The 69,512-nt window shown below is 53.9% G+C and overlaps 1 protein-coding gene, 2 long non-coding RNA genes and 2 other non-coding genes across 6 annotated transcripts in view; 4 read left to right on the top strand and 1 right to left on the bottom strand.

Moving 5' to 3' along the window:
* LOC123459274 overlaps positions 1 to 2,016 on the top strand; it is a 2,192-nt gene extending 176 nt beyond the window's left edge. The window contains exons 2-4 of the long non-coding RNA XR_006636172.1: positions 388 to 544; positions 1,441 to 1,548; positions 1,930 to 2,016. This is a non-coding gene — a long non-coding RNA (uncharacterized LOC123459274). The remainder of the gene's footprint in view (positions 1 to 387; positions 545 to 1,440; positions 1,549 to 1,929) is intronic.
* Positions 288 to 359, top strand: Trnap-ugg. Its single transcript has one exon. It is a non-coding gene; the product is annotated as a tRNA-Pro (tRNA).
* On the bottom strand, positions 596 to 667 carry Trnap-agg. The gene has a single exon. It is a non-coding gene; the product is annotated as a tRNA-Pro (tRNA).
* A 3,133-nt stretch (positions 2,017 to 5,149) lies between the features above and the next one.
* Positions 5,150 to 7,480, top strand: LOC123459253. The gene is made up of 3 exons (XR_006636153.1): positions 5,150 to 5,298; positions 6,912 to 7,036; positions 7,375 to 7,480. It is a non-coding gene; the product is annotated as an uncharacterized LOC123459253 (long non-coding RNA).
* Positions 7,481 to 32,264: 24,784 nt separating this feature from the next.
* Positions 32,265 to 50,398, top strand: Wnt11 (Wnt family member 11). Of its 2 annotated transcripts, XM_045145557.1 has the most exons (5): positions 32,265 to 32,395; positions 40,325 to 40,560; positions 42,523 to 42,800; positions 45,147 to 45,439; positions 49,695 to 50,398. In XM_045145557.1, exons 1-5 carry the CDS (start codon positions 32,313 to 32,315, stop codon positions 49,867 to 49,869), a joined length of 1,065 nt encoding a protein of 354 aa, XP_045001492.1. In that variant the 5' UTR covers positions 32,265 to 32,312; the 3' UTR covers positions 49,870 to 50,398. The 2 variants fall into 2 exon arrangements, with proteins under 2 accessions (XP_045001492.1, XP_045001493.1); XM_045145558.1 differs by lacking the exon at positions 32,265 to 32,395 and having other exon boundaries at positions 40,331 to 40,560; positions 42,523 to 42,636.
* Positions 50,399 to 69,512: the final 19,114 nt, after the last annotated feature.

Raw genomic sequence — 69,512 nt, forward strand, 5'->3', positions numbered from 1 at the left:
CGGAGAGCAGCAGCCCAGCTCTCGGCTCCGCAGCCCTAGGCGGGGAATCTGGGGTGGGGACGGCGCTGCCCGAGGCCGAGGACTCCAGGAGTGGAGAAGCACGGGGGATGGGGTGGGGCGTGCAAACCTGTGGCCACTCGTGGACTCAAATCAGCGCGTGGGTCCGCGGGGCGCGCACGAAATTGTGCAAGTAAATCACGATCGGCGTGCCGGTCTGCGCAGGCGCACACGCATGCTCATGGTGCTGGCTCCCTCTAGTAAACCCTAGCTGAAGTGCTTTGGCGGCTGGCTCGTTGGTCTAGGGGTATGATTCTCGGTTTGGGTCCGAGAGGTCCCGGGTTCAAATCCCGGACGAGCCCCTCTTTTTTTTCTGATCCGCAATCACAGACTACCTTCTACTCGGAACTGGCAAGTTTACAGTGCAGCCCCTATACGCGATCTAGAACTTGGCAAGACATGAATGACTCCAAACGCCGATTCAAAATGGGTTTTGGCCCATTGGCTGCTTTCTTAAGAATCCTTCCAGGCTGCGTAGTAACGACAGGTATTTTAAGACCTGAGGTCTATTATAACAGCAGGCAAAAACTAAAGCCTTGGGCTCGTCCGGGATTTGAACCCGGGACCTCTCGCACCCTAAGCGAGAATCATACCCCTAGACCAACGAGCCACGCTGCGCAAAGCCTGTCTGTTTACTTTCTAAGTGGTACAAATCACCCCCCCCCACTTTTTTTTTCTAGCGTCTGGACACCCACGTCCAACTGGATGCGGGGTTCTCGGCTCGCCCAGGGGCCCCCAAAACTAGTGTCGTGTCGCCCCGGAGCTCAGGGGCTTTTGGCCCGGAAAAGCCCGCGATCCGTCGGGGCATCGCGGAGCGGGCGGCGTGGCTCGGCCGGGTGCGGGGCTCCGGGACGCCCCCGCGGAGGTGGGGAGCTGCACGGCCCGGGGTCCCGGTCTCTGACCGTGGGACGACGACCGGGCGTCGCGAGGCCCCGTGCTGAGCCCGCGGTCGGGGCCGTTCAGACGCGCACACACGCCCGGGGTTGTCCACGGAACCCGGGTGGGTCTGCGGGGTCCCAGGCCAGGCTCACCGAGAAACCCGGCTTTCGAGAGTTCCTCCATCCTCCGACTCCCCCGGGGCCCGGGAAGCGCAGCCAATGTGGAGACCGCTGCCCCCAGGGACGTGGGGGTGACAGAAGCTACGGCTCTCCGACCTGCGGGGGAGGGTGCTGGAGCTGCCCCCCCCATTCCAAGATCACCGGAGGACCAGACAGCGCCAACCAAATTTCTATTACCTATTACCTGTGGTTCCTTCTCTACTTGGGGATCCCCTGACATTCGCCATCACGCACGCCCTGACCTCAAGATGGGAAACTGAGGCTGTAAAGCCAGAAGAAGGATTTTTTTTTTTTTTTGCCCATAGTGACCCCAAATTTCTTGCAGTTGTGTGGGGCGCCTTTGAAGCCTGGCTGCAGCCTCCCACTTCCGCAACCCCAGATCGAGGATGTGCGGCAGGAAGAAATACCTCAAGTCAGTCTGCTGGACGAGTTTGTAAGGCTTCTTTGAGTCCACAGCTTGCTGTCACTGGCGCCTGCTTGGCTCAGTCCCTGGGCTGGGCCCTGGGGACACAGATGAGTCAGGTCTGCATCCTAAACCCCCTGCCCAGGAGCAGCCACACTGGCTGTGCCCTCCGCCTTGCCCTGGGCTTGTGGGCTGTTCTTCAAGGAGCCCAGTCTGGGCCCTTGGTGGGCTGTGGTTGCTTTTAAACGAGGCTGTGGCCTGGAGGCACACACAGGACCAAACAATCCTGCGTCTTCCTGCCCCCAGATGGGCCTTACATACCCACCCCCCACACATACAACCCACCCAGGGAGTAGGTCCCACTCCGGCCTCCCTGATGCCTGACCTTCCTCTCCACTCCCCTCTCAACAGGCCTCATGAGTACTCAAAGCTGGCCCAGACCTCCAGGCTCTCCCAGCTTCCCATGAATCCCCCAGCCTTGCCATTTCTGTTCCTCCATCAGGTAACGGTCCAGGTGCCCCCCCCAAAAACCCCTGCATTCACTGTCACACGGTGTCACCACGTGCAAGGTTGTATGTGTGTGGAGTGAGGAGTCTCCCGGAGGAAGGGCAGTGGCTATGTGAGCGCAGGGTCTAATTCGGATAACCGATGGAGAGAAGTGTTTGTTGAATGAGTGGTATTTCGTCTGTGAGAGCCGGAGCCAAAAGAACACATCACAGGCAGCTCAAAGGCTAGCGTGAGTCACAGGTTCAGGATTTGCTAGCCGTCTCCTTCGGCACAAAATGCACGTCAGCCGAGAAACTGCCCAGGAAGATGGTTGGATGATGCTCGGGGAACTGGGACCCTTGGAGTTGACCTCCCTAGGCAGTGGGGTTGGTAGGGCACAAGCAGCCCCAGGAAGGTGATTTTCCATCCTGAAGGGCTCTGGCTCAGCGGCCTTGGTTATAGAAGACTGTCTGTCTCAGGGTGGCCACAGCACAGGGTTTTGGGGGGTCGGGCAGCAAGTGCTTCCCCGGCTGTGCAGAGAGGAGAGGTTCCAGGTTTGGATGGAGCCCAGTGGATTCTGGGTGATGGTTGAGGCAGGCCTCATGCTCCCTGCAGAGCCAGGAGGAGGCTAGAAGAACCCAGAGCCTGAAGGTGCAAATCGGGGCTGCTGCTGGCTTTGAGTGATGTAAATATTTAGCCCCCCTCTCTCTCCAACCCCCCCCCCCCAGGCTTTCTCACTGCACTCTGGGGAGGCCTGGAGACTTCACAGATGCCGGGCTGTGACTGATACCATGCCTAGCCAAGCAGCGAATCTTGGAGGTTCTTGGCCTAGAAGCACAAGAGAAGGGGCAAGAGTGGGGGCCCCGGGGTGGGAGGGGAGGAGAGGGAGCTTTCCCCTACAGGCCCCTCATTTGTGAGGTTCCTTCAGCACACAGCCCCAGAGTGGCTTGCGGAGGAGCGGAGGGGGGTGGTGGTTAGGGTTAGGGAATTCCTAAGGGGCTTAGGCTCTGGTTCCAGCTAGGTGCTGGCAGTCCAGGGCGGGGGTTAACAAGGAGAGAAATGGAGGGGACGAGCAGGCTGTTCTGGGAGGTAAGGGGAGCAGGGAAGGGGGAAAGCCAAAAGCCTGTCGGTGGTTGCTTTCTTCTTTTTCTTCTTCTTCTGTTTTTTTTTTTTTTTTGGTTTTTTTTTTAAGAGCCACAAGCTGAGATCAAAGGTGATATTTTTACAGCAACTGAAATAGAAAACCACTGGACACGAGGTGGGAGGTGAGCGGGCCGGGACACAAGCCCCTTTATGCAGCCAGTGGCCTCCTCGAGCTCACTGCCCTCTGCCACAGGGAGCCGGGGGAGGAGTGTGGGGGCGGGCCTTCCCATCTCAGGTCCAGGGACACGGAGGGACAAGCTGCAGCCCCGGTTGTTGGGAGGGGAGCAACGTTAGTGAGGGAGCCCAGGCTGGCACCCTCCCGCACCTTTGTCATGGTGCCGGAGCTTCTGAGTCATGCCAGGCCTCTACCTGCATCTCTTCCAAACAGTGCCCTAGGAGAAAGGATTACTGATGCCTCCCCCCCCCCCGTTTTAGGAGGAGGAGGCCCACACAAGGAAAAGCACCTTGAGCTCAGTCCTACCTTGTCTAAGATCTTTCTGCCTGCCTTAATCTCCTACTCACCCACTCACACATTACATTGCTTATTGCCCCATGGTTACTGGTCCTAGCTGATCCTGCCTGCCACAACAGGCGTCGAGACAGGTCCCCAGACCAGTGACATCAGAGGTACCCAGAAACATGCTAGGATGGCAAATTCTCAGGTTCCAGCCCAGACTGACCCAGCCAGCACTACCGGAGCTATGGGGAATGGAGTTCAACTTTTGGGACTTTTTAAAAATATATATATTTCATTTATTTATTTGACAGAGAAAGAGGAAGTGAGAGTGAGAGAATGGGCGCACCAGGGCCTCCAGCCACTGCAAACGAACTCCAGACGCCTGCGCCCCCTTGTGTATCTGGCTAACGTGGGTCCTGGGGGAATCGAACCTGGGTCCTTTGGCCTTTCAGGCAAATGCCTTAACCACTAAGCAAGCCCTCCAGCCCTCTCGGGGCTTTTTAAGAAACTGTCCAAGGAGGTTGGATGCAAGCTAAGATTGGAGACTCTCTGCACTGCATTGCCTCAGTTTCCACATCTGTACTCTAGGGAAAAGAGCACTTGTCTCACAAGATTGCTCCCACCAGTGGCTAACAAGGCTGGGTATGTGCTCTGGGTCAGGCATCCTAAGCTTGTAGAAACTGTAACTCATTTAACTTCACCATGACCCTATACGATAGGAACTAATTAATTAATGGAGTAATTAATTGATTAATCACAGGTGGGGAATCCAAGACACACAAAGGGTAAAGGAGCCTGGCCAGGGTGCTGAGTGGACTCTGCCCCCAGGCTCCTCACAGTAAAGCGAGACAGAGCCCCTAGCGGTGGGTCTGGCTCCCAGAGTGCTTTCTGGGTACAGCCTGGAGAACTAACTATGAGGGCATTTAGCATGACCTCACCTGAATGTGAGACGATGACCCCCGTTTTGTAAATGTGAGATCTGTTACCTTGTCAAGACGAAGGTGTGAGTCAGCCTGTACCCCAGCCTTGGCGTCGGAAACCCTGGGCAACACGGGCCTCGCCCTTCCCCAAGCCATGAGCCCAAGGCTTCATCCTGGATTTTTGAAACCCCACAGCTTGCTATCGGGGCAGAGCATGGACTGTCACAGAAAAGGCTGAACCCCGCACCTCCACTTCTCTTGACCTTCCGTGTCCCCTGTAAACCAATGGATGACTGTCATCTGCGGGGTTCTGGTGAGGTGACAGGCAGCGATTGTCCCAGCAGAGGACATGCATAGAGCAGGTGCCCACCCACCCTCACCCCTACCTGCTGCTAGCTCGGGGAAAACACCCACTCAGGATCCAGAAAAGGTGTGAAGGAAAAAGCAAGTTCCCATGTCTTATCTGGCTTCCAGCCTCCCTGACCTTCCGTATCCCATCTAGGTGAGCAGCTCCGGTGAGGTGTTGAGTAGTAGATGCCTACTGGCTTCAAGTGGGGAGTTTAGTTACCTGTGGAGGGGCAAAGTGGCTTCCCTTCTTCTTCCCAGTCCCACCCCACAGCACCAGGCAGGCCAGGCCAGGCATCCCCAATCACCATTGTATTTGTGGACTGGCTGCAACCGGGCGTGAACATCTGAAGCTCGTTAGTTAGCTGCCTGGCTTGGTGAGAATTACCCCAGACAGATCTGCAGAGGACGCAGCAAAACGAAGACCAGGTGAGGGGTGGCCACGAGGGTGTGGGGGGTGAGGGAGGGAGCGGCATCTCCGGAGTGGCCTCTGGGGGACCTGTGGAGAGGAAAGGAGGCTGTGAGAGAGCTCAGAGCCTGGCCCAACTCCAGGCCAGCATGGCTCACCTAGTGCACGGCCTGGAGGTAAGGGTCGACTTTCCATCTCTGAGCCTCAGTGCTCACGAGCATGGATCACTGGAGAAGGGCCTTCCAACCCTGGCATTCTAGAGTTCTAGGCTTCTGAGATCTAGCCCAGTGCTGTTGGGAGGTGAGAAATGGGAGCTTTTGTGTGGGATGGGGGTGAGGGGTAACTCAGGGGAGGGGGACCATGATGCCCATTCGTGCCTGGAGACGAGAGGGGAGCCAGGAGAGAAAGACCAGACAATGACACCGTGAGGGCGGGGGAGATGGCTGGCTGGTTAAAGGAATTTGTTTGAATTATCACCCTGGTCCAATTCCCCAGTACCCAGGTAAAGCCAGATGAGTGTCCATTTGCAATGGCAAGAGACGTTGGTGTGTTCACACCCACACACATGGAAATGCAAATAAATACATTTAAGAAAAAATAATCTCATTACTGCCGACAGCAGACAGCTTGGGGTTCCTTCTTTCTGTGCCTGAAAGTGGCCCAGCCCATCATGCTGGCCAGAGGCAGAATGGATGGGAAGCAAATCTTCCAGCTGGGCACATGGGCCAGAACCCAGCACCTCACCCCTTACCCGGGCTCACTGCCACACTGGCCTCAGCTAATGTTCACTGGGCTCCTTTATACCAGTCTCGTCCTAAGCACTGCACTACACATGCATGAAAATCATGAGCCATTTCTCTGGGTCATTGACCAGCCTGGAATGGGGTACTTACCTCACAAGACCTGACACTGACCTTTCTCAAGACACCCAAAGGCCAGAAAGGTTGTTCCTAACAGTGTCACTCATGGGGACGCCTCATCCAATGCTAACTCCGTGTGTGTGTGTTTGTGAGGTGTATGAGCGTGCTTGTGAGTGCACGTGTAAGCCAATTGCCATGCCTGGACCCTCTTTAAAAGCTATATATATTCAAAAGGTCCTTTTATTTATTTATTTTTATTTGAGACACAGAGAGAGAATAGGCATGCCAGGGCTTCTAGCCACTGCAAACGAACTCCAGATGCATGTGCCACCTTATGCATTCGGCATCATGGAGAATTGAACCTGGATCCTTAGGTTTCACAAGCAAGCACCTTAACTGCTGAGTCATCTCTCCAGCCCTAAAAATATTTATATTTTATTTTATTTACTTGAGAGGGAGGGAGGGAGAGGGGGGGAATGAATGGGCTCACCAAGGACTCTAGCCACTGCAAAAGAACTCTAGATGCATGCACCACCTTGTGCATCTGGCTCATGTGTGTACTGGGGAATCAAACCTGGGTCTGTTGGCTTCGCAGGCAAGTGCCTTAACTGCTAAGCCATCTCTCCACCAACGGGATATTCCCCAGGCTCCCTCCCTACTGGGAGCCAGGGGAGCTGTGGCTTGGTGAACCTGGATTCTGAGACCTTGCTGTCTTTACTCTCCTCTGGGGACCGGGGCAAGCCTGTCGCTCACACAGTATTGTTGGCCTTCAGGACAGAAGGCATGCATGCAGCCAAAGCGGACTTCCCAGAACCTCGGCTTTGCTCTGGACACCTCAGTCCTTGGCTGCTGTGTTCTTTCAAGAGATGGGCCAGCGTCTCTAATGGACAGGCTGCAGGTAGGTTCCTGAGCTGGAGAATCCCCGCTTCATCTACCGCCTATGGCTGCGTTCCTTTGAAAGGCCCGGCCAGCCAAGGTCAGAGCAATGGTGATTTCTAGACCAGCCTGGTTCAACATTTTATCATTTTCAGATATTAACAACTGTTTGTAGAACTGAAGAAAATACAGACAATAGTAAATATATATATATATATTAAACATACCTTTGGTTAGTTTTCCAGAAACACTTCCACTCCCTTTCCTCATCCTTTCTTGTCCCCTCCCCCACCACAGACCTAACACCATCCTCCACTTGACCCCAGCCATAATCAATATCTCGCCTGCTTTTGCCAACAGCTGTTCCCTGAGGAATAGTCCTTGACAGCAGATCCTGGAAGACAGCCTTACACCGGATTCTGGAAAGGTCTGGCGTCTCTTCCGGAACAACAGAGCTTCCGCCCGAATGGAACTGTTTAAGTATGAGATATAGTAAGAAATGCTCCTGGCCAGGCATCCAGAGGCTGCTTCCAGCCCTGTCTGCTCTGTGGATCGGCTGTGTGATCTTAGACCAGTCCTTGCCGCTCTCTGTGCCTTGGTTTCTTCAAGTGTAAAGTGAAAACTTGGACTTGATCAAGCAGTTTTCTCCACAGACGGCTCTCACTTGAGCAGGAGCCTTGCCTTCTCAAGTAAGCATAAGACTCACATAGGACGCGGTGGTCCTCTGGTCATGTGAGTTGGACTGAGAGCAGAATACCACATCACTCTGGGTCCCCCGCTTCTAGAAAGGCACAGACCAAAGTGATAGACCTGCGTGTCCTTCAGTCTATGCAGAGTCCCCTCACAGTGGACGTTGAGGACGTTTGGGGTGCAGTTTATGGTGCTCCTCTGCGCATGAGCCTGAGGGAACCTCTGTCTGCCCTGCGCCTGGCTCCATCCTGGCTCAGGGATCTGGGCCCAGGCTTGTCGATGGAGCCGCGGTCAGCAGTGTGCTCACGCAGCTCTGGGGGGAGCGGGTGGACCCTGGCCCAGCCCACCGCACACAGTGTGTCAGTAACGCTGCCCAGAGCCTCAGGGCTATGACATCATGGACAGCAGTTTCCATGCGGAGCTCACGGAGCTTAGCCCGTGTAAAAATGAGCACGGTGTTGTTGTTTCCCCCCTCCCTTCTTTTTCCATTTTGGCTGAGGCATGGAATGTAAGAGCTACTAAATTACAACAGGAAGGAGCAAACCGGCTTCTGGGTTCAGAGGTCCGAAAATCAATGGCAAACCCTGGAAGTCAGGTCCCTACTTCCTCAAGGCCACCTCAACTCAACTAGGCACCCTTCACAGGACCAAGGCCAGAGGACAATGGACTGCCTCTAGTGTCCTGATGGGCTCTCTAACCCAGCTCACTTCTATAAAGCAGGCATAGTAGTCCTTCCCCTGAATGCTGGTAACAAGAGACAATGCAATAGTAGCCATTCATTCATTCATTCATTCAATCCCTAGTCACCAAACACTTTCTTCCTCCATGACACTGTCCCAGAAACTAAGAGCAGTGAGCAAAACCTCTGCCCTCATGGAGCTGCCATACGATGAGCAGATAAAGTGTCATTACAAAATACCTGAGGCTAGGTACCTTATAAAGAAAAAAGGTTTATTTTGTCTTGTGGTCTTGAGTGCCCAAGATCAGGCAGCCATATCAAGTCAACCTTTGTTTTGTTTTGTGTTTTTCCTGAGGTAGGGCTTCACTCTAGCCAAGGCTTACCTGGAATTCACTATGTAGCCTCAGGGTGACCTCAAACTCTTGGTGATCCTCCTATCTCTGCCTCCCGAGGAGTGCTAGGATCAAAGGCATGCGCCACCAAACCCAGCCTAGTCACCTTTGGATGAGAGCTTGTTCTAGGACTTGGTGGAGAAAGGGAAAGTGGGCATGTTCATGAGGGGGCAGTGCAAGCTAACACACTTTGTAACAGCCCACTGTGAGGTACCTAATCCATCCTGGAGAGACCTGATTTGCTCTGTGGGAACTAAGGTAGTCCCTTAAGAAATGCATTAGTGGTGCATGACAAGGAAACCGTGACAAGGCAGCTAGCTCTCTCCTTGTCACCAGCCCATGGAATGCTGCCGACCACATTCAGGGTGGCTCATCCCACCTCAGTCAATCTAATGTAGAAAAATCCTTCATAGACATAGGCATGCCCAGAAATTTGTTTCCATGGTGGTTCTAAATCCTGTCAAGTTGATAAGCCTAACCAGAGGGCTGGAAATAGGGCTTAGCGGTTAAGGTGCTTTCCAGCAGGGCCAAAGGACCCAGGTTCAAGTCCCCAATACTCATGTAAGCCAGATGCACAAGGTGGCAAGTGTGTCTGGAGTTGGTTTGCAGAGGCTGGAGGCCCTGGCGTGCCCATTCTCTCTCTCCCTCTCTCTGTAAATAAATAAATTAAAACAAGACTAAAATTAAAAATAAAAAGACTAAGTAGAGTCTGTGGTCTTGTGGAGGAAAGGTGCTGACAACACTGAAAAGTCTGTACTAATTGTGGAGCAAAAGATAAACCGGGCGTGGTGGCGCACGCCTTTAATCCCAGCCCTCGGGAGGCAGAGGTAGGAGGATCGCCATGAGTTCAAGGCCACCCTGAGACTAAATGGCAAATTCCAGGTCAGCCTGTTCTAGAGTGAGACCCTGCCTCCAGAACACACACGCGCACACACAAAGATGAGCTGGACGTGACACCCCAAATATATCTCTTACACCTGACTCCTCAGCTCTGATCTGGGTTGAGAGTTAAGGGATAAGTTACAGAGGACACCATCATATTCTCCTGATACAGAGTCCACTCAGTGACCGGTACCACAGCATGGCCAAGGGTGTCTACCAGAGGACCTGGCCTGGTTGGCAGGTGAGGTGTCAGGAGGTCTGGGTTCTACTCTGCTGTTGGCTGCTCAGTCACAAGACATATACCATATGTACACATCGCCTCTCTCTGAGCTTCAGTTTCCTTGTCCTTAAAATAAGATGATTGGTAGTTGTCAGAGGCTGTATTGGGCATGGAGTTGTTTTTCAAGGGTGCTAAAAAGTTCTGGAGTTAGACAGGAGTGATGGCTGTACACCTTTGTAAATACACTAAAGTGAACTGTACACTTACATTAAAATTTTTTTAATATTTTACTTATTTATTTGAGAGGAAGAGAGAGGACAAGAGAGAGAGAATTGGTGCACCAAGGCCTCCAGCCACTGCAAACAAACTCCAAAAGCATGCACCACCTTGTGCATCCAGCTTATATGGGCACTGGGGAATCAAACCTGGGTCTTTAGGCTTCACAGGCAAGCACCTTAATCACTAAGCCATTTCTCCAGCCCTTATTTTTTTTTTTTTTTTTTTTTTTTTTTTTGAGATAGCATCTTGCTCTTGCCCAGGCTAACCTGTAATTCACTACGTAGTCTCAGGCTGGTCAAATGCTGGGATTAAAGATATGTGCCATCACACCTAGCCACTTAATTTTCTAAAAAGTAGTTGAATCAGAAAACATACATGTGTATAAAAGTTGTCAATAATAAAAAATAGAATTTTTAAAAAGTGGTTAAACCGGCTTGGTAGTGCATGCCTTTAATCAGCACTCGGGAGGCAGAGGTAGGAGGATCACCGTGAGTTCAAGACCATCCTGAGACTATATTGTTAATTCCAGGTCAGCCTGAGCCAGAGTGAGACCCTACCTTGAGGGGAAAAAACAAAAAAGTAGCTAAGTGCCATATAGCTCAGGGCCAGGTACTATTTCCTAGTACCCCCATAAAGTCAGATGTACAAAGTAGCAGGAGTCTGAAGCTTGTTTGCCATGGCAAGTGGCCTTGGCATGTCCCCTCCCCCAAATAAATGATATTTTTTTTAAAAAGGTGGTTGTAGCGGGGTGTGATGGCACACGACTTTAATCCCAGCACTCGGGAGGCAGAGGTAGGAGGATTGCCATGAGTTTGAGGCCACCCTGAGACTACAGTGAATTCCAAGTCAGCCTGGGCTACTGTGAGACCCTGCCTCAAAAGAAAAACAACCCCCCCCCCAAAAAAAGAAGGGTGGGTGGTTGAATGGACGAGATGACCAGAAGGAGAAAGGCTGTTCTGGGTACCTGTGGTCTAGACTCTGGATTTGCATGTTAACTTCCATTCCCTGGGGGGTCTTTCCATTTCTGATTTCCCATAGTTCCCCACAGGAATGCCCATTGTCCCGGCCAACCATTCAGCCCAACCCAAGCTCCCGTGCAAGTCTGAGGGGTGGTCAGTCAGAGGAAGGAAGAGAATGGGGGGCCATGGGCTGTTCTTGAGGGGCTCAGCATCTATGAAAGACATTAGACGTCTATATTGTGCCCGAAGGGCATTTACTGAAGCCTTTAAATTTTTTTTTTTAACTTTATTTTTATTTGTTTATTTGAGAGAGAGAGAGAAAGAGGCAGAGAGAGGATGAGAGGGGATGGGCGCCCAGGGCCTCCAGCCATTGCAAATGAACTCCAGACGCGTGGGCCCCCTTGTGCATCTGGCTAATGTGGGTCCTGGGGAATCAAACGGAGGCCCTTTGGCTTTGCAGGCAAACACCTTAACTGCTAAGCCATCTCTCCAGCCCGCCCTTCTTTCACTTTTTAACGTGCCTAAAGCAATGAACACAAAGGCGAGAGACCCAGACGTGTGGTTTTGTTCGTTATGTACCAGGGCCTTTGGGCTGGGTGACCAGTACGCAACAGTGGACAAGTCACACCGGGTCCGCTATTGAACTTTGAAACAATCAAATGCACAATGGAGTAGACTTGCCTGCTGTGATCCGTGCCCGTGGTGTGAAGGAAAAGCACGCGGCATCCTGACTGGCTTAAATGAGGGCGCTGGTTTTGCCGGACCTGACTCTGCAGGTGTGTAGAGACAATGGAGGGGCGTGGTGAGGTGCCAGGTATGACACAGGAAAGGGTGCTCCAAAAAATAAAAAGGGGGCTGGAGAGATGGCTTAGCGGTTAAGCGCTTGCCTGTGAAGCCTAAGGACTGCGGTTCGAGGCTCAGTTCCCCAGGTCCCACGTTAGCCAGATGCACAAGGGGGCGCACGCGTCTGGAGTTCGTTTGCAGAGGCTGGAAGCCCTGGCGCGCCCATTCTCTCTCTCTCCCTCTATCTGTCTTTCTCTCTGTGTCTGTCGCTCTCAAATAAATAAAAAAAAATTTTTTAAATAAAATAAAAAATAAAAAGGTCCTAGTGTCTGTAGAGAAAAGCCAGCATGAACGGAGGTCAAAGCCCTAAGGAAATCTGCAGAAAAACAGTGAATCTTGGCCATCAAGGGTTTTGGGGGAGGGCACATACAGTCACTTGTATACAAGATTCTCACTTATTCTCATGTCCCAGTTTGGATGAGAAATGACAGCACCTCTGTACTTGTACCTCAGAGCAGCTGGCATTCTAGGATGGCCTGGTCCTCCTCCCTCTGAGCCAGCTCTGGGCCTGCGGCTCCATGCAGCCAGGATTTAGGGCCTGCCAGCCAGAGCAGCCGCTATTGCATAGCCAGATGGTGGCCCTGCTTGGCAGCCCCTGGCCATCCGGCTCACTGCCCTCTTCCCAGACTGCCCCTGCTCCCCAGGTGCCAGCCTCCCCACCCCTTCAGTGTCTTGAGGTGAGAGCTTTCCCACCATGAGTGGGCCAAGCCTGGCTCTTGGCTCCAGGTCTGGTGAGCTGGTTTCCGGCTGTCCCCGCCCTCGGCTGCTCCCCTGGGACCTGCTCCAGACCTCGCCAGGCCAGAGCCGCATGTTCTTTCCACTCTTATTCTTTTATATATATATTTTTTGCCTCTCCTCTGTATGACTCCATTCTTCTAATGGGCCTCTGTCTCCCTGTCTTGCCCTTTTTCTCTCTCTCTAGAGTCTCGTACCCCAGGACAGATGGGACAGGGCCCAGAGGCCGGCTCTCACTGCCTCCTCCCTCCTGCTCCCGCAGTGGATGTAAGCTGAGCTGACTCCACACAGTCCTGGCAAACAGTAGATGACCAGCAACTGGAAGCTTCCTCCCGCCTCCCTTTCACACTTTCTTCCCGACTCGATTGTTTGGATTGTTTCCCTCACATAGAAAGTAAGATAGAACCCTATAACCCCTCCCCCCGCCCCCTCCCCCATACTCACTGGCTCCCAACTACTAATGCTGTGAAGCCAATAGTGTCACATGCAAGCCTGCTCATGGCTGACCCCATGGGTGAGGCTTGCCTGGATGTCATGGCTGGCCTCTGCTATGTGGCTCCCACAGGGATGTGGGGAGGTGTCTTCTGAGCTGTAACTCGGGCTCCAGAGCTGTTTTTTCACCAACCAGAATACAAGAGAGATGACCTGCCCACACCAGCACTCGGCCTATAGATCTTTTGCTGACCTGACCACTCTCCAGAACTTTCCAGTTTTCTCTCTAGCCATTACCCAGGTCTTCACCTGAAGTGTCTAACAGCCCTCATTTCACTTTTTATTTTTTGTTTTCCTAAAAAAGACTTTTAGGGCTGGAGAGATGACTTAGGGTTAAGGCACTTGCCTGCGAAGCATAAGGACCCAGGTTCGACTCTCCAGAACCTAGGTAAGCCAGAGGCACAGGTGACATATGTGCACAAGGTCATGCATGTGGCGCATGTGCATTTGGAACCTGATTGCAGTGGCTAGAGGTCCTGGCACACCAATTCTCTCTCATTAAAAAAATAAAATAAAATAAACTTTCAGGACTGGAAATATGGCTTAGTGGTTAAGGCACTTCCCCAAAAAGCCAAAGGACCTAGGCTCAGTTTCCCAGTACTCATGTAAGCCAGATGTACATGCATCTGGAGTTCATTTGCAGTGGCTAAAGGCCTTGGTGCCCATTCTCTCTTTCTATCTAATAAATAAATATAAAATATTTGTTAAAAAGGACTTTTAGCTGGGCATGGTAGTGCACATCTTTAATCCCAGCACTCAGAAGGCCAAGGTAGAAGGATCACTGTGAGTTCGAGGCCACCCTGAACCTACCTAATGAATGTCAGGTCAGCTTGGAAGGCAGCTCTGCTCACCACTATACCACCAACGCCGCACCATCAGCTTGGGCTAGAGTGAAACCCTTCATCGAGAAACAAAACAAAACATAAAACCAACTTTGGATGCAGGGTCTCATGTAGCACAGATTGACCGTAAGTTCTTGCAATACAGCTGAGGGTGACCTTGAATTCCTGATCCTTCTGCCTCTACCAACCTGGTACTAGGATTACAGATGTTCCTTATCAGACCTGGTTTCTGCATTGCTGGAATCAAACCCAGGGCTTGTGCATGCTAGGCAAGCACTTTACTGCCTGAGCTCCGTCCTCAACTGTACCCAATTTTAAATTTTAATTTAATTAAATTTAATTAATTAATCAATTTTATTTTTTGGTTTTTTGAGGTAGGGTCTCACTCTAGCTCATGCTGACCTGGAATTCACTATGTAGTCTCAGGGTGGCCTCGAACTCACAGTAGTCCTCCTACCTCTGCCTCCTGCATGCTTGGATTAAAGGCATGCGCCACCACACCTGGCTAACATTTTTAAAAATATATTTTACTTATTTGAGAAAGAGACAGAGAGAGAGAATGAGCTTGCCACGGCCTCCAACCACTGCAAATGAAGATGCATGCGCCCCCTTGTGCATCTGGCTTATGTGGGTTCTGGAAAATCGAACCTGGATCCTTTGGCTTTGCAGGCAGATACCTTAAATGCTAAGCCATCTCTCCAGACCCTATTTTGGTTTTTTTGAGGTAGGGTCTCACTCTATCCCAGGCTGACCTGGAATTCACTATGTAGTCTCAGGCTGGCCTTAAAGTCATGGTTATCCTCTTACCTCTGCCTCCCGAGTGCTGGGATTAAAGGTGTGTGCATGGTTTGCACCCAAGTTTTTAAATGGGCAAAAAGGTTGAAGAGACATTTATCCAAAGAGGATATACAAATAGCCCAATAATCACAGAGAACACAGTTCAACTGCATTTGGTATCTGGGATACAAATATCAGAGCCAAATGAGATACTAAGATGGCTATAATTAAAAAGACAAGCTTGTCAAGGACACAGTGGAATTGGAGCTCTCGTACATTGCTGGTGGAAGTGTAAAATGGCACAGCACCGTGGAAAATTGTTTGGCAGCTCCCCAGGAGTCATGCAGAGTTACACATAATCCAGCAATTCCTAGGTATATACAAAGAATTGAAAACATACACCTCATACAAATGCTTGTGCGTGAATGTCTAGGGCAGTATTCTCCATCATAATGGCCCCAAAGTGATAGCAACTCACATACCCACCCAAGCAATGAATGGATGATCAGAACGCGGCCCACCCATGCAATGGAGTGGTGTCCACCACCTGAAGGATGGAGGAATCTGAACGTGAACTTGAAGTTTCAGGAACAGGTGAGTATAGCAAGCCTAGTGTAATCTCAGCACTTGAGGAGTAGAGGCAGGAGGGACAGAAGTTCAGGGCTAGCCATGGTTGCATTGTGAGTTCAAAGCCAGCCTGAGCTACACATCAGACCCAATCTCAAAAACACCACAAGGAAGAGCCGGGTGCGGTGGCGCACGCCTTCAATGCCAGCTCTTGGGAGGTAGGAGGATTGCTGTGAGTTTGAGGCCAGTCTGAGAGTCTAGTGAAATGATAGGTCAGCCTGGGCTAGAGCGAGATTCTACCTCAAAAAACAAAACAAAACAAAAAGCATGGAAAACAATATCCAGAACAGAAAAATACTTAGAGCCTTTTTCTTTCTTTTCTTTTTTTTTGGTTTTTGGCTTTTGGCTTTTGGTTTTTCAAGGTAAAGTCTAGCTCTGGTCCAAGCTGACCTGGAATTCACTATGTAGTCTTGGACTGGCCTTGAACTCATAGCAATCCTCATACCTCAGTCTTACCGAGTGCTGGGATTAAAGGCATGTGTCACCACATCAGGCCTTAGAGCCCCCCCCCCCCCGCTCTTTTTTAAGGCAATTTCTGGCTTCTAGGGCTGGAGTGGAGAGCAGGATGGAGGATACTAACTGATGGACTGAGCTAAGGGTATTATTATTGGTGCTGTCCTTGAGTCAGGAGCTAGGGATACTGGGAATCTGCATTTGACCATAAAGCCTGTGGCAGTCGGGTTCACATTGCTGGCAGAAATCACCCAACCAAGAACAGCTTGTGGGAAAAAAGGTTTATTTTGGCTTACAGACTCAAGGGGAAGCTCCACAGTGTCAGGGAAAAATAATGGCATGAGCAGACGGTGGACATCACCCCCTGGCCAACATAAGGTGGACAATAGCAACAGGAGGGTGTGCCAAACACTGGCATGGGGAAACTGGCTATAACACCCATAAGCCTGTCCCCAACAATACAATGCTTCCAGGAGGCCTTAACCCCCAAATCTCCATTAGCTGAAAACCTAGCATTCAGAACGCCTAAGTTTATGGGGGACACCTGAATCAAACCACAAGTCCTTTCCACAGTCCAAGTGCCCTTCCCAGGACCGAAGGGGATGACATCGAGTGGAGCTTCTCATTCTAGGGTCAGGACCATAGACGATGCCATCTCATCTACGGCCATACCACCCTGAACGTGCCTGGTTTCATCTGATCTCAAATTAAGCAGAGTCAGGCCTGGTTAGTACTTGGATGGGAGAAGATGCCATCTCTATGGGACCAAGTGCTGACCCAGCCTGTTGGTTAACTTTGTCCTGCCTGAGGCAATGAGAGCTGCTTTGGGTGAGGGCCCAGGACTTCCCTTCATGTAACGCTGCCATGAATTCAACAGCTTCACAGCCCAGTCATGGCTTCCACTCCCCCCACCTTTTTTTAACATGTGTGGATAGTATGAGTATTTATGTGGACATATATGTGTATGGTTGTGGTGGTTTGAATGTGAATGCATATCCCATAGCCTCAGGCACTTTTAAAATAATATTTTATTTATTTCAGAGAGAGGGATGGAAGGATGGCTCAGTGGTTAAGGCATTTGCCTGCAAAGCCTAAGGATCCAGGTTCAATTCCCCAGGACCCACGTAAGCCAGATGCACTAGGTAGTGCATATGTCTGGAGTTCATTCGCAGTGGCTGGAGGCCCAGGCGCACCCATTCTCTCTCTCTCTCTCTGTCAAATAAATAAATAAATAAAATTGAGAGAGAAAAAGAGGCAGCAGATGAGAGAGACAAAGGCCTTTGCAGGGCCTCCAGCCACTGCGAATGAACTCCAGATATATGCACCACCTTGTGCATCTGGCTTACATGGGTCCTGGGGAATTGAACCTGGGTCCTTAGGCTTTGCAGGCAAATGCCTTAATTGCTAAGCCACCTCCCCATGTCTACAGCCCCAAGGGATTTTTGATTAAGGTTAAGCTTCCTACTTAAGTCTCCAACCGCCTGCTGGGGAAGAGGCGTGTCTCTTTAGCCCAGCTCGCTGGTGTTGGTTTTCCTGTCTCTGCTGTGGCTGCATCTATGGAAGGGAACCAGCTGCTTCAGCCGCGATGGAACGTCCCCTGGATTCTGCAAGCCTGAAGAAAACCCATCATCTGCTTCTGGTTGGGTGTTTGTCCCAGCAACGAGAAGCAAGAGAAGTGGTGTGTGCCTGGGTGTGGGCACATGTATGTGGAGGCAGAGGACAATCTCAGGTGCCATCCTTAGGAATGCCATCCACCTCCTTTGAGACAGTGTCTTTTATTGGAATGGAGCTCACCATTTAGGCTAGACGGTCTGGCACCAGGGGCATTTTTACATGCATTCTGGGAATCAAACTTAGTCCTCATGCTTTTGCGTGAAGCTCTTCACTGGCTGGGGTGTTTCCTCAGTCCCGAATACCAGCCCTTGCAGCCGTGAAGCAGCTGTTCTTTGCAAGGCTGTGAGCTGGGCCCAGGGACTCATAAACGAATGGCCCAGCCTGGTCCTCAAGGTGCCTGCAACACATCCTCACCTGGACCAAGCTCACTTGGCTTCTGATGACCTTTGTGACTTTGGGTAAGTCACCACTTTCTCCCCCCACCCCACCCAAGCCCCATCTGTGAGGGGAGGGGTGGTGTAGCAGGAGAAGAGCCTGAGGCCAAGCCCACAGAAATGGATGGGCGGCCCAGCCCCCACACCTTAGTGGAACGTGGTGACATCACCCACCTCCTCCTGTTTCCCCAGCAACTGGGGTGCTGGTTGAGGCTCCCCAGGGAACCACCGTCTGGATTTCCTTGCATACAACTGGACCTTATCCACATTTGCACAATGAAATTGTCAGTCTGAGTTAAGTGTTGTCTGCTGACGGCTGTCAGCTTCTCTCTGGCTCTCCTAACTCTTCACCGAGCCAATGAGAAGTCTTACTCCATCCTGGGCTAGGGTAGAAGTGGAAAACAGGCCTGAGGTCCAACCCAGCCAGCTGCATACCTGCTATGAATCTTGGGCAAGTCACTGCCCCTCTGATCTATCTGTCTCTCTTATGGTTTTTAGAGGGAGGGTTTCACTCTAGTCTAGGCTGACTTGGACTTTACTATGTAGTCTCAGGATGGCCTTGAACTCACATCTACCTCTGCCTCCCAAGTGTTGGGAATAAAGACGTGTGCCACCATGCTCAGGTTGGTCTCCCCATCTTTTTTTTAAATTTATTATTTTTTTCTGTTTTACTTATTTATTTGAAAGGGACAGACAGAGAGAGAATGAGGCCGAGAGAGAGAGAGAGAGAGAGAGAGAGAGAGAGAGAGAGAGAATGGGTGCACCAGGGCTTCCAGCCACTGCAAACGAACTCCAGATGCGTGCGCCCCATTGTGCATCTGGCTAACGTGGGTACTGGGGAATCGAGCCTCGAACCGGGTTCCTTACGCTTCACAGGCAAGCACTTAACCACTACGCCATCTCTCTAGCCCCTCCCTATCTTAAAAATCATGCTAATTAATGAAGTCAATCCAGCTTCCCTCCCTCCCAAGATAGCTGTAAATCTCACCAAAGCCTATAACGGGGGCAGAGCTTAGAAAACTGTGAACTCTGCCTGAGGTCCAAGATGACCCTCACCCTTCAGACCCTGAGAGGAACCTTTTTGAATCCCCCATAGACAGACAGGTACGGTTAGTCACCTCCTTTGTCTACCCTGCACCTTTCTGGCTGTAGATCTAACTTCTCCTCTGCCTCTTCCCTGGCCCCAAATAGGCAGAGTTGAGGCATTAGGCAAAAGTGACAAAGGCTTTGCTTCCCCACTACTTCTGTGCCTGTTCGTACCAGCTGTTCTCCGCCCTCCATGGGCCTAAGGCTCCCAGACCCAAGGCCAGCTGCGCCTGCCCTTCTCCTCTCTCTAGACCTTGACCCAACACAAGCTCAGGGTGCAAGGCCTCCCATCCATACCTTTCCCTGATGCCACACACTGCCCTCTTGCCACTGCTTCCTCAGTTCCTGTGGGGAGCCCCTTCTGCCAGGGCCTTCTGACTGGTCCTCTCTCTGTTTATTAAATTGCTTTATTTAGTTATTTCTTTTTACTTGAGAGCAAGGCAGGGAGAACGGGTGTGCCAGGGCTCTGGACACTTGTGCCACTTGGTGCATCTGGCTTTACATGGGCGCTGGGGAATCAAACTCTGGCTGGCAGGCTCTGCAAGCAAGCACCTCTAATCGCTGAGCCATTTTCCCAGCTCCTGGCTGTTCATCTCTTACCTGCATGTAAGCACCAGTGACTTTCCCACCTGGACCAGTTGATGTACCTGGTGGAAAAGGAGCTAACCTCTCCCAAGGACCTGGTACAGTCCAGCATCTCACATTCCTCATCTCTAAGCCCCCACTGTAACCCAAGGTGGGTGAATTTCAACTCCTGTTGCCAGTGAAGAAGCTGTAGTTCACTGACGGTCCGTGTGTCTTCCCCACAGAGGCGGGGCGGGGCTGAAGCTCCTGGGTTTGGACCCTGGTGGACTCACTTCCTTTGTAGCTCAGCGGAGGCAGGGACATAGGTTCATGAAAACAGCTGCTCTCAGCGAGGCTGTGCTGCCTTGTAAAGGCCAGGGACCCCTACTGTGCTGGTTACTTGGTTATTGCTGTGACAAAATACCTGACAAAAGCAAGTTAAAAGGGTTCACTTTGGCTCACAATTTTTTTCTTTTTTAAAAAATATTTTTTATTTATTTATTTGAGAGAGAAACAGGCAGATAAAGAGAGAGACAATGGATGGGCCAGGGCCTCCAGCCACTGCAAGCAAAATTCCAGAGGCATGCGTCGCCTTGTGCATCTGGCTTACGTGGGTCCTGGAGAATAGAACCTGGGTCCTTTGACTTCGCAGGTTGGCTCACAGTTTGAAGGTTCAGTCCATTATGGAGAAGGCATGGCAGCAGAAATTTGAGGCAGTCAGTAAGCAGGAGGATGAACGCAGGTGCTCAGCTCCCTGTTCTTCTTTCCTTCCTTCCTTCCTTCCTTCCTTCCTTCCTTCCTTCCTTCCTTCCTTCCTTTCTTTCTTTCTTTCTTTTTCTTCTTATTTTTTTTTTAATTTTTATTAACATTTTTCATGATTATAAAATATATCCCATGGTAATTCCCTCCCTCCCCACCCCCACACTTTCCCGTTTGAAATTCCATTCTCCATCATATTACCTCCCCATTATAATCATTGTAATTACATATATACAATATCAACCTATTAAGTATCCTCCTCCCTTCCTTTTCTTCTTATTTTTATTTTCAAGAGAAAGAGGGAGAGTGTGTGTATGAGCCTGCCAGGACCTTCAGCCTGCTGCGAACAAACTCCAAACGCATGCACCCCTTTGTGGTGCGTGACACTGCATGCTTGATTTACTGTGCGTCTGGCTACGTGGGACCTGAAGAGTCAAACAGAAGTGCTTAGGCTTTGTAGGCAAGCACCTTAACCGCTAAGCCGTCTCTCCAGCCCCCCTTTTCTCCTTTGAAACAATCCAGGACCCCAGCCTCTGGAGAGGTGCCACCCACATTTTGGGTGGGTCGTCCCACTTCAATTAACCTAATCTAGCAAGTCCCTCCCAGATGTATCCAGAGGTTTTTCTCCTAGGCGATTCTAGATTCTATCAAGTTGACAGTCAATATTAACGGTCACATCTGTGATGCCTCAGGGCTGTCACATAGAAGAGAGGACCCCAGGAAGAGAAATAGGGTCCTTAGGAATCACTCTAGGTAGAGAAGGGTCCTTTCTCAGACAAAGCCATCCCTAAATGTCAAAGCAATTCCTGCAGGAGCCTCCACCCATGGGGTGTGCAAGCAAGGGCTGAGATAGAGCCATGGTGGGACCTGTGCTATTGCTGGGGCAATGGGGGAGATGTTGTCTGGCTCTGGTGGTCAGAAGCTCAGGGCCATGAGAATGTGTAGCCCACCTCTGAGATTCTGAGACTGGGCAATGGCATTAGATAAATAACTCAGCTTTTTCACTCTTACTTCTGCCTTCTTTGTGTCTCTGTTGTTGTATCATAGGACACGTAAAGACTGAGAGGTTCTGGAGCCATGGCTGGTTCCATTTCTGCGAGCCCACTGGGCTGCTTGCTGACCTGGCTGGACTCCCTTAAGCTGCCGCATTTGCTGGGTTGTTCGATCAGGCTAGGGTCAGCTGAGTGAGTAGGTCTCTCTTCACATTGGCCTCTAACCATGTTGCAGTCCAGTCCAGGACCTGACACTTTAGCCCAGCTGGGTTCTAAGGAACTAGAGAGAAGCTTGGAGGCCATCAGGCCTGAGCTCCAGCTTGCCTTTTCTTTCTTCTTTTTTAAAAATTTTTTTGGTTTATTTTTATTTATTTATTTGAAAGTGACAGAGAGAGAAAGAGGCAGATAGAGAGAAAGAGAGAATGGGCGGGCCAGGGCCTGCAGCCACTGCAAACAAACTCCAGACGCGTGCATCCCCTGGTACATGTGGCTAACGTGGGTCCTGGGGAATTGAGCCTCGATCCAGGATCCTTAGGTTTCACAGGCAAGCGCTTAACCGCTAAGCCATCTCTCCAGCTCTCCAGCTTGCCTTTTGCCACACCCACTGGGCAAGCCAAGCCATAGGACAATCCAAGTTGCAGGTGGCTGGACTTAACCTGGGATGGTGTGTGCTAGATTTTCCCTAACTGTGTCAAATGTCTGAGAGAACAGCCACGGAAGGAGAGCTTTGTCCTGGCGCCAGTTTTGACAGTTTCAGTCCATGGCCAGTTGGGTCTCTTGTTTCCAGGCCATGGTGAGGTAGAACGAGGGGGAAGGGTGTAGAACTAAGCTGTTTGTCATATCCTAGTGGTCAAGAAGCAGATAGGGGTACAACAGGGAGCCAGGTATATCATTCTAGAGTATGTCCTTAGTCACTCCCTTTTTCCCAACAAGACCGAATTCCCAGTAATGCCATCATACTATGAATGCATCCAGGGATAACTCATTGATTAGATCAGAGTCCTCAGGATCCAGTTGCTTCCCAACATCCCAACAGCTGGCAACCAAGCCCCCAACGCATTGGCCTCCAGGGAATATCCCAAGTCCAAACTATGACATGGAGTTTCACTGCAAAGGCATTTGTGCTCTGGAATGGGAGGAAATTAAGTTGGTTAAAAAAAAAAAAAAAGTACTCAGCTCTTGGAAGGCTGAGGTAGGAGGCTCCCTGTGAGTTCCAGGCCAGCCTGAGCTATGGAATGAATTCCAGATCAGCCTGATTGGCCTGAGCGAGAGTGAGACCTGGCCTCTTTTATTTTTATTTTTATTTTTTTTAGTACTTATTTTGTGAGGGAGGGAAGGGGCCCACCAGGGTCTCTTGTCACTGCAAATGAACCCCACTTTATGCATCTGGCTTTATTAGGGTACTGGGAAATTGAACCCCAGTTGTCTGGCTTTCAAGCAAGTGCTTTTAACCACTGATCCATCTTACTAGCCCCTGAAACCTTGCCTCTATAAAAAAATAAAATAAAAACCTGGCTGGAGAGATGGCTTGGCAGTTAAGGCACTTGCCTGCGAAGCCTAAGGACCCAGGTTCAATTCTCCAGAACCCATGTAAGCCAGATGCACATGGTGCTACATGTATCTGGAGTTCCTTTGCAGTGGGTAGATGCCCTGGTGCATCCATTCTCTCTCTCCCTCCCTGTCCTAATAAATAAATAAAAGTAAATATACTTTAAAAAATAAAATAAAACCAGTCTCAGTGGTTAAAGGTATCTGCTTGCAAAGTCTACTGGCCTGGGTTTATCTCCTGGGTACTCACATAAATCCAGATGCACAGCATGGCACGTGAATCTGCAGTTTGTGTGTGGTGGCAAGAGGTCTTGGTGTGCCCCATTGTCATTCTCTCTCTCAAATAAATTTAAAAAAAAAAAATTAAAAGCCACTTGTGTCACTGGCCCTCTGTGGAAAGACTGAGAACCAGCCACAAGGGATTGCATGGTTTCTGGGCTGGCTGTCAGGAGACCCAATTTTCCTGTGTCCTGTGCCGCTCACCTGGGAATATGTGACACGTCAGTCCCTTCTTCCAGCCTAAGTTGTTGTCTGTTGTTTTTCAGGGCGGTGGGAGTCAGTGAAACTGGGCCATCGTCCCTCATCCCCCAGGTGGAGACGCTGACTTACTTAACCCAAGGAAATGGAGGCCCAGCCATTGAAGAGATGGAACCCAGACACATGCCCAGTGGCCTCCTGCTTTCCTGCCCTCCCCTTCTGGTGACAGGAGCCACCCTGGCCCTTCCCAACACACCCTCCCCAGGGCAATCAGAGGGAGAAGACACAACTCAAGCAGCCAACCAGCCCCTTCCCGGGGACTGACAGAACCAGAAGGTTCTGTTCTGACTGGAATTTCTTCTACCTGCGGCTGGCACAGCCTCCTCTCAGGGAGGCCAAGCCAAGGCTGGGATCGGGTGGCCTCAGTAAGCAGAATGAGCTCTTCCTCCAGATCACCAGCCGCCCCCTTGTCTCTGGCAGTATCCCGAGCCAGAGTTCCTCCTCTGTGTGCCAGCCAAGGCCTGAGTTGCCCTCCTGGAGCTGACAGAGGCCTGAGCAACCCAAACATCATCTCCCGAGCAGCCGCCACCACCTTTAAACAATGAGGCTTGAAAGCCGCCTTTCAGACGTGACGCCTTAGCAGACATGATGGTTAGTGTTTGGTTATGTGCATCCCAGAAAAGCAACCTGTCCAGCCCAGCCCTGGCTTATCCCTGGATGCTGTAGAATAACAACGCCTTTCCTGAGGCCCTGAGGAGGAGGAGGACATGCCTTCCCAGGCGGTGGGCAGCGCTCACTCTTGCACAACTGTCCCCTAAGGCTGGGGGCTTGATGGGCTCACGTGCGCAGCAAAGCTTACCTCCTGACAGGCGCAAGGAGGTGTGTGTGTGGACACTTTCCTACCATATTATCTCTGGGTATCTTCAAGAAGGGATGGGTTGCTGGGTTTTCTGTCATGCAAATGATGATGGTCCCTGAGCAACACACAGAGGAGGCTAACAGCCAGAGCCAAGCCCAGGAGCTCCGGTGACACCTCTCCCTTTGCCTGGAAGATCTGACCTCAGCGGAGGGCACGCCAAGCCCACAGCAGGAGACCCCTGCTCCCTTGGCTCCCAAAGAGGCCTTTCTCAAAGCACCTTAGACTGGAAGCCTTACACTTCTTTCTCTCTGTGTCCCCCTGAGAAACAGCACTAAGGGGCTTCTGTCAGTTTTGTCCAGGACCAAGATTTAAAAAAAAAGAAAAGAAAAAAAGATGTTGAGACTTACTTTCCTCCCTTCACAATCATGGTTCAACTTATCCAGTCCGGAGTCAGGACTTGGATTCTAGAGCTAGAAAAGTCCTTGGAAGTTATCTAGCGCAATGCTCACCTCCAGATGGGCGACTGGGGCATGCAGAGAACATCAATTACCTGTGGCCACCGAGTGAATCACGGCATTATAGCCAGCTCTCCTGGCCCCAATCCAGGGCCCTGGAAACATAGCTGGTTGCCCCCCCCACCCCCCGTCACCACCAAGGTTCTGGCTTCCTGGGAAGGAAGCTGAGGTAGGGTGGACAGGGTCAGTGGAGGTCAGCATGGTGAATGGCACTGTGCTTGCCCTCACTCCATGTCCTTTCAGCCTGGGTGCCCTCCTGGGTAGGGCATGTGCAGGGCAGGACAGGGTAGAGCAGGGCAGGAAAGGTGTGTGCTCCTGGCCAATGACCACCAGGCAGGGGCCGAGTGCGGAGTGAGCAGGAAGCTTTTTGCACGACTGAGCAATCAAGTAACCAGCGTCACCAGGGTGACAGAAAAGGGAAACATACTTACATGCCCCCAGCAGTAAGAGTGTGACTGCCCTTCCCTGCCCTGCCCGGTGCCCTGTCCTCTCTCGGAGGACGTACTTGAGGCTCAGGTGTCCGGCAGAGGTCTGCTGCACAATGGCTTTTGGGGAGGGCTGGACGGAGGGAAGGAGGGCAAAAATGGAGGGAGGAAGGTCTAAAGATGAAAACATCCTTTTCCCAAGCATCTCATGAAATCTGCCGCTAAATGCCTGTATTATTTTATTTACTATTGCACAAACAGGAGGCTAGGGTGCAGGGAAGACAGACTGGCACCAGGTCCCTCTTGACTCTCAAGCCAAGCTTTTGGCATCTCTTTCCCAGAGCTTCTTTGCTCCAGCCCAGGGCACCTAGCTGTGCCCGGATTTTCCTTCGCTAGACAGAACTAAGCAGCTAGAAGGAACCACGACTGGGCTGCAGCAGTCCCGGAACTGGTCTGGCCTCCCTCAGTCCCTTGAGACAGTGAGAAACCACTGTCTTCCTTCCATCTGTTCACGGCAGACACTCTGTACTGATTCTGAGCTGGGCAGATCCGGGTCCAGGCGTCAGCTCAGTCCTAGCCAGTACTTCCCCTTTGAGCCCGAAATGCAATGCTAATTCTGACCACGGAGAACACAGATGATTGTATGAGATTATATTGTTTCCATTTTGTAGGTGAGAAGACAAAGTACCGGAGAGTTCAAGCAAGTTAAACTAAGTACCAGAGAATTTAAGCAACATGCTCAAGTTCAAACAGCTAAAAATAAAATGGAGGGAAAAAAAAATCGATGCTAGAATCCAAAACTTACAGTTTATTGGAGGCTTGCTTCAAAGTATCGGTGATCCTCCTGCCTCAGCCTCCTGAGTGCTGGGATTACTGGAATCCAGAATGTATGCTGTGATTCCACACTTGTCTTCCATTTCTATGCCAGCTGGGAGCAGGAAGAGAATTTCGCGCCAAAGAGATGCTTTTGCAAATGCCTGGTGGCTGCCAACTTCTACTTCTCAAATCAGACAAAGGCCACCTGGAGTGGCTCTGGTCATGCTGTCCCTGGTGGCAGGGCAACTAAGGGCAGGTGAGCTTCTGGAGGCCTTTGGCAACCCCCCCCCCCAAGCCTTCTGAGTGGAACAGGCTCCTTCTTCCCACACCTCCTGAAATCCACGCTGCCTTCGCTGTGCTTTTCGAGCGGATCTCACCTCTGTGGCCTGACCTAGGAGATGAGGATGTTCCATATTCGTGTGCAGGGGGAACTGCATGCGTGGGAGCCGCGTGCGCACCCTCCCTGTGTGCATGGAGACGTGTGTTTGTCCGGGAACTGTTTCGGGGATAGTCTGGTGGTGAGCCTTATCCAAAAGTACACAACTGTGGACTAACCGATTGGCTGTCCGGGTGCATCTGATGTGCTCACGTGTCTCCGGGGTAGGGTGTTTGTAACCATTTACAATGATGTGCCCCCCCCCCGCCCTGTGTGCAAGGGGAAAGGGTTGGCTGGCATCGTGGTACTTGTGTGACTAGCAGTTTTCTGGGGGCGTCGTGGGCCCAGCCAGGTGCGTGTGTCTGTGTTTTCTATGTGGGGGCTCCTGTAGCCACGTGCCAGTGCCACTTCATTTGCAGCTGCAAAGAATGGGGAACAGAGTAGCCCCCACTCAGGGGACCTCCAGACAAGCTTTCTCCTCGCTAAACCTCCATTTCCTTTTCTTTTAATGGTAATTCTTCAGAATGTTCTGAGATGGTGTGTTGGGGGGGGGGGCTTCGAAGGGAGACAGAAACACATGGAATTCCAGACATGTCCCTGGTGGACAGATTAAAACTCAAGGGGATGATGGGCTGGCGAAATGGCTCAGAGGGTAAGCCACTTGCCTGAAAACCCTGAGGACCCATGTTCGACTCTCCAGATCCCCCACATAAGCCAGACACGCAAGGTGATGCAAGCACAAAAGTCTGCACGTGTGCACAAGGGGGCGCTCGCGTCTGGAGTTCGATTGCAGTGGCTGGAGGCCCTGACGTGCCAATTCTCTCTCGCTCTCTCGCTCTCTCTCATAAAAAGAAAATTACAAAAATAAAAAATAAAAAACCAAGGGGAAGGAGCTGTGGTTTCTGTCAGGTCTAGTCAAGGGGGATCAAGTAAAGTGGAAGTGCTCCAGCCTCAGCTCGGTTTGGGGCTACAGGAGGCCCACCCTCTCTGGTCCCTTTAGTTTCTGAAACCTGGTTCTCTGTCCAAAGGGCACCCAGGCTGGGAGGCCCTTTCAGGCTCGGAGCAAGTTTACAGAACACTTCACACAGCACCAGCTCACCTCCTTTCTCTCCCCCCCCCCAGGGCAAGATACAGCAGAGACCTCAAAAGACAACCCAAAATCCGGACGCCAACCCCCCCCCCAAACGCCTGCAACAAGAAGCTAGGAGAGAACACCTAGGCGACCTGGGGTTCCACACTGAGACCCAAGTGAACCTTCCCTTTGGTGGGTCGAGGCTTCCTTGAGGGTTTTCTGCCAGGAGGATTGGAGATGGGCCTTACCTGCCTCAAGCGTTGGCACACAGTAGGCACGCAGCGGGCAGGCTTTGCACCGTGGCTGCGGCCAGCACATTCCGTTTAGCGTCCCCACGGGGTGCGAACTCTGGGGGAGCGCCGGGGCGGTACGGGGACCCCGCCCCCCGCGCCACCCGGTGGGGTTTCGACGCGCTGACGTGGGCGGATCAAAGCGGCCCGTCCGCGCCTTATAAAGCGGGTGCGCCGGGGCCAGCGCCGCAGATCGCGTTCGGCTAGCGGCGAGCGCTGCAGGCCCGGGGAACGGAGCGCAGGGGAGGACCGGCTCCAGTCCGCTGCACCGTCCGCACAGCCCCGGAGCCAGCCGACCGCCCGCGGCCAGGATTACCCTGCTTCTGCCGCTGGACGGAGAGGGCGCCCTCGCCTCTCGGGCCTGCTGGGGGACCGCGCTCGCCTCTCCCCGAGGTCGGCGAGCGGAGGCGCGGGGGACTCAGGGCGCGCCCGGAGAGCGCCCCAGAGGTGAGCCGTGGGCAGTGGCTCAGCCGGGACCCGCTAGGGCTTGTGGGGGGGTGGTGGTGACCGAGTCCCCAGGGGCAGCACTTGTGGCATTCGCTGTGACCCAACCTTCCCGCTTTGGCCCCCACACCCAAGGAAGCAAACCCAAACCGCTTCGGCACCTCTCCCTTCCGAGGCACTCGGCTTGCAGAGCGCAGCGGCGGGGACCTGGGACTCGGGCTGGAGGAGGATGCGGGATGGGGTGAGGGAGCTTGTGCCGCGCGGTTCTGGCGGTTCTTTCCGAGTTCTCCGGCTCTGTCCCACAACCGCAACCGCGGACTGGACCCCCCCCCCTCCGTTTCCATCGGCCGGCCGATGAGGTCATGCCCGAGCCATCCCGGGGGTGGGGGACTTGGATCCCGCGACAGAGGGCGTGTGTGGCGAGGCCAGAAAGAGTGGCAAAAAGCAGCTCCTACCAAAGCGGGAGGTGTGTGTGTGTGTGTGTGTGTGTGTGTGTGTGTGTGTGTGTGTAAAGGGAGGGGAGAGGGGCTGAGTTTGTTTACCGACCTGAGTGAGCTCCAGGCTGAGGTTACCTAGAAGAGTTCTGTCCCCGGGGTCCGGCGGCACATCTGGAGCTGCCCGGAACATCTGGCTGAGCCCCATGAACCACGCACCACCCTCCCGCGGCGCCGAGGTGCTCCGGTGGTTCCTCGCGGCCCTTGGGCACACAGGGTCGAGAGAGGGGGCGGCTAGCGGGGGTTCCCCACCCTCCCTTCCCGCTTCCCAAACACCCGGGTCTCCGCGGTGAACCAGTACAGCGTCCGATCCCCGAAAGACTCACGGCGGGGAGTCAGTGCCGGGTTACGGTCTGGGACTCCGGGCCCGTCTTGCAGGTAACCTTGGAGTGGTCGCTCGGCGTCCCTGGCCTCACCGGAGAGCTGCGCCGCTAGGCGTCTGGCTAGCTCCGACCTCGGGCGCGGGGAGGGCACGGTGCGCACCACCACCAGCTCCCGGCCCCGGAGCGTCGGAGTAGCGGAGGCTCTTTGCAAGTCCTCGCGAGCTAGACTCGGCGGCGAAGCTTCTAGAGAGCGCCACGGCCCAAGCCTTAAGACCACCTGTTGGGGCTGGTGCTCTCTTTGAGATGTCCAGTATGTGCACGTCCCCGAGGAGTCCGGCCCGCTGCAGCAGGCGGGGGTAGCTTGGACCTATTCCTCAGCGGAAGGAAAGAGGACCCTCTGTCTCTCCATGGACACTGCCCTTTGTCGCGGGCCCACGACGCGCCTGGTCACAGGGACACTATGTGGCCCGCAGGGCCTGAAGCAAGGGGTTGCGTAGTTAGGGGCTAGTGGATGGATGCCTTATGGAATGCTTAGGGCTCAGGAGACACTCTACACTTCATCTCATCCCCCAGACGGGGACCTTAGGGCCTGGGAAGAGCAGGGGGACTTTGCCCAAAGTCCCACGGCGCGGAAGGTCCCTGCAGATCCCTGTGGAAACCCGGTTTAGCGCCCTCTGGCGGGTCGGGGGCTCGGGGAAGGCCAGTGCGCTCTGACCCTCAGGGCGCGCAGGCTGAGGGTGACCTAGTGGACAGGAATAATCGGTCAGGATCCAGACGTCCAGGCCCAGAGCCGCTCCCTCGGCAGGGAACCGTGGTGGCGGAGGGAGCAGCCTAGGACCGCCAGGGCCACTCGGAAAGAGCAAAGAGTAGCTGGAAGCGTGGGTCCTGGTCCACACTTTGTGCTGCCCCTCCTCAACTCAGAAGAGTTGGGCTGGACACCCGATCCTTCTGTGCGCAGCCCTTGCCCAACACTCCCCACCCAGGAATTCTGCACGCCTTGGGGGAGCACACACTTTAGGGAGGGTCAAGGACAAATTGAGCAAATTGAGTGACGTTTCCACACCCCGACCCCCATCAAGCAGAGATTTTTTTTTTCTTTTTGAGGTAGGGTTTCACTCTAGCCCAGGCTGACCTGGAATTCGCTGTGGAGTCTCAGGGTGGCTTTGAACTCATGGCAATCCCTTTACCTCTGCCTCCCAAGTGCTGGGATTAAATGCATGCACCACCACGCCCGGCCAGAGATTTTTCTTGTTCTGAGGAGTGGGTAAGCTTCTTCCAGGACTAGAGAGAAAAGGGGTTTGGAGAGTGACAGGGCAAGAGGGGAGGGCTTGGTTACACCAAAGCCCCACGGAGTCTCTGCCTGGACTCACTTTTATGCCAAGCACTTCCTTGCTGGACGCTTTGTTGGAGGACTCGTTGGAAGAGAAGGGGGAAAAATGTAATTCAAGAGTTTTCTCCTTTTTTTTTTTTTCTGGGTTATGCCAGCAGGCCCCAGAAAACAGCTTTCAAATTCCGCTCCCTCCCTCCCTCTTCCTCTCTCATATATGCTCACACCACCGGTATACGGAATAGTAGATACAGGGAAGGGTGGAAAGACCTCAGGAGATGCTTTTTCATAGAAAGGGAAACTGAGGCTGGGTTGGTTGAAGGCTTGCCGGTGTAAACACGCTCTTGCCGCTACAGCGGCCATCCCCCCCCCCCAACTATCACCACGTTTGGCGCCTCCTTTTTCCAACTCTGCAACCCCCTTGGAAAGGAATCCCTTTGTCTTTGCTCGTCGCGAGCGGAGAGGGGCTGGAGCTCTGGATGGCTCGGGCGGACGCCAGGTGTTGGTAAATTTGGGAGAAGTTGGGAAGGGAGTTAATGAGGTGAGAATGAAGAAGGGGGGGGGGGACGAAACCGCGGAGAGGAGCTCCGCGCGCTGCGAGCGAACGGGGCGGGGCGGCGGCTCCTCCGCGGCCCCCGGGCGCCGCCTGTGGGCCCGAGGCGACATCGCGCGCGCCGCGACCCGCTGCTCCCGGTCCTCGCCCGACGCCCTAAATGGAATTCCCCTCACCCCCACCCCCCCCCCGCCCGCCAGATCCTGAACTCCGCAGACCCCGCTTTGCGTAAAGATCGTCGCCAAGCCATTGCTCATCCTCCCCTTCCCAGGCCGAGAAACCGATGCCCCCGAGCATCCTCCCTCCTGTGCCCCATCCTCTCCCGGTCCTGACCTCACTACACACAGGTAGACTTGACAGCAGGACTCCCAGCATGGACACTCACTAGCTGAAAGGCTCATTTCGCAGTGAGGTGGTGGCAGTGACAGGGCCCATCACGGGGCTGGGAGGGGAGCAAAGGCGTTACTGTTAGGAGTGTGTGTGTGTGTGTGTGTGTGTGTGTTTCTTTTAAACAGAGAGCTGGGCGTGGTGCCGCACGCCTTTAATCCCAACAGAGGCAGAGGTAGGAGGATCGTCGTGAGTTCGAGGCCACCCTGAGACTTGAGTGAGACCCTACCTAGAAAGAGAGAGAGAGAGTAAGAGAAGAAAGTGGGCGCACCAGGGTCTCCAGCCACTGCAAACGAATTCCAGACGCATGAGCCACCTTGTGCATCTGGCTTACGTGGGTCCTGGGGAATGGAACCTGGGTCCTTAGGTGTCGCAGGCAAGCGTCTTAACCGCTAAGCCATCTCTCCAAGCAAAGGGTGTACTCCCACCACCACTACCGCTCTATTCTCAGAGAGGTGAACGGTGGGATCGCTAAGGCTGTTACTAACTAACCACGGCTATTGCAGGAACAACAAGAGTGCAGATCCCGAGCCGGGCTCTGCCGCCTCTCTCCTAGACCCTCGCTTCTCTCCTCCTTTCCGTCGTCCCTCCTTCTGTGCGTCTGTGGCTCGGTCGGGTTTCTCGCCGCTTGCAGTCCCGTTTCTTTTCACGCTTTGCCGGGTCTTTACGAGGGACTGATTTCGGTCGGTCCCCCACCCCGCCCCCCCGCCCCCCGCGCCCTTCCTGGGCGGTCCAGCCCGGAGCTGCGCTGAGCGACACGCCCTCGGCCGGCCGCGCTCCGGGCCGCACCTAATCCGAGCCTGACGCCGGCGGGGCGCGGGCGGTGCGGGGCGGGAGCGGACGCCCTCCCGCCCGCCCGTGCGCGCTCGGCCTCCCCGGGCCCCGACCCCTCCTTTGTAATTTGAATAAACGCCTCCCCGCCGGCCCGCGCGCCGCCTTAACCCGCCGCCCCGCTCGCTCTCCCCGTCTGCAGGCGGCGTGCGCTCCGGACCCGTGGCGGCGGCGGCGGCGGCGGACTTGGGCGCGATCCCCCCTCCTCTCTCTGCCCCCCGGGGCGCGCCCCGCTCGCGACGATGAGGGCGCGGCCGCAGGTCTGCCAGGCGCTGCTCTTCGCCCTGGCGCTCCACACCGGCGTGTGCTATGGCATCAAGTGGCTGTAAGTATAGAGACCCCGGGTGCACGCCTACGGGGCTGGCAGCCGGGCTGCCAGGGCGGCGGTGGGGTTTAAATCCAAATTGATCTGGCAGTCGCGGGGGGGCGGAGGGGGCGGAGGGGGCGGGCGCAAGTCTTTTTTTTTTTTTTTTTTAAAGCCTCGGTGGCGCTCTGGGAAATAATGTTTTGACCGCGGGCGAGTTTGAGAATCGAAACGAGAATAGTCCTGCCCGGGCTGGGGTTTTGCAAAGGCTGCAGAAGTGCGTCTGAACCTCCGCAGGCCTGCCAGGAAATCCGCTCCAAGGGGCGCAACCCCGAGGGTCTGCTCAGGCTCCTGAGCCTTGTCAACCTCCTTGACCCTTGCTTGGAGGTCTGCAGAGACAGTCCTGGCCTCTCCACCTGGGTGACCTTGGGGAAGTGTCCCGCTATCTCTAGGAGTTTCTGTGGCCTCCTCTTTGGTCCCCAGGGTCACTCTAGTCTCTTTAGAATCTGATAGGAGGCTTCCTAGAGAGCTCCCGAGCTGCCAGGGGCAGTGCCCACGTGCAGGAGGTCCTGTAGGGCATAAGTGGTTCCCCAGAGCATCGCCTGCTGTCTTGGTGGCTGCAGGCTGTGCTGGGAAGAGAGGAGTGAAATGTAGCCCCTTCCTGGAGGAACTGCCCCTGGCCTGGGAGAGATTGAGTGCAGGCTCTAAATAACTTCCGCAGTGCCCAAGTGCCCTAGGAGAGACCGATGCACTGGTGTCAGGGCTCAGAGGAGGGGAGACTTTTTGTAGGGTCATGCACGTGGGTCACTGAGATGATTTCCCGGAGTGCAGCAGCCTGCCGCGGGGGAGGTGAGGATGTTTGGCAGGTGGGTGTTGGGGAGGTGACTTGAGCCAGGGTGAGAGAGTCCAGGACAGGACACTGGTCTGCTGGGGGGGCCCCGGGGGGGGGGGCTGGAGTGCCGGAGGGCAGAGGTAGAGAGCCTGCAGATAAAACAGCAGGGGACAGATTATGAGCGTGGAGGAGGGTCTGTGGATTAACTGGAAAGACATGGTGATAGCACTGGGCCGCCAGCAAACAGTGTCGAGGTCACTGGCCCAGCCCCTTCTGGGGCCAAGTTATTAATTAATTGACGACTCCATAGGGGACCCCATCTTTCTGTGCTTCTGATTTGCAAAGAGCTGCCTGGGGGCCGTGGTCTGTCTGGACCTAGGACCCCCCCCCCACCTCATCCTCCTGCTTTCTCTTGCTGCTCACAGGGTAGGGCACAGGTTGGGGAGAGTAGCCCCCTCATTGGCCACCACCACTTTTCACAGAAGAACATGAGATGTAGGAAAGAGAAGGTTTGCTAAGAGACACAGGACTTGGAGACCCAGAACTGGTTATATGACGTAGAAGCCCAGGGAACAATGCTCTGCCCCTCTTTTCCTGTCTTTCCTGTCGAGGTTATGAGATGCACATGACTCGCTCAGCACCGAGCTGAGTTGGGAGGGAGAGGTGGGTGGCTGGCTGAGCACAGCATCCAACTTAACCTCACCCCGTAGCCAGCCCAGGCTGTGACTGAAGTGGGCACAGCTCATTGCCTGCCTTCATGACACTCCCAGCCTGTTGGGACAGACGGACATGTGATAACACAGAGTGGACTCTGGTGCCCCTCTTTGGTGGGAACTGCGGTCAGTTCTCCTCCAGGAAGGTGACCGGCCGGGCTTAGAAGGACAAGGAGCATTTGATGGGCAGAGATGGCATGTGAAGCAGGTGTCCCCAGGGAGGAGGGACTGCATGAGTAGAGAAGCTTGGGAGCAGGATTATCTTGTGTCCCCTCCGGAGCTGGGGCCACGGTGCCTTGCAGGCAGGCCTGTGTCTGAGTTGTTAACAGTGCCTGAGGATGAGATAGTCTTATCACTGCCTGGTCACAATGAGGAAGTTAAGGTACTAAGAGGGTAAGGATCTCCCACCAGGTCACACGCTGGCTCATAGTTACAGTGGGATCTGAACTCCCAGCAGAAGGCTTCTGAGGCCTTATGATTGAACGAATGCTGCAGCAGAAGCTAGAGGGGAAGTGAGAGGAGAAATGGAATTTAAGGGGAGTGATATGAGCTGGTTTGGGGGTGCAGGCCAGTGATCCCTGCTACTCAGGAGAGGGAGGAAGGAGGATTGCAAGTTCAAGGCTTGCCTGGGTTTAAAGCCAGAGTTTAAAGCCAACCTAGGTAGCTTAGGGACCCTGTCTTAAAATAAAAGAAAACACAAAAAGGGCTGGGGATATAGCTCAGTGGTAGTGCTTGCTTAGCATGCGTGAAGCCCTGGATTCAATCCCCACTACTGCAAAAAGTGGTATGTAAAGTGGGGTGTGTATAGAAACACACACACAGAGATCGAGAGAGAGAGAGAGAGAGAGAGAGAGGGAGAGAGAGAGAGAGAGCCTTGCTGCATACTATGCACTGTCTTTGGTTTTTCGAGGTAGGGTCTCTCTCTAGCCCAGGCTGACCTGGAAATCACTATGTAGTCTCAGGGAGGCCTCGAACTCACGGCGATCCTCCTACCTCTGCCTCCCGAGTGCTGGGATTAAAGGCGTGCATCACCACGCCCGGCTAGTAGGCGCTGTTTTAAGTGCCTCATGTATATGTATTTATTTAGTTCTTCCAATTTGGACTATTGGTTGTACTGTTATCCCCAGTGCTGATTGAACACAAGAGGGCAGGGAAACCTGAGAGATATTCTCCCTTACAGAGTGTCATGGCCAGTAGGGGTAGAGGTGGGTGCTGAGTTGGGCCATTGGTGACAGAAAGCCCCAGGACACTTGTACAGTGGGGGTGGGGTCTCATCGGGAGGACCAGCTGTCCAGGGACAGTCCTGGGTGGGGCAGCTCCTTGGGCTTGGAAAATGTCCTAATGATGAAAGGGACATATGACCCAGGAACCAAAACCAGATGTAGCTGAGTAGCCTAGAGTGTCCATCTGGTGGGCGACTAGGACAGCCTAAGCAGCTGAGATGGGGCGCAGGGCACAGGGTTGGCTGCCCAGCCGTACCCCAGGAGCCTACCAAGATTTGCTTCCCAAGCCCCAGGCCAGCAGAAGCCCAACCAGCAAGTGTGGGACAGATCTGGGCCACCTGTCCCTGGCTTCTCTAGTGGCAGAGGGTCAAGGGTGGTCCCTGCTTCTGTGAAGAGAAAGCCCCCCCCCCCGGGGCTAGCTGGGGGTCCCATAAAGGCTGTCACCTTCCTGGGGAGTAAGTCCCGAAGAGCCCAGCAAGGACGGAGCCTCTCCTGGAAGTCTTAAGTGACTCTAGAAAGGACGGCCACACAGTGGGGCCAAAGGAGCAGCTGACTAGGGGTGCGAGCCCGTGGTGTGAGCATCCCCTGGTCACCCGCCACAGGACTTCAGGCTCCCTACATTACAGCTTCCCAGTGGGCTGGAAGGCAGCTTGGCCTGGGGTTGGGGCGTGAGGAGGGGAGGGCTAGACTCTTGCTGGGCCCTGCTTCTCAGATTGGCTGTGAAGAGATCTGGGCAAGTCCCGTCCGCCTCAGGGCCTCTTTCTCACTTGCACATGGGATTGGCAGTGAGTGGAAGCCTCCTTCAGCTCTTTTGCTAGCAAGTGTCTGACTAAAGCTGTCAGGGCTTCCCTGGGTGTGGGGCCAGGCAGGGGCCTCTGAGTCCTAGACAGTGCTTTCTATTCGGGATTGCATTTGTAGGCGCGAGACCTTTTGTCCACCTCCGTTTCTCCATCTGCACAAGGTGTGAAAGGAGCCAGCCTGTTGTATTATGGCTCTGAGGGTCCTTGGACATGTTCCTAGGAAGGAATAAGGGACCCTATGGTCTGAGACTTCCTCAGGGGCCACCCAGCCTGTTCTGAGATCCCCTAGTTCCTAGACCTAGCGCCTCACTGAGGAAGCCTTCCTTATGGAAGGAAAGGCTCCCTAAGGCCATCCCTGGGGACAGACGGAAGCCCAGAAAGAGGTTGAACTTGCATGGTCAGCTTGGAGTCCAGGTTCCACTCCCTATGCCCTGTGGGCATCAGGCTGAGGTGTGGTTTAAGATAGCCCAAAGGGTAATGGGCAAGTAGGGCCAACAGGTTTGGGGAACAGGATCTGGGAACTCTGCTGCTTTTCCGTCTTGACTTATCAGGGTCTACAGAGGCAGAAGCGCAGGGCAAGATTGCAGAGTCCCGGGGCAGGCCTCGGCCATGTCTGGGCTTTCTTCATCCTGAAAGGGTAGCTGCTATCTCCAGGCTCAACCGTCCACCTGACTGTTGGCCTCCTTCCACCTCTCCGAGAGAAGCAACTGATGTCAGATGAACTCTGGGGGGTGCTTCTGGGGGTTTAGCGTCCCATCTGTGCCCAAGTTGCATCTACATTAGTTTCACCCAGGATTTCAGACACCCTATTGTAGACTGTGACAGCCAGAGGCATTGGCCTGGGGCACTGAAGACCTAGCTGTCAGATCTTTGGTCTGGTACGCCTCATCACATGGCCCAAGGCCTGTCTGGGGGACAGCCGTGCTCTATAGGGCAGATCCTGAAGGGAGTCGCTTCCTGGAAAGTGGCCTCACCTGCAGGCGGGACTGCGGGCGACCCTGAGAAGCCCACTACTCGGGCAGGGAGGGCAGGCAGGCGGGAGGCCCCACGGTGCACAGGACAGGAGATGCTCTGGCCCTGCAGGGCGTGGGCGTGGGCGTGGGCGGACCACCAGATTTGGAAATGGGTTGGTTAAGTGGGAGGGGGAGGGAGAATGGTGGCTTGGTGATGAGCGGAAGGCGAATCCATCTGCCCAGCTGTGTTATGGAAAAATGTCTTTGCCCACGGAGCCATGGAAATTGGATACCATGGACCGGGAAAGCGAAGCTGGGTGGGGCCAGTGGCTTAGCCAGGTCACCATGGCAGGGTGAGCGGCTGAGTCAGAGTTTGAACCACCACGTCTGAGAGACTCTCCCCGCCCCTAGACCCCGCGGCCCGGCCTTCCCCTGTGAACTCTCTGTTCCCTCCTGTCCTCTCTTCCACCTTCTCTCCCCCACACTCCTACCCCTAGATAAACCAAAATGTTTCCAATTAGGGGGTGTTGCAGCAGGCAGGCCTGCGTGCTGTCCACTAACGGCTCCCTCTGCCTCCTCCTCCATAATCCTGATTGCCTCCCCCGGGGGAGTTTAGTTAGACACAGTCATTACTGCTAATCACCACATGACCGTGTGGCCTTGGGCAGCAGGGCAGTGGGTCCGCTGTGCCTGGGCTCCATGGGCATTTGTGTGCCTGCCAGAGGCTGGCTGCACACCCTCACTGCCAGGTGCCTCCTGGAAGACATCCCTACCAGCCCAGGGAGGCAGATGCCTGAGGGAAGCGGAGGCTGAGGGGCTCAAAGGCTCCCCCCACCCCCCGAGGGTCCTGTGCCAAAGAGTCCTACCAGGTTCACCTGGCACCCATTTATGAGAGCAACTCCAGCCCTCAGGTGCCGCCTACACTCTTCCACAGGAAGGGTTCAGCTGGCATTCTGATTCCTGGCCAGGGCCCAGCTTTTGGGTAAGCAGATGCCCAGGGCAGAGCCAGGAAGAAGTCTTTCAAGCTGCTGGAGCCAGTAATGGGCCAGACAGGGCTGGAGCTCTGATCTGTCCGCGCTAAGCTTTCCACTTTTAACTGGAAAAAAATGACCTGTGGGGCAGGGAAGTGACAGCGATGGACACAGTAAGGAACCTAGAAAGGACAGGTCACATCCACAGGGCACCTCCAGCCAACTGGGAGGAGGACTGGCCTTGCTGTGGGAGGAAAAGAAGGCCTGTGCAGGGTGCTTGCCACCCCGTCAGGCTCCTCAGGTGAGACCACCATGCCAGTTGGGTCCATTTAGGCCAGAAGCCATGTGGGCTCCATGGCCCATCAGACACGTATTGCATGTCACTTGCCCTGTGGTCTGGGGGCCATGGAAGAGGGCATCACTTAGTACACCCACCTTCTGTCTCAGGATGGTTATGGTGCCCTCACTTCCCAAACCAGGCCAAGCCCACTGCCCTCTGCCTGCTTCCTGGGCCTATATTAGGTTCTATAATCGGGGGGGGGGGGTTATATGATGGGAGGGGTGTGGCAGACAGGGGCAGCAGGAAGCAAGCCAATCTGCCGAGGAGTCACCGTAGTACGTGTCTCATTCAGCCCCCCGCCCCAGCTGGCTGGCATTCTGTAGTTGGTGCTTAGGAAAGAATGACAACTGTCTGCACAGCACACAGAGAAGACCTGGGTCTCCTGCACTCCTTTGCAGCCAAGATGCCCTTGGCGATGGACTGAGGGCCCCGGTTCCGAGCGTTCCAAATGCTTTAACACATTTTCTTGTTTTGTTTGGTTGGATTTTGTGATAGGGTCTCACTTTGTAGACCAGAGTGTCCCCGAACTTGTGGCAATCCTCCTGCCTCTTCCTCTTGAGTACTGGATTACAGATGCGATTATGTCACCACGTCACCATGCCCAGCATGAGTAAAAAGCCTCTCTGCAGCCTTTAAAAATTTTTATTTTAGAGAGAGAGAGAGAGAGAAAATTGGTGTGCCAGGGCCTCAGCCACTGAAATTGAATGCCAGATGCTTGAGCCACCTAGTGGGCATGTGCGACCTTGCACTTGCCTCACCTTTGTGCGTCTGGCTTATGTGGGATCTGGAGAGTTGGACATGGATCCTTAGGCTTTGCAGGCAAGTGCCTTAACTGCCAAGCCATCTCTCCAGCCCTCCAGTCTTTTGAATGAAGAGCGTGAGGACCACAGAGGTTAGGCAGTTTACCTAAGTCACACAGCCAGTGCCCCAAACTTGAGGCCTTGCCTTTGAACTGTTGGTGGGCATATCTGGCCTTTAGACTAAGGACTCCTGGAAGAAAGAGTCCACCATGTGCATTGTGAAAGGAGTCTGGGGAGCCTTGGTACTTACTCAGTATTTCTTCTCTGAGTAGGTCAGCTTCGTTTATTTATTTGGGTCCAATAGGCATTCCTGGCATTAAGACAAGCTTGGTAGGAAAGCCCCAATCTCTTGGAACTCACCCTGGGAGATACAACTGACAAGCGTCCATGCCGAGGCTCAGAAATGACCAGTCTAAGGTCACACAGCAAGTTCATGGCTGAGTCTGCATCATACTAAAATGGAGTGCCGGCCAGGCGTGGTGGCGCACGCCTTTAATCCCAGCACTCGGGAGGCAGAGGTAGGAGGATCGCTGTTAGTTCGGGGCCACCCTGAGACTACATAGTCAATTCCAGGTTAGCCTGGACCAGAGTGAGACCCTACCTCAAAAAAAAATCATAAATGAAGTGCTGTTTAATGGTTGAATGGAAGAAATCCATTGCATGGATTTGCAACGATGTAGTAATTAAAAGCAACAGCGCGCATATGGTCAGGGCTCAATTAGCTTGTGTGGTTTTCAACATCTAACATGTAGCCGCCCGGTGCTGAGTCAAGAACAGTAATTTCCAACAGTGCGAATTAACTTGGCGGTGGCTGGGTGTACTTTGGGAAACACAGAACTGCTCTTTTATTTTTTTTGTTGTTGTTTTTTTGGTTTTTTGAGGTAGGGTCTCGCTCTAGCCCAGGTTGACCTGGAATTCACTATGGAGTCTCAGGGTGGCCTTGAACTCACGGTGATCCTCCTACCTCTGCCTCCCGAGTGCTGGGATTAAAGGCGTGCGCCACCACGGCGGCAGAACTGCTCTTTTGTTAGGATGGTTCTCCTACACCTCAGGCAGGGTGGAGGTGGCGATCCCATGTGAGGGCTGGAGCTGGAACAGCGGCATGCCCAAGGTTACCCAGGGTGGCCCCGGGGAAGCGATGCCCTGCAACGCGGTGCTTTGTTCCCCCCACCCCCCGCCACTCCATCCCGTTTCCTGGCTTGTTAAGCACAGCTGCCAGAGTCCATCGTGGGGAGGGCTAGGGCCCAAGTTTGGGGCCCTTTCTTTGCCCCTCACAGCCTGTCTTTCTTCCTTCCACTGGTGGTCTTGGGGTGTGCAGGGCGCTATCCAAGACTCCGGCAGCCCTGGCCCTGAACCAGACGCAGCACTGCAAGCAGCTGGAGGGCCTGGTGTCGGCGCAGGTGCAGCTCTGCCGCAGCAACCTGGAGCTCATGCGCACCGTCGTGCATGCCGCCCGCGAGGCCACCAAGGCCTGCCGCAGGGCCTTCGCTGACATGCGCTGGAACTGCTCCTCCATTGAGCTCGCCCCCAACTACCTGCTTGACCTGGAGAGAGGTAGGGGGCTGCGTGCCTGCGGCGGGGAGGAGGCTCCGGGCGGAAGCTCTGGGTGTTTGGATAGGTGCGTGGATTCACGGGTGGACGGATGAGTGAGCAGACGGATGGATGTGCAGATGGATAAGCCATGGCTGGATGGAGGCGCGAGGGGATGAGTCATTCATAGGTACAGGTTTCAGGCATGAGTTAGTGAATGAATAAACATCAATGAGAGAATATATCGGCGCAGACGTCAGCGTGACAGACGCTACAGGACACACACGTGTCCCAGCGCATGGGTGAAGGAGGGATAATTGCTACAGAGGCGCTCTAAGGGCTCTGCCTGCCTTACTGAAGGCCACTTTAAGGTGACCATATAATGAGACTGCTGTTGAGTCTACCCTCTGGGCAGGCAGATGGGCCCAGACAGCTGGCTGGGATAGCTTTGATGTCCAAAATGGCTAGAGGCAGCAGACCAGCTGTGAAGCACACTTCCTGGAAGAGAGGAGGGTGTGGAGGCCCCCCCCACTCGCCGGGCATCACGGAGCCAGGCACAAGCACCCTCCTGGGACTCATGTCCTCAACATCCTAACAGCCCTTAACAGTGTCAGCTTTCTGTCCTTGCTGAGGTGTGGGGATGCCAGGGCAAGCCTACCAGGTGGGTCCTGTGGATAAAGAAACCAAAGCTCCAGAAAGGGCAGGGAGAGTGACTGCCAGTTAGGAGATGGGGCCAAGATGATCCACAGCTGCAGCTGGGACTTGCTGGCTCCCCAAGCACTTGCTGGAACTGGATTCAACCAACAGAAATGTCTCGTCTCCAGTAAGGAGCGGCCAGGCCCATAAGCCTGGCACTCAAGATGAGGTTGAGGCACTTAGGAGGAAAAGGCAGAAAAATGGTCACAAAGTTCAAGGTCAGTCTGGGCCACAAAGCGAGACCTGGTCTCAAAAGAAAAGCAAGGGCTGGAGAGATGGCTTAGTGGTTAAGCACTTGCCTGTGAAGCCTAAGGATCCTAGTTCAAGGCTCGATTCCCCAGGACCCATGTTAGGCAGATGCACAAGGGGACGCACGCGTCTGGAGTTCGTTTGCAGTGACTGGAGGCCCTGGCGCACCCATTCTCTCTCTCTATCTCCCTCTTTCTCTCTATGTCGCTCTCAGATAAATAAATAAAATAAAAATAAAAAATAAAGAAAAGAAAAGCAAGACAGAAATACAACAGAAAGGCCGGGCTTTGTGGCACATGCCTTTAATCCCAGAATTTGGGAGGAAGAGGTAGGAGGATCACTGTGAGTTCAAGACCACCCTAAGACAAAGCAAATTCCAGGCCAGCCTAGGCTAGCTATCTCGAAAACCAAAACCAAAAACAAAACCAAACCAAAAAGAAATACAACAGGAAAGAGAGGAATGGAGAAGAAGGAAGAACTTGTCTTGCTTAGGAGAGTGTACATCTGCAAATGACATTTCACCAGGGCCATGATGGCTCCTCAGGCCTTAGGGAAGATGTCTTCCTTTTTGATCTTAGCTCCTGGTGGCTGCAGGCAGGCCTGGTTATGTCCTGACCTGCAGTCTCTGCCTGTGTACCCTTTGGTACTCTCTTCACCTGTATGTCCCAATTTTCGTCCTGTAAGGACACCAGCTGCTAGCTCAGGGCCCACCTGAGCAGTACAGCCTCATCTGAGTAGCAAGATGACCTCTGGAAAGACCGTTTCTAAATAGATCATGTTCTAGAGTTCTTGGGGGAGCTCCCGGTATGTATGTGGTTTTCAAGGCTATTGTGAAGCCCTTGATATTGTTTGAGGAGAATGTGCTGGAGGGTGTGAGGTGGGAGTGATAGACTGGGGGGGAGGGGTGCTGTGTTGCCCTGGTGACAGCTACACCTCCCTGCCTGGTGCTGAGGAGGTTGGAAGGAGCAAAAAGGCCTGGAGCCTGGGGTGGGTGATCCTACTCCTGGAACCCTAGATCACTGACCCACACCCCCTCCACAGGGACCCGGGAGTCAGCCTTCGTGTATGCCCTGTCCGCAGCGGCCATCAGCCACGCCATCGCCCGGGCCTGCACCTCTGGCGACCTGCCCGGCTGCTCCTGCGGCCCTGTCCCAGGTGAGCCACCCGGGCCCGGGAACCGCTGGGGAGGATGTGCGGACAACCTCAGCTACGGGCTCCTCATGGGAGCCAAGTTTTCCGATGCTCCTATGAAGGTGAAAAAAACAGGATCCCAAGCCAATAAACTGATGCGTCTACACAACAGTGAAGTGGGGAGACAGGTAACCAACCCCCCACCTGCCCCAGAGGGTGCACAGGGGCCACTGGCTGGAGAAAGGCCACCATGGGCCCCATAATGGGGGGGGGGCGGAGGGAGGGAGGAGGACCTGGTGCCCATGCTGTGCTTGCGACCTCGCTGCCCTTCCTCTCCAGCACTTGGGCTCACCTGGCCCCCTTCTCTAGGGGCATTATGGAAGTGGGAACTCTGGGCAGCTCCCAAGTTTTGCCCTTGGCTCTGGCTCTAAACTCCCTGAGTGACAATTCACTTCCTCGCTGGCCTCAATGATTCTCATCCATACACCCCTCAAGTTCCTCAGCCTCTCTGCGGGGTACAGAAAGGAGTGGGTCACAGGCCTTACACTAAGTCATCTCTTTGGGCTTAACCAGCCGTGAGTCTCACTCTGCCTCCAGAGCGCCGCTCCTTCAGCATGACTTTTACCAATGTCCTAGAAGGCTGGGGGAGTGAGAAAGAGAATGAATTAAGTTTTATTTATTTATTTTTTTTTTGAAAATGTAAACAAACTTCACAGGAATCCGTGATGCAGATACTGCCCCTGGTTGTTCTTGTAGAGTCTGAGAACAACTCAGAAAGACCCCAGCAGGGGAGAGTGTCAGGTGCACATGGCATCTCTCACACTGGTTAGGCCATTTTACAGAAGCAGCAGATGAGGTCGAAAGAACCTAAGTGGCTCATCCAAGGACATGCCATCTGAGGCATACATGTCTGTAGGGCCCCCATGTCTTCATCTGCCACTGATGTCTCTCCTGTAGGGGTTCTAGGATGTTCAGGCCATCCTTAGACCATCTGGGAAATTGAGGCCAAATCACACTGTGGGGGTCTGTATGAGGTCCTGACCAGGGACTCGGGGCTCCCGCCTTCTAGGCAAACCCATCCGTAGCAACTCAAGGAGCCCTTCACCCAAGCCTATGGCCACCCCAGCCTCCTCTTGCAGCAGTACGAGAAGGGACTTGGTCTCAGCCTCTTGAGGCACATCAGACCTGTTTCTCGGGTCATCTGCAGAAGGGGTGAGCTGTTCGCCTGCCAGCCTCAGATTGTATGAGGACCATGAGTAGGCAGTTTGGCACTGACCCGTGAATACTTTGCCCTTCCCCCACCAGACCCAGGGCAACTGAGCCTCACCAGTGTCCCGCTGCTTACTGCAACCCACTGTGCCTCCTTGAGCTCCCTCCTAGGCTTCTAGCAAGTTCTAGACTTTACACCTAGTGGGGTCCCTCAGTCCCCACTTTCCCCAATGACAGGGAGGACTCTGACACCTTGCTCAGCTTTGTGCCCCGGGGGATCTGAGGCAAGTCCATGTTCACTCTGAGCCTCAGTTCGCCCATCTCCATGATGCAGGGTGGGGGCCTGCAGTCCCTTGTACAGGGTGAAGGGGATCACAGACTTCCTGGGGAACAAAACAGGGCTTGAAGGGCTGAATACAAAGGTCCTTAAAAGGCATCTCACTCCCGTTCCTTCCGCACAAACAAGGAAACTAAGGCCTGGAGGAGACAGAGGACTAAATAATTTCCCAGGCCAGGGCTGGGGCCTGTCCTAGGCCCTGGACTCAACTGCCCCACTTTGTACCACAGCTGTGACATCAACAGCATTTTCAGAGCTGATACTCATTTAAATTTACATACCTCTTTTTGTACATATTATCTCATTTAATCTTTACAGCATTCTGTCAGGGAGGAACAAGGTGCAGACTCCTTCTCAGCAAAGGCCCTACGGGCAGAGGAGAGGACAGGCCAGCTAGTGGGTGGGTCAGGGGGAGGTGCCCCAAGTGCTCACCCTTACCCTCTTATCTCCTTCCCCACTCCTCCCCGGCTGCCTGCCTTGCTCTTTTCTTCCCACTTTTCTGACAGATCTTTCGTAAGCCCCAGATTTGTGGGAGACAAAAAGTACAGGACAATTAAAAGCCACCGGGTTTTGGAATCGTTGTCGGGTGTGGGTTCAGATCCCAGCCCTGCAACTCCCTAGCTGCACAACGCTGGGTCTCAGATGTAACCTTTCTTTCCTGTGTTTAGGACAGGGGAAAGAATGGTACCTCTGGATGGGCTGTGATGCCGGTTAGCTGTTAAAGTACTTGTGAAAAGAGAGGCTTGATAAGTGGCATCCATTATATCTGCCAACGCCACCCTTTTCCTGCCCGTCTGCCTCAGTCACCCTGGGGTGAAAGCATGACCTCCAACCTCTCCTACTTTAGAGCTGAATGCTCTGTCCCTTTAGGCTCCAGTGGGTGGTGTCCCCAATAGCACCCAGCCAGGCGGTAGGGGAGGGAGACAGGGCCCTGGCAGGCCCAGAAGGGGGTTCTGGTCAACCTCCCCAAAACCCTGCCTGTCCGCAGGCTCTGCGTGCCTCCCTGGAGACGAAGTGTAAGTGCCATGGGGTCTCTGGCTCCTGCTCAATACGTACCTGCTGGAAGGGGCTGCAGGAGCTGCGAGACGTGGCCGCCGACCTCAAGACACGCTACCTGTCAGCCACCAAGGTCGTGCACAGACCCATGGGCACACGCAAGCACCTGGTGCCCAAGGACCTGGATATCCGGCCTGTGAAGGACTCGGAATTGGTCTATCTCCAGAGTTCGCCTGACTTCTGCATGAAGAATGAGAAGGTGGGCTCCCACGGAACACAAGACAGGTGAGAACCACCCCAACCCCACAGACGCCACATCCCACACTGAGTCAGGCACCTGGGACCAGGGAGCAGCTGGCTCCCCCCCCCCCCTCAGGTGGGTCTCACTCTAACCCAGGCTGACCTGGAATTCACCATGGAGTCTCAGGGTGGCCTTGAACTCAGGGTGAGCCTCCTACCTCTGACTCCCGAGTGCTGGGATTAAAGGCGTGCGCTGCCATGTCTGGCCCAGGTGGCATTTTGAAGAGTGATGTCCTACCTGGTGCGGGGAGGGATCTCAGAGGTCCCCTGCCGCGCTCTGAGGAGTGCCTAGTATGCACCTAGCCCTGTCAGGGGCCCTCAGGATGTAGGCTGGGGAAGCCACCTTCCCCCCCCCCCCAGAGATGGGTAGTAAATTGACAGTCTAGTGAAAATAGGGAGGGGCTGCCCAAGACAAAGTAGGTGTTTGGTAAAAGTTTGTCGCATGAGCATATGAAAGCTACATGTCCGTCTTACTCACTGGACAAAAGAGGAGCTGAGAGGCCTAAAGGGAGGTAGAGACCCTGGCCATCCAAGGCCACCCAGGAAGTGCGTAGAATGAAGGAGAGTGACGCTTCTTGCCTTCTGTAGAGTGAGCCCTCCCGTGTCCCGGATGGATCTGTGTCAGCCCTCCCCCAGGCCCCAGCTCCTGCCATATCTTCCTGGGGACCACCTAGGCTGGGCTGAAGTTCCCACAGCTGGCTGAGTCATGGCTCTGGATAGGAGCTGGGGAGGGAGCCAGTAACAGCAGCTCCCAGTAGACCAACCATGTGCCATGCGGGGGCTGTTGAGGAGCCAGGTGGTGGCATTTCTCAAAGACCATGAGAGAAAGTTCTGGGATCAGAGGCATCTGGCCATCCCCAAGTTCCGAGGAAGCTAGAGCAAAAGATCTGAGTAAGCAGGACTTCCCAGAGGTACGTGGCCAGGGAACTCTTTTATTAAGGATCCCCTAATAGCATTCCACAAAGCTGGTGCTTGCGAGGTTAGAGGAATATTGAGCGGAGAGCGGGTGTCTGGGAACGTGTCTGGCACATAGTTGGTGCCCGGCCAGCATCTGCTTCCTCCACAGCCCACGTTCCTGCCTGTGAGAAGGGAGGGCTGGTTTGGGGCTCCATCCCCACAGGCCAGGGCAGCAGCTCTGTGAAGAGGCCCAGGCTCCCATCTGGAGGCCAGATTGAGATTGAGGGGGTCGATGGAGTAGGGATGGAATGGGTCAGGAGAGGGAGGCAGGAAGGACCACGGATCTGGTCTAAAGCAGCAAGGCGGATGTGAGGGGATTGGGAGGGGGAGACGTTTCTAGAACACAGAGGGGCTGGGCACAGCATCCCAGAGGACTCTGGCATGTGGAGAGGATCTCCGAGGACCCGCGAGAAGGGAAGGGTGTGTGTCCAGGAAAGGTGCAGCTTCCTGGCTGGGTCCTTAAGGACCTGAGGTTCCGCCTCACCTTCCTGCACTGGGGGATGAGCGTGCTCCAGGGTCACTTCCCCAGCGTCACCTCTGAGTTGGAGCCAGGCTGGGCTCCTTCCCATCTGTACCTCAGGCTGCAAGGCCACTTTGCCAGCCAACCCTTGCAGCCCCAGGACTTGCCAGCACCCCTAACGGAGAGCCTCACTCGGTCCGTCCTCCCTGGCTTCCACACATGTTGCCTGCTCCCTGCCTCCTTGGGGCCTGGCCCCGCAGACATCTATGCTGCTGGGGCTTCGCCACCCAAACACACACAAGATCTCCATAGCTCACCGCCACCCACGCTGCCCACCACCCACATGGAGCTTACTGTGTAAGTCGCAGCGCTCCCTACCTAGGAAGCGGGCAGGGGTCTCGGGAGCTTAGCTGTCATAGAGGAAGGAAGCCACGAGGCCTGGTCCAGCTTGGACACCAGAGGAGGCTTTCTGCAGGAGGGTATGGGGCTCATCAATCTAGGAGACCGAGGAGGGAAGGGTTTGGAAGTCAAGGAGCTTGTGACCTACATAGTGTGTGAACAGTGGGGAAGCTGAGATCTTGGCAGTCAGTACTCCAAATTCTTGCCCTCTTTTTTTTTAAATTAATTATTTATTTATTTGAGAACGACAGACACAGAGAGAAAGACAGATAGAGGGAGAGAGAGAGAATGGGCGCGCCAGGGCTTCCAGCCTCTGCAAACGAACTCCAGACGTGTGCGCCCCCTTGTGCATCTGGCTAACGTGGGACCTGGGGAACCGAGCCTTGAACCGGGGTCCTTAGGCTTCACAGGCAAGTGCTTAACCGCTAAGCCATCTCTCCAGCCCAATTCTTGCCCTTTTGCTGTGTTCCAGATAGCCTGGAGCTCCTCAGAGCTTCCCTCTGTCCCTCTCACAACCTGGATGACCGTCCCCCATCCTCCCTAGACGACCTTGCTTCCCCATCCTCACCTGTCCTCGCCACCACTTTGACCTTATTTGACACTCATGGTGGAGGCCTGGCTTGCAGACACTTATGTCAAGGAGGAAGGACTAGGAAAGGAGTTCTGTTCCTTCCTACCATGACAGGACAGACCAGTTAGCAAGAGAGCTACAGGATGGGGTTGAAGAAAGCCTAGGAAGGTCAGGTGACTTTCCGGAAGTCACCTAGCCAGCAAACAGCAGAGCTGGGACTGGAGTCCAGGCATGCCTGACCTTGGGCAGGCGTTCATCCTATCCTGCCCTTCGGCTCCTGCTCAGCCCCACGTAACGGTGACTTGCTCACGTCTCACCTACTGCACCCACACCTCCCTCCCAGCCCAGGCCAGGTATGGCAGTCAGGTTCGCATTGCTGGCAGAATTCACCCAACCAACAGCAGCTTTGGAGTGGGGGAAAGGGTTTATTTTGGCCTACAGACTCGAGGGGAAGCTCCATGATGACAGGGGGAAACGATGGCATGAGCAGAGGGTGGACATCACCACTTGGCCAACATAAGGTGGACAACAGCAACAGGAGAGTGTGCCAAACACTGGCAAGGTGGAGCTGGCTATAACATCCATAAGCCCGCCCCCAACAATACACCACCTCCTGGAGGCGTTAATTCCAAAATCTTCATCAGCTGGGAACCTAGCATTCAGAACACCTAAGTTTATGGGGGACATCTGAATCAAATCACTCCACAAGGCCTCTACGTGGCCTTCCTGCCTAGCCCCAACCTTCCATTTGAGCTGTCACTAGGCTGACAGCATGCTCTTTGTCATTACCTGGCTAGGTCCCTCCCCCTTATAGCTAACTGCCCATCTACCTGAACTAGGCTACAAAACCCTGCTCTTCTTGGGAGCTTTTCCACACTCCAGAAGGTTCTGTGCCTGGTCTACGTGAACTTGAGTAAGTTCCCTCAGCATTCTGAGCCCCGGTTTCCCATCAGTGAAGATGAAGACTGGATTAGTCATCTCTCGGGCTTGCCCATCTTGGGCATTCTGACATGCCCCTGTCCACAGCTGTGGGGGACCCTTTGTCCCTAGCTGGTACCCCAGTCCCCTGCTGCTCTGTCCTCAACTGTGCCCCCCCACACCACGCCTCTCCAGCCCCAGCCCTGCAGGAAGATGAGCTACGTGCACAGCTGCCTTTTTTGCTGGGCAGGAACTTGGCAGCAACAGGATATTTATTACCTCTCAAGGGGACCTTCCTTGCCCCTTACCCTTACAGAAGCAGTGCAGCCCCCGCTGCTGCTTAAGGGAAGGGGAGGGAGGAGAACAGTGCTGAGCAAGGAATCCCCGCTTGTCACCTACTCCGGAGAGGGTGGCCTCTGCCCTGAGCTGGGCCTGCTTCCTCCACAGAAGGGCAAAGGAATACCTCCAGGAAGATGAAACACTCCAGGGCCACTCAGATACCTGCAGACAGTGTCTAGGCCTCATGTCTTACATCCAGGACTTATCCTGGGGCTGGGGAGAGATGGCTCAGCAGCTGAAAACACTTTCTGGCAAAGCCTGTCGGCCTGGGTTCAATTCCCCTGTACCCATCTGAAGACACAAAGTGATACATGTATGTGGGTTTCATTTATACTGGCAAGAGGTCGCATGTGCCCATTCTCTCTCTCGCCTCTTGCTGCTTGCAATTAAATAATTTTTTTTTTTTTGGTTTTTCGAGGTAAGGTTTCACTCTACCCCAGGCTGACCTGGAATTCACTATGGAGTCTCAGGGTGGCCTCGAACTCTCGGCGATCCTCCTACCTCTGCCTCCCAAGTGCTGGGATTGAAGGCAATTGAATAATTCTTAAGAACAATCTTCTACTGGAATTCTCAATGTAAAAAATTCCCACCCGCAGGCAATGCAACAAGACCTCCAATGGCAGCGACAGCTGCGACCTCATGTGCTGTGGCCGCGGCTACAACCCCTACACGGACCGGGTGGTGGAAAGGTGCCACTGCAGGTACCACTGGTGCTGCTACGTCACCTGCCGCAGGTGCGAGCGCACCGTGGAGCGCTACGTGTGCAAGTGAGGCCGCACGCCGGGCCCGAGCGAGGGCGCCTCTCCACCGAGGACCCATGGCCGGCCGGGGCCTGGAGACCGACCCCCCGGTGGACTGCCTTGCAAACTCCTGATGCCCGGGAAATAGGAGGCCACTTGTGCTGTGTCTCGACTTGGAAGCCACCAGGAACAGGAGGTCTGGTCTCCCTGGGAGAGCCGGGGCATCAAAGGAAACCGATAGGATTAAAAATAACCTGGCAGCCCGCATGCTGCCTTCCAGGCTGCTCTAAGAAGCCAGGTTGGATGGGTAAGACTGTGCGCACACTTGACCTTTCAAGGCCAGAAAGACCAACCTTCTGGAATGTTCTTTGGGGCCCTGGGCCCACCACATGGAACCACTAGCTTGGGTTGTAAATTTTTTTTTTCATTTTTCCCCCCCCTTTGGGATGTGGGAGCTACAGAAATATTTATAAAATATAGCTTTTCCTTTGGGGTGGCTCACTTCAATTCCTCCTTATATATTATATATAAATAAATAAATAAATATATATATATATATAATGATCTATATTTTAAACAAGCTTTTGAAACAGCTGTGTGAAATAAATGCTGAGCAAGCCCCACACCGCCCCTGAGTCTCTGGCCTCTTCAAGTGAACCGAACAGACCCTGGGCTGGACGGGAGGATTCCAGTTTCCAGGCAAGGCGGCCTCTGATTGATGTCCTGACTCCACCCAACCCCTCCCCTCCACCTGGCCCTGGCCCCAGTTTCCCTGTATGATCTGCTGGTCAAGGGTGAGGACAGACGTCTTGAAACATAAACCCAGCTGGCAGCATCTTTATTCCTCAGGGACATTCAGACAACTCGCAGCATAGCCGGCCATGTGTTTAGACCCACTGAGCTGCCTGAGATCTCGGGGCAGGCCCGGGCTCTGGCCAGTCTTAGGATTTTGGTGCAACCCCAGGAGTGGTGAGGTTCCCCCACTCCTGCACTGCCCCATCTTTGAATCCAGGCAGGGGCGTGATAGCTCACAGGCTGGGGGCAAAGGGTGTGCTACGAAGCGGCTGGAATCTGACTGCATTTTGAAGGTGGAGCCAGCAGGAATCTGGTGTATGAGAAGGCCGGAGACCCTGGGAAGGACTTACCAGGGTTGGTGTTTGGGCATGGGGAAGGAGCACTGTAGGATGAGGGAGAGAGAGGGCAGGGTCCAGATTTGGACATGACAGGGTAAGGAACAGAAGTGTTAAAATCCTGGGTGGTTACAGCCCAGAGTCCTGGGGAGGGGGGGGGAGGCTCATGCTGAAGAGTCACATTTGACATCACAGCTAAGGTAGTGGGTGGGCTAAGAAAGCCAAGAGCCTGGGCTTGGGGGTTTCTATCTACAGACTGAGAGGAAAAGAGAGGAAAAGGTGCCAAGGAGTCATGCCGGGGCCGCATGGGCGTCTTAACAGGCTAGTAGGAGGCCCAGAGATACACCGTTGTCCATCTCCAAGCTTTGGCGTCATTTCCTGCATGTGGGTGATGAAAGGAAGTATCCGCTGACCAATGGAAGGGAACCCCCTTAAAGATGGAAGCGCCTAAGTCTTTTATTTATTTATTTATTCTTTGGTTTTTTTTTTGTTTTTTTTTTTTGATTTTTCAAGGTAGGGTCTCACTTTGGCTCAGGCTGACCTGGAATTCACTATGTAGTCTCAGGGTGGCCTCAAAGTCATGGGAATTCTCCTACCTCTGCCTCCTGGGATTAAAAGGGTGTGCCACCACGCCTGGCTGGAAGCGCCCAAGTCTTGAGTGCCCAGGAACACGAGAGAGAGAATGTCCGGCAGATTCCGCGTGTGGCTGCCACACGCGGGCTTTTGAGAGGTAGGCTCCCTCACAACCAGCTAGGGACCGTGGCAGTGTCTGCAAGGGCCCTGCTTCAGAAACGGGGAAGGACTTGGTGAATTTGAATGGAGACCTCTGGGTGGTGGGATGCCATGCACAACCTGCCCCCCCCCCCACACCCCCGGCCATAGGAGCCTGGACAGGTCAGCAGTGGGGGAGAGGTCTGGATTCTGTGACCATCCTCCAAGCTCTGCCTGAAAGTTTGCAGAGTTCTAGAATCACAGGCTGGAGGGAGCCTTGAGATAAGTCCCCTGGCCTCCTCTCAGTTTGCTTCGTACATGAGGAAGCCAGAGATGGGAAAGGCTTTCTTGTGGTCACAGCTGATAAGAGGCTAGGGTGGGGGCCGCTTGGGAGCCTGCCAGGGGTGGCCGGGCAGCCGCTTTCTCTGCCTCCGCTGCCCCTTGTATGAGTTCCCTCCCAGGCCTAAGACATTTTGGTCCCAGGGCCCAAAGCCATGCCCTATCCACACAGTCCAGAGCTTGCCACCCTGTGGCTCCAGCCATGAGCAGGGTTGCCCATGCCAACTGCAGACCTATGGGCTTGGCCACGCACCTTGGGCACTTGTTGGACCCCTAGAAGCCTGGAAGTGTCCCTATTCGAATTCCCCCTTTAGAAAAAAAATCTGTTATTACTTTATTTATTTATTTGAGAAATAAGAGCACACCAGGCCCTCTAGCCACTGCAAACAAACTCCAGACGCATGCACCACCATGTGCATCTGGCTTAGATGAGTACTGGGGAATCGAACCAGGGTCCTCAGGCTTTGTAGGCCAGCACCTTAACCAGTAAGCCATCTATCTCAACTGTCCCAAGCATCCCCTTCTGCATGCTTTTTCCCCATAGCTCCATCTTCTGGCTGCTCACCACTCTTTGAACCTTTAAGCACCAATTGCACTGATCCCCCAGAACCCAGTCAGTGCTTTCTTCTCCAACTCCTTCCTCTAGGAAGCCTCCGTGACGCCCCTTAGCAGAGGTAAACCACCCCTGGGCTCTCACACGCTCAGGACCCCCCTCTAGTATCATGCTGAGCCAGGGTCTATGCTCTGTATAGATCTGCCTCTCCCCATACCCTCTGAGTCCTCCTGGGCCGGGACCGATCCTGTGCACCCGTTGGGCTCTGAGGCTGAGTATGGAATGTTTCTCAGAAGTGTTGAAGTTAGGTTTGTCCTTGGGCCCTTAACTAGAACAAGCAAATGAAGAAACAGAGCCAAGGCCCCATGGAGGCTCTCAAAAAAGGGCGGCTGTGATAACATAAACAAGACTATGCATCTGCTGTGTTCTATTCCAGTCATATCCCAAGTCATCTTCATGGTAGTCTCCTTCTAGATAAGCCTTGTCACCATTTGCCAGGGGAGGACACTAGGGCTCTCGGAGGACAGGTGGCTTGCCCCAGATCATGGCCAGATCCCAGCAGATAGGGCTCAGAGCCCAAGTGTGTCCCTGCTGCTGTGTTTCCTGACCAGGAGAGCCTGCTTGGCCTCTGACTTGGTGGGCCTCATCTGTCTGCCACTGGCTGTCCTTAGACCTGCCTGGGTGAAGCTCTGGACCTTGGAGGGCTCCTTAACCCCCAGGGCAAACTTTAAGGTCAAAGTTAGGCTGGGCTTACTCAGCTTTGGCAAGAGGCAGGAGTGTTCCAGTGTGATCCAGAAGTTCCCAAGGGCTCCAGCAGCTCACCGTCTCACTATGATCAGAGATTGAGACATAAAAAGTATCTGGGACTAATCAGAGTAAAACTTTTGTGTGTATTGGAAGCTTTTCAGAAGCCCTTGGGGCTCAGCAACCCGGAGAACTTGATACCCAAGGGCTGCCCTATGGGTGGCGGAACTTTGGACTCAATAGTGTTCCCCACACAAACTATTGGGGCTAGCCATCCACCCCAGAGGACTCTGAAGTTCCAAGTGCCCCCCTTCCCCCTGGGCTGAGCAGCTCTGACCTGTGTGGGAGGATGGCTGGCGTCTCAGGAGACTGGTCTGGGGAGAGACAAGAGGGCTATGGGGAGGAAACAGGAACTCTCCAAGAGAGGCAAAGATTAGTTTGGTGGGAAAGGAGAGAATGGGCAGATAAGCACCCCCCACCCCCCCACCCCCGCCTGGCCAGAGGAGAGTAGGCTCAGACCAGAGGAACCATGGGTTGCGGGGAGGACGAGTCCAGCCCCAAACAGTTCTGCTCTGTCTTCCTCACTGTGTATATCCCAGCCGCCCCAGGGTACAGACCAGGCCTTAGCCAAGAGCCCAGACCCAGGGGAGGGGGTCTGGCCTCACCTAGCATCTTTCCTGCTTTCTTTTTGGGTGGATCCAGGGAACCTCTGAGCCACAGAGGCTGTCTTCTTTAATTCTCAGAGCCATTCCACTCCACTGATGAGGCAGCGGGCTCAGAGAAGGAAGAACCTGGTTCAGTGGCAGCACTGGATTCGAACCCCAGAGACTGGTTCCAAGTCCCGAGCCCGTTCTCGGCCTCCACACACAAGCCTCCCAGGGAGAACTGCTGCTAGCCTGTCCCTTGCCTGCCCACCGGGCCACCCGCCCCACCTGCAGAAATAGCTATCTGCAGACAGAGCAATTCGGCAGCCACACATTTAACAGGTCCCCCAGCTCCCGTAGACCAAATAAATATCCGCTCAGCTCCCTAGGCCAGCGGCTGCTGAAGACATTGTCCTTATCAGTCCCCAGGTCCCCCACTGCCTCACCTGCGGGCCCTCAGGGCTGAGGTGGCTGAGGAGGTGAAGGTGGGGGCAGGAGGAGGAGGAGGCTGCTGGATGAGCTCAGGGTCTTGTGAGGGGTTTGGGACTCCAATGCTCCCAGGCAAGGCAAGGGCGCAGATGCAGTTAAAACCCAAGTGTTTATTTCATATCTGTTGCCCCAGATGCCATAAAAGTAGGCTGGGCTCAAGGGGGCAGTGGAGCAGGAGACAGGCTATGACCGTGACCTGGACAGCTCCTTCCAACTTCAGATTCACAGCTGGGGGTTTCTTAGACCGCAGGCCTCTCAGAAAATAGCCTGGATCTAAGGACCCTGTAAACCACCTTGCTGTAGTTTTGAAATTCTTCTCCCCCCCCCCCAGCTAAGCCTTTTGGAGTGCTTTTCTTCATGGAGAGGATGAGGGGTGTCTCTGCACCAGCCTCTCCCTCCACACCCCATTACCATGCCAAGCTGGCTGCCCTCCAGCCTCATCTGACCCACCTGGCCCGGGGACAGGAAGCTATCCAGTACAGACCCTGGTTCCACTTGGCCCCAGCTCTTTGCTGGGTACTCTGAGCAGGCTGGATGATGTGGGCACAATTTGCTCCATGGGCAGCTCTGAGGGACAGGCTGTTCATCCAGAACAGTGACCCTATGGGTCTGCCAGGGCTTGTCTTAGCTGCTCCAGTTGACACCCATCAGCCGCTCACGGTCCCTCGGGTGTCAGTTCAGGGCTCAGTCTCCTGTTGGCAGCTCCAGTCTCTACCTGCAGGCTCCCTCTCCGGAGACTCCATCGCCATGAGTGAGGTCTGGTCTCAGGACTGACAGCTGTCCTTCTCATCCCATTTAGGCCGTTGCTAGTTAGCAGCTATCTGGGGAACAGAGGGAAACAGACCCCACCTTTTGCATACACAGGGCACTCCTTCATCCTTCCTCCACCCACACAGACACCCACTGTGATGGCTTCGTTCAGGCGTCCCCCATAAATTTAGGTGTTCTGACTGCTAAAATGATGGAGATTTGGGAACTAACACCTCCTGGAGGCAGTGTATTGTTAGGGGCGGACTTATGGGTGTTACAGCCAGTGTCCCATTTGGCACATTCTCCTGCTCATGTTGTCCACCTGATGTGGGTCAAGAGGTGATGTCCACCCTCTGCTAATGCCTTCGTTTTCCCCTGCCATCCTGGAACTTCCCCCTTGAGTCTGTCAGCCAAAATAAACCCTTTTCTTTCCCCACAAGCTGCTCTCGGTCGGGTAGGTTTCTGCCAGCAATGCAAACCTGACTGCAACGCCCACACTCTCTCCAGAACACTCTTGAAACACACAACGGTGTGGGAACCTCCCGCAGGCTCTGGGCCGCGTCCGACATGAGCCACGCACCAGGGCTTCAATCCCACCACCGATCCTGACGAGCTGAGCGGCCCTGGGCCTGACCGAGCCCTCAAGATTCCATTTCTCCAGCTCCACCATGGGGTGAACCCAGGCCTGTCCCCACAACTCAGGAGAGGACAAGGGTGTAACGCTGGCGCCATGCCTCACACCATCGCGATCCGGCTGGCCAAAGGAGGCCGTGCACATTTCCCTTTCTTCCCGTGCTCTGTGCTGCACCCCCTTTTCCAGGCTGCGTGCTGCGGAACTCAGTAACTTTGTCCTGGCTCTCAACCATGCACATTTTTGGGGAGATGGAGTGCTAGAAAAAAAAAAAACAAAAAACAGGAGGAGGCATCCCTGAGAGCGGGAGCAGTGAACCGGTGCAAACAACATTTCATTGCCAGCTGGGCTTGGACTCCTGGTTGGGCCTTTGTGGGCTGTCACCTGGGGTAACTCGCTTGGCCTCTTAGAGTCTCTGCTCATCTGTAAAGGAGGGTTCATAGCAATCCCCAATTCTGTGGGTTGCTGGAAGCTTCCAACTGGGTGTGGTGTGTCATGGCAGATGGCAGTGAGCATCAAACCCCTGGCAGATGGTAAGGGTTACTCGTTGGCAGCCATTGTGATTAGAGAAGAATTCCCTCAGTGTGTAAATAAACTACCTGCGAGCCAGTCATGGTGGATGCTGGGGCCCCATGAGGCATACTGTAATGGAGGGCAGCACGTAGTGCCCGGACTCGAGACCAGAGGAGGATCAGCAGGGACATCTCCCGCAACAAGGCTCACGGTGCTGAAGTTGGAAGAACAAGGAACAGACTAGGGTGAAGCAGAGGACACTGGCAGGGAGTGACAGGGGGAAGAGGCAAGATCTTTCAGGCCTTCAGGTTTACAGGCCCTAGCTCTGGGGGAATCCCACTGCGGGGTCATCTGGCACACACCTCCCTTGACAGATGGGACGCATGGAGTCTGAACAAAGGGGGCCTCCACCACATCTTGAAGGCCCAGCCTTCACTCCCAGAACACTGTGGGCCATGGAGAGGGCCTTTCTCCACAACCAGATCCTTGCCGCAGCCCCTCACCACGTCCCACAGATGAGGATAGCTTGAGGACACTTGTCCCCACAGTCTCCCCAACCCAGCCCAGGCAGGCTTGCTTCAGAGGGCACAAGCAAAAATAGTGAGGCCTTACATCAAGGCCCCAGCGAGTGGATGTCACCGTCAGAATGTCACAGTGCAAAAAAAAAAAAAAAAAAGAATGTCACAGTGCGACTCAAACACTGTTTCGCCTTTGCCTGACTCTCATCAGTTCCGACTGGGGAGAGGTCTAGCCCTGGCAAAGCCTGGCTACCTCGCCTCCTGGTCTAGTCTCTCACATAGCTGTTTGGAGGCAGAGGGAGTGGAGGCCAGAGCCACGCATCCTCAGCCCCGATCCAAGCCTGGTTGCTTGTGGCAGGATGTGCTCTAGGAGAAGTCCCCAAAGAGGTCGGGATGGGAAGGTTCTGTAAGGATCTGTGGGAATGTGGCGGTGTTCAACTGTAATCCTAGCACTTGGGGGAGGGATGGAGGCAGGTGATGATAAATACAGAGACCCTGTCCCCCCAAAAAATCAGGTTCGTCAAACCTTGGCGCTAGACTGTCATGTCTGGGGATGTGGGCACTTGACTGAGTGCCATACTGATTGGTAGCTAATGACCCATAGTGAACCCTTCCCATGTGACCTCTGTATCACGGGCACTCCACACATCCTGACAGCTTACCTGTCACAACCCTGGGAGCCGGTCCTCGTACTTTTGGTACAGAAACAAGTTGCTTTAGAGTGACTGCAGAGCCAGGCCAGGTCATTCCTGGGTGACCTGTGTCACTTTCTTTGCCTCAGTCCCTTCAGTAAGATGGGGATAATAACCCCTCCCCCCCCCCACCCTGGAGGTGCGTAAAGAATTAGTAAGGCTAGGGCTTGAGTCCTAGAGGCAGAGACAAGGCTTTGAGTGATTGCCAAGGGACCATGGAGCCAGGATGTACCCTGGTCTCCTCAGGCACAAACCAACCCCTTTGCTGGCTTCATCGGGTTCTATCACTGAGGTGCCCTGAGACGAGCCCTGCCACGATGCCAGGAGCAAACAAGGTGCTTGTAATTGACCTTGGCTTTTATTGTTTTGGGGAAGAGGGAGAGTGTGAACAGCAAGTAAGAACATTTTCGTTTTTTCTCTATAGGGTCTCATTCAAGCCCAGGCGGACCTGGAATTCACTCTGTAGCCTTAAGGTGGCCTCGAACTCATGGTGACCCTTCTACCTCTGCCTCCTGGGTGCTGGGATTAAAGGCGTGTGCCACCACGCCCTGCTCCAGGGACATTTTAATATAAACCTGACCTTCCCCCTGTAAACACCAACCTGAGGAGGAGGTATGCAAATGAGAGACAGAGAAGGACACTCAGCACTTCTGCACTCAGTAAAGGACATCAATTGCATCGTCACCGGGTCTGGGTCCTCCCTTTCAGTGCCTCACTGGGGTCAGTGGCTAGAGGGGACCTTGGAAGGCCTATCCAACTATCTGCCTCCTTCCCTACTATGTATATGGGGAAACTGGGGCCAAAGGGGCAGGGCAGCCTCAGACCCGGTGTGAGGGGTCCCTGAGGGGCTGGTACACAGGGATGCCTGATGCAATCAGTTTCATCACCCTCCAAGGTCACCCCAAGGAGGCGGGCCCTGCCCTCCCACTATATAGCCAGGCCTGGGTGCTGGCGGGCTAGGGAAGGAGCAGTCCAGATATTTAGTCTGTGCAGGGAGCGGAGCTCAGATGCCAATGCAATGGCCCTGTCCAGGAGCCACATCACAGAGGGATAAGAGTCACACTCATGTCCTCAGGCAGCAGGTCACAGGTCTCCCTTTCTCTCTCTCTCTCTCTCTGTCTGTATATATACATATGTAGGATGTGTGTATGCAGATGTGTGCACTCCATGCATGCATGTAGGCCAACAGAGAATGCTGAGTGTCCTTCTCTGTCTCTCATTTGCATACCTCCTTGAGACAGAGCGAGCTGCAGTTCTCAAGAGCCCCACGGATTAGCTGCTCTCTGCTCCGCACAAGACTCAGGTTGGAGCCCTGTGTAGCCACTTCTGACTGTCTTACACGGGGCTGGGGAATCGAACTTAGCTAATCTCACTTTCCTCATGTTTGCACAGCAAGCACTTTTCCTTGCTCAGCTGTCTCTCCAGCTCCACATGCTTTATTTCCTTAACTAGGTGGGTTTTCTTGTTTTATTTATTTATGAACGAGAGAGAGAATGAGAATGGGCACACTAGGGCCTCTGGCTGCTGCAAATGAACTCCAGATGCATGCACCACCATGTGCATCTGGCTTATGTGGGCACTGGGAATCGGACCTGGGTCCTTAGGCTTCGCAGACAAATGCCTTAACCACCAAGCCATCTTCCAGCCCCACATAGGCCTTTATACAAAGTTGTTCTAGTGCCCAGGTGTGGCCCTCCATATTTCTTCTGAGTCATCAACAAGAGCTGGCGTGCTTTCCCTGTAGCTCGGCACAAAGTGCTCAGCATGCCTTTATTTCTTATCTCTGTGGGCACAGGCAGTTCCGAGCTAGTTGTCAGCAGGACACAGGTCACTGTGTTTGACAAGTTCCACTTGCCCCAAGGGGGTCTGGGTCAAGACCTCCACAGCAACATTTTAGACTACCTTCAAGCTGGGAGGATCAGGAGTTCAAGGCCAGCTCTGGGTAAACAGCTCAACGAGTTTGAGGCCAGCATGGGCTACACAAGACCTTAACTCAAAAACAAACTACCCCCGATCTTCAACCGTCCTCTGGCGGGTGAATCAATATATTTCAACCTGTCATTTTCTTGCCCGAACAGCTCGCTGATGGACTCACCTATTCTATCCACCAGGCCTGCCTTATCTACTTTTTTTTTTTTTAATTATATTTTTAGAGACAGGGAGGGAGAGGAAGAATTGGCATGTCAGGACCTCAGCCACCACAATCGAACTCTAGACGCTTGCGCCACCTAGTGGGCATGAGCGACTTTGTGCTTGCCTCACCTTTGTGTGTCTGGCTAATGTGGGATCTGAAGAGTAGAACATGGGTCCTTAGGCTTCACAGGCAAGCACCTTAGCCACTAAGCTATCTCTCCAGCTCTACTTTTTTTTTTAAATATAACATTAAGTAGAAGCTTTGTATGGACACATCATGTGTTGGTACCATCATTTCCCTCCTTCCTGTTCCCATTCTACTGTGGGCCCTCCTCAGTGGGCTTGCTGGTATTCTGCATGGAGTTGTGGGTTATGAGTTGTGAGAGAGCAGCAGTCAGTCATTGTGTGCGGGGCAGAGGGCCGGGCAATGCCTCTGTATATTCCCTCCTACCCTGTGACTCTTACAATCCTTCTACCCCCCTCTTCCACAAAACTGCCAGAGCCTTGGTGGGTGATGTTTTTAGTGTCTCGTCTACTCTTGAACATTCCAGATGCCCTGCTTTCCATGGCTACAGTCATGTCTGGCCTGAGAGTCGGGCTGCCCCCACCTGGCCAGTGCTGATCCAGGTCTCGGTGCCGTCCCCAAGATGTCTCCAGCTTCAGGCTGGGCTACAACTTCTGTTTCCTAAGTTCCATGGAATCCCCGCCCCCTCTTCTGCCAGTATACATTATTCCTAGATGAGTACTTGTCCAGGCACTGCCCTAAGGGTTCTGGATAAAGAAGAGGCATGGGACCTGGAGAGATGGCTCAGTGGTGAAGACCTGGGTTTGATTCCCCAATGCCCAAGTTAAGCCAAATACACAAAGTGGAGCACGCATTTGGAGCTCATTTGCAGTCACCCTGGTGTGCCATCCCCTCTCTCTCCTCTCTGCTTGGAAATAAACAAATCTATTTTTTTTTTAAAAAAAGAGCCATAGCCTATAGCGATAGCTCAGTTAATAAAGCACTTGAACTTGATTCTGAAACATGAGAACCTGAGTTCAGATCCCCAGTACCCCTGAAAATGCCAGGTGTGGGGGTTGGAGAGATGGCTTAGCAGTTAAGGCACTTGCCTGCAAAGCCGAAGGATCTGGGTTCGATTTCCCACGTAAAGGACCCACGTAAAGCCAGAGGCACAAGGTGGCGCATGCGTCCAGAGTTCGTTTGCAGCAGCTGGAGACCCTGAGGCACCCATTCTCTCTTTGTCCTTCCTTCAAATAAATAAAATAAATCTAAAAAGAAAAGAAAACGCCAGGTGCGGGGGTACATGCCTGTAACCCTAACCCTGGCTTTCAGGAGGCAGAGACTGGAGCTCCCCAGAGCAAGTTAGCTCACCAAATGAACCGAATCAGTGCTGAATCAGTGAGCTCTAGAGTCAGGGACGAACCCTGTCTCAACAAAAAAGGCGGAGGTTGAGGAAGACATCAACACTAATCTCTGACTCCCCCCCACACACACATGCACCCCGCCCCCCCCACATTTCAACGCACATGAAAAAAAAAAGTGGGAGCATTTGTGGTGTGGGCGAGTTTCATGGCACAAAGACTGAGGAGACTTAAGGAACCCAGCCTGAAGGGCCTCCCAGAGGAGGCGGCATTCGTGTGGAGAACTGGCGTGGGCATGGGCACGGCGATCCGCGTGGCCGTGATTATAGACAGGTAGACCAGGAGGGCAGGGGTCGGAAGTCAGTGGCTGAGAGGTGGGGCTGCAGATGAAGACAGAGAAGGGACAGGGTCAGACTGAGGGAGCTTGGGAGCCACCACCGGTTGGGGACAGTGGCATGACAACCTGATCTATGCCACGCTTGGAGCTTAGGTGTCGGGCTTCCTAATTCTCACAATTCCATGATTTGGGCCCAATTTTCAGACCCACTTCAAAGGAAGCGGCAGCTCAGAAAGGGAAGAGACCGAGCCAAGCTCTCACGACAGGAGGTCCTTCGCGTTCTCCTGGACCTGTGAGAGGCTAGCGCCGCGGAGGAGGGATGGGACGCCCCTGAGACTGTTTATTTTCCTCAGCCTCTTTCCTCAGCATCTACCCATAAATCACTCTGACACCCGACGAGGGGGGCACAGACAGATTCAACACCGCCTCTGTGGGTGAGCCATTCCCAGACCCCCGCACTCTGTTGAGCTTGTGGTTCTTGGCTCTGGCCACTGGCCGCCCAGCCCAGAGCTCCCAACGCTACGCCCAGCACGCCAGGGGAGGTGTGTTTTCCCTGGGCTGGCTGGGGGTTCAGGAGAAAGGGGAACCCCCTAGGGTGGGGAGGGTCTGGCTACCAGATGAAGGACTGGGAAAGCTCATCTCTGCCCTGAGGGAGCGTCTGTGGGGCTGTACAGGGTGTGGAGTGGCCAGGAGTTCCTCTCTGTGTCCCCGCTGCCCGCCGTGTGACAGTTCCGACTGGAGTGATGACAGCAAGAGTTGGTTTGATGCTGGCTCAGGCATGGAGCCTCGAGGTAGGCTGCTTATTAGAGGGGGAAAGACACCCTCTGCTCCAGCTGTCTCCATCCCATACACACCATGATGCATAGGAAACATTACTCTCAGAGTGGGCCAGGGCCTGTTTGAAGCAGGCCTGGGGACCCTACACACATCTTGGGGCTCAGGAAGCACCTGTGTGTGCAAAGCTCACCTGGGCTGTGAAGTGTCTGGAACATCTCACCCTGCCCCGGAGAGCTTGGCCCACTCTTTAGCCTGCAAACAAGGCCTTGGGGTGGCTTGGCCACCTCTGTTCATCTTCCCCAGTAGCTCCTACCTCTGCTCGGACTGGCCTGGCTATCAATCCCCACCTCCTGGGTGTTCTATCGGCATTGCCCACACCTTTGCGCTGTGCCTCGGTCCCTGAGCACGGGTCACAGCCCATGGTGGGAGGCAGTGTGGGACCCAGGGAAGGAAATCATAGGTCCTAGGACCCAAGGGGCCACTGAGCCCTGCCAGCTCAAGCCAGTTTCCTGGGCAAGCTTCTTGCTTCTCATGGTCAACTCCCCTCATCCTGTGACCCTATTAAGGTCACCATAGGAGAATTGCTGCATTAAGCTCGGCTCAGGGCTCAGCACACTGGTAGTGGTCATTTATGATTTCCTTGGGTGCAGCCGAGTGTGCAGGCCCAGGGGCCATTGGCCTCCTGAACCCCAGGCCAGGCCCCACTTATAGGCACTAGAAGTTTCCAGGCACTCCACACTGATCCTTAGCACCAGAAACCAGGTCGCTGAGGGGCCGGGTGAGGACATCAGGACTTAGGAAGATGAGGCCAAATGGGTCTTTGACACTGGCAGGGGCCTGCTGGGGACCCAGTAGGAGGAACTGTTGGGGTGGACAGGGGTGGGCAGGAGTGGGCAGTGAGGTACTGTGAAGGTGGGTTGGCAGGGGGCCAGCCTCCCCACAGACCTCCTGGGAGGGGACCCTAATGGATCCCACACAGACAGCTTGTCAAGGCCTTTTGCCTAATTATCAAATCGTTCCCAGACCCCCTCTCACAGTCCGACCCTGCAACCAAGATCTGTTCGTGAATGGAATGCCAAGTCCAGTCCTGTGCTTAGGCCTCACACTCCCGGGAGGCTACGGAGCAGCCCAGGGCCCCCCCCCCCCCCGTCTTGCGCAGGGTGTGGAGAGAGGGCAGCAGGAGGTAGACCCTTGGCCAGCTTCTTTGGCTCCTCATTTTCCCTCCCGACCCCACAGGGCCATTAAAACACTATGTGCTGACTCTGAATCAGATTCTAGGACCCAGAGTGTGCTCAGATCTTGTCTCATCCAAATTTGACAGCAGTTCCCTCAAAAAATCTTTCTGCCTCTATCCTGTGTCCCCAACACCCTAATGGATCCCCACCTCACATCAAAAGCCAGCCTGGAGCTGGAGAGATGGCTTAGCGATTGGTTAAGGCATTTGTCTGCAAAGCCAAAGGACCCAGGTTTCAAATCCCCAGGACCTACGTAAGCCAGATGCACAAGGGGATGCATACATCTGGAGTTCGTATGCAATGGCTGGAGACCCTGGTGTGCCCATTCTCTTTGTCTTTGTCTCTGCCTCAGTCTCTCTCAAACAAATAAATAAAAACTGAAAACTAAAAAAAAAAAAAAAGAAGAAGCCAGTGGTAAGAGGACCTTGGATTATACAGAGTGAGTTCCAGGTCAGCCTGGGCTAAAGTGAGACCCTACCTTGTAAACAACAACAATAAAAGTCAGCCTATATATAATGCTGGCTCGCCGGGTGTGGTGGCGCACGCCTTTAATCCCAGCACTCGGGAGGCAGAGGTAGGAGGATCGCCGTGAGTTCAAGGCCACCCTGAGACTACATAGTGAATTCCAGGTCAATCTGGACTAGAGTGAAACCCTACCTCAAAAAACTAAAAAGAAAAAATAAAATAAAATAAATATATAATGCTGGCTCTCTCTAGCCAGCCCACCTGGGCACAGGGTACATGTGGGCATAGCCATAGACCAGGCCCCTGGCCTGCAGCACTGAGGTCTTGCCTCCAAAGTGCACTGCTGGCACCCAGTTGGATTAAGACAAGGACTTCCCAGGGTCCCTCTGTGATCCAGGACAGCCAGGCCCTTCTGTCACTACGACATACTGTTGCTTCCCGGTATGTGCTCACGCGCACGTGTGCGCTCACACTCTCCTGCATGCTCACACACATGACCCAGGGGGGTCACGAGGAGCTGACATCTGCTGGCCAGGTGCGACCCAGCTGTTCATCAGCACTTGGAAAGAGCCTTGTGCAGAGACCCTCAGGGAGGTGAAGGGCAGCCAAAGGTCACCTCACAGTGGCCACACCCCAAGCCAGCAGCTTGTCACCCCTCAACTACCCCTCTCTTGTTTCTAGATGGGAAGTGGAGCTCAGAGCAGAGGGGACTTGGGGATCAGACAACACGGGGCGGGGGCCAGACTTCCTACCCCACCGTTGCTGCCCCAGCCCAGCTCCAGGCGCCAGCCCTGGGCTCCTGCCAGGGAAGGGAGAGGACCCCGGGGTGGGGGGGGTGGTCAGGCTCTAGACTCAGTAGAAGGACAGGTCTCCAGCCAGCTGTCCTACAAGAATCTGGGCTGGGCTGTGGCAGGTGGATGGGAGCAAGCGCCCATCCCTGAGGTGAGGTGGATGCACAACATCAGCCGGAGGCCACCAGAAGTGGGTCTGGGGTCTCCATGGCCGCTAAACGTAGTTCATGGCATGGTGTTCCTGTGGGTCTGTGTGTGGGTGGTGACCGCTAGAGTGGATGGAGTGCTCCTCTGAAATCAAAGTCCAACACAAACCTCCCCTTCTGCCCCCCCACACTGGGGCTTCCTCTGGGGTTGGCAAGCCTGAAACACTCTTGTCCAAGCCCCATAGCACTTGAGTAGACAGATTGGAGTCCCGGTCCCTGTTCACCAGGGGAGGCGAGAAAACAGCATCTCCAAGTCCCAGTGGCTCCTGAGCTGGTTCCTTATCAAGCTGCCTCCCCTGCAGAGCCTCGAGATGGAGTAGAAGGACCAGATCAGGAGACTGACTCCGGGAGAAGCTTCGGGAGGCAGGGAGCGAAGACCAAGCGTGGCTGGGGAGATGACAGGAGAGCTGAGTCCGGGCAAGGGAGCTATGAAGGGTGAGGAAGGGGCGGGGTGGGGTAGGGGGGTTGTGGAGAGTGGCTTCAGATGCAAGGTGGAGCCCAGCGCTTGCAGCTCCACCAGGCACGTTTCCCCCTGCCGGCCTTGGCTGTGGCCGTGGAAGGCAGTGGCAGATCGAAGTGCCTGGAGGAGGGTGAGACCAACAGCTGGGTTGACCCTGACCACACTGACCCCAGCTAGTGACCAGGCCTCGAGAAAGGAGGTTGGGAGGGGCCTAGGGAGGAGCCTGGAGAGTCAGAATCAGATTCTGACTCACAGGATACGTGACTCCAGCCTGGGGTGGCCCCTCATCATAGAATTGCCCACAACACAATGGTCCTTTTATAAAAAATCATTTTATATTTATATATTTTAAGTTTTTTGTTCATTTTTATTTATTTATTTGAGAGCAACAGGCAGAGATAGAGGCAGATAGATAGATAGATAGATAGATAGATAGATAGATAGATAAAGAGAGAGAGAGAGAGAGAGAGAGAGAGAGAGAGAGAGAGAGAATGGGCACACCAGGGCCTTCATCCACTGCAAACGAACTCCAGACGTGTGTGCCCCCTTGTACATCTGGCTAACATGGGTCCTGGGGAATCAAGCCTCAAACCGGGTCCTTAGGCTTCACAGGCAAGCGCTTAACCGCTAAGCCATCTCTCCAGCCCTACATTTATATTTATATTTGAGAGAGAAAAAGGCAAAGAGAGAATGGGTGTGCCAGGGCCTTTAGCCAATGCAAATGAACTGCAAAAGCATGCACCACCTTGTGCATCTGGCTTATGTGGGTCCTGGGGAATCGAACCTGGATTCTTTAGCTCTTCAGTCTAGTGGTTTTAACCACTAAGCCATCCCTCTAGCACCTTCCCTTGTTTTGGAGGTAGAGTCTCACTCCAGCCCAGGCTGATTGAAACCCACTCTGTATCTCAGGCTGGCCTCAGCCTCACCACAGTGATCCTCCTACGCCAACCTTTTTTTTTTTTTTTTTAATTTGAGAGCGACAGACACAGAGAGAAAGACAGATAGAGGGAGAGAGAGAATGGGCGCGCCAGGGCTTCCAGCCTCTGCAAACGAACTCCAGACGCGTGCGCCCCCTTGTGCATCTGGCTAACGTGGGACCTGGGGAACCGAGCCTCGAACCGGGGTCCTTAGGCTTCACAGACAAGCGCTTAACCGCTAAGCCATCTCTCCAGCCCCTACGCCAACTTTTAAAGTGCTGGGATTCCAGGCCTGAGCCACCATGCGACAATGAGCCATTCTGCACATGAGGACACCGAGGTGAGAGACCTCTTCTGTGTGTTTTCCTCCTGTCCCCCAACCACAAGAGAGATGTGAATCTAGGAAACCCAGAAGAAGCTGCCAGATTGATCTGGGAGAGATACCAGAAAGCAAAAGTAGGGGATGCATACCAGGACACTGTCTCTGGACGTAGCTGTCAGCTTGGAGGGTCATGGCTGCATACAGCGGCTGTGGTGATCTTGGGGACAAGCCTCAACTTGGTCTGTGAAATGGGTGAGTGGGGACAGCTCTCCAAGGAGCCATCCATCCCTGAAGTGGGAGGAGGCTACACAGGGCTCCAGAAAGGAGGCCTTCAGCTCAGATTTAACAAGCTGCCTGTTGGGTTGGAGCTGATCAAAACCAGACTGGAGTTGAGCGGCCAAGAATTCACCCCTCACCGTTTCCAGTAAATAGCTGGGCTCCCATGGGAGCGGGTTGGAGTCTCACCTCCTCTTTTCTCTGTGAGCCAGACCAGGGGAGACCCTAGCCAAGAAGTCCGGGGGCCAGGCCTCCCATTGTGTTCTACCGGGGGCTGGAGGGAGGGGCGCAGGCTGGGGACACCTAGGCTCAAAGTGGTATGCGCTCCAGCTGCGTCCCCAAGGGCCTGAAAGTCTGAGACCAGACTGTTACTCACTTCACTCACTCATTCATTCATTCGCTCATGCAGTCAACAAACCTTCAGAGAGCTCCCAAGAGCAGCAACTCCCAGCTTCCCAGGCTCCTGAGGGCTCCTACCTCCTTCCTCTCATTCCTTTAGGCTTAATAGAGATTAGGAAATGTCAAACGCAGAGGCTCAGTTTCATGGGCAAGGTGAACGGTGGGCGTTTTCTCTCAGTTCTGTGGTTCCCCTGGGCAACTGTATCAGCTTGGGGGAAGGGTCTACACACACACACACACACACACACACACACACACACACACACTTTTGAGTCAGGATCAAATTCAAATCAGGGCTCTCTGGCTCAGTAGGTGGCCTGGGGCCTGGTTCTCTGCCATGTATGGGAACTGTCAACCTGGCCCTGGGAGGGTGCCATCTTTATCTCGAGGGTGATTGTAAACTCGTTCTCGGGGCCTCTGTCATAGTCAGCTTCACATGGCTGGGATGAACCTCCAAACCAGACACAGTTTATGGGAGGAATGGGATTTATTGAAACTTACAGATCCAGGAGAACTTCCATAATGGCAGAAGAAGCTGGCCGCCTTTCACAGGTCCACTCAGAGAGGACTACCCACCAGCACCAGCACCAAAAGCAAGCGCACCCTGGAGACCCCAGGCAGGGCTCCGGCACTCTGCATGCCTCAGGCTGGAATTCAGACCCACCCCCCAGTAACACCTTCGGGCTTGGACCCCAGGATCCACCCACAGTGACCCCTCCTCCAGCCAGGCGGCTGGAGATCTAAGTTACAAGCTGTAAGAAACTCCTAAATCTTTTTTTGGGGGGACATCTATGCAAACTGCCACAGCTGCCTACTCATCCTCTTTAACTCCCCCTCCCCCCCCAAAAAAAGAAAACAGAAAATGTCAAGGTGTGCACGGGGCTGATATCCACCCCCTACCATTTCGCGCTGAGGTGTGAGTGGCTGAACTGTGTCCCTTGGAAGAGTTTGGCCGGAAGTGATGCAGCTCCTTTCCCCAAGGAAAACCGAGCATAGGGCAGCCCAGGGCACTGCACGTGTAGGGGTCCCCATCTCACTGATGTTCCCCTGTCGTTACCCACTGAAGGTGGGGTGGTCCAGGGAGTATCCCCACAAAGGGAGCACGGGCTTGTCTCAGCTGCCCTCCGTTTGCAGCGATGGAATTCATTTGAAATGCAAATAACAGGAAACTTGGCATTTACATGCTTACTGGATGGTGAGTTTGAGAAACGTGGGGATCGGGGGACACAGGGTGCCCACCAGCCATGCCCGCCCAGTCCTTACTTCGGGTTCTTTTCCCCTTGGCGTATCAGTGGTTTTGTGTCTTAGTTCTAGTGGGTTCAGCCCTCGGCTCTAGCGGTCTCTGGAACTCACACAGCACTCTGGATGAATTGTGGGGGTGCGGTGTGGGGGACCTTACTTGCAGCAGCCCTGTTCGCTTCTCTCTTTGTGTACAGAATTCAGGCCAAGGGAAGAGGAGGTGATCCCTGGATACCAGGTCACTTGTCCGTGTGGGACCCTATAAGGGGAACTTGGATAAACATATCTATGAAGGTTATCTTGCCACCTGGTCCCCTTCAATCCTTGGGGTCCTGTGAGCAGTCCTCGTGGCCTGTCCCTCCCGTACATCCATCCGTGGCTCCAGCCATGCCTGACTCCTATATGCCCCACCCTCAACCTGGCAAAGCTGGTTTTGGGAACCCAGGGAGCTCCTGCCCCTCTTCCCAGCCTCAGGTGGAGGAAGCTTCTGGAGAGATGCGCTTGCATTCCGGGGGGACAGTGAGCATTGCCTACGCCAGTCACCCCTTCCCCTAACAAGCCTTTCTCCAAGCTCTTGGGGATTTCTTTCTTTCTTTCTTTTTTTTAGTCCTAGAACATTTTAATTTATTTTTTCTTTTCACAATTTTTATTAACATTTTCCATGATTATAACAAATATCCCATGGTAATACCCTCCCTTCCCCCCCCCGCATTTTCCCCTTTGAAATTCCATTCTCCATCATATTACCTCCCCATCTCAATCATTGTACTTACATATATACAATACCTACCTATTAAATACCCTCCTCCCTTCCTTTCTCTTCCCTTTATGTCTCCTTTTTAACTTACTGGCCTCTGCTACTAAGTATTTTCCTTCTCACGCAGAAGCCCAATCATCTGTAGTTAGGATCCACATATGAGGGAGAACATGTGGCGCTTGGCTTTCTGGGCCTGGGTTACCTCACTTAGTATAATCCTTTCTAGATCCATCCATTTTTCTGCAAATTTCATAACTTCATTTTTCTTTACCAATGAGTAG

This window comes from Jaculus jaculus, chromosome 3 (assembly GCF_020740685.1).
Source record: "Jaculus jaculus isolate mJacJac1 chromosome 3, mJacJac1.mat.Y.cur, whole genome shotgun sequence".
In the NCBI taxonomy this organism is placed as follows: Eukaryota; Metazoa; Chordata; class Mammalia; order Rodentia; family Dipodidae; genus Jaculus; species Jaculus jaculus.

Excerpts from the sequence above, each read along its gene's own strand:
- Wnt11 (XM_045145557.1), top strand. The coding sequence starts at position 32,313 with ATGAGGGCGCGGCCGCAGGTCTGCCAGGCGCTGCTCTTCGCCCTGGCG. Across the intron at positions 32,396-40,324 it reads TGCTATGGCATCAAGTGGCT|GGCGCTATCCAAGACTCCGG; the intron begins GTAAGTATAGAG and ends TGGGGTGTGCAG. Across the intron at positions 42,801-45,146 it reads ACAGTGAAGTGGGGAGACAG|GCTCTGCGTGCCTCCCTGGA; the intron begins GTAACCAACCCC and ends GCCTGTCCGCAG.